Below are 62,320 nucleotides of genomic sequence, written 5' to 3'. Positions count from 1 at the left end.
GACCCCACAACCCAAAAGATGTGCAAGGTTAGGTGGACTGGCCATGCTAAATTGCCCCTTAATTAGAAAAAAATATAATATTTTTAATTACTTTATCTGAGTTCCAAAGCCAGGGCTTAGAGTGGGACAGAGGCAAACCCCTAATCCAGCTCCTTGCCTGCTCCAGAAACCAATTCAAATTGAATCAATTCATGGCCCCCATAAAGAAGACATACCAGATCTGAGCCAAAAGGCTCAATCTACGCTAGATCTTTGCCAAAAGGCGAGAAGCGATAGAAAAAAATATATAATTGGATACTCTAAATTTATTCCAAAAAAAAACTGGAGGTGACCTGCTCTGTGACATAACTCTGCTACCATGCTATAGGCTAAGGTTTTGAGTGTGTCGGTTTGTATCCAAGGAAAGACAGGCTGTGTTTCAATTAAATCTCTACTTTTAAAGATTGGATCACAACCACTGGGAAAAAAATGAACATAGTTACACCATGAAGCAAAATCTCAGATCTCAGTCTGACAGGATTCACAGCAAGGAATGCTGGATCTACACCCCTGGCTCCGTAAACCAGGAAGCTCAATCGCGAAACATGGAAACAAACCACAGGATCAATGAACTACAAGAAGGGTTTGATCTGGCCTATCCCCGTCACAAAGGCAAAGCCTTCTCACCAATTAAAGAAAACCAGTTCAAATAAAGGGCACCACTTTTTTTGGGAGGGAGTTGCAATTTCCTTTGGATGGAGGGGTGGTGTGGTAGAGAGGAGAAGGGGGGGGGGGGGGGGGGGGAAGAAGAGAAATTGCACATTGTTGGCAGGTCAATGGAATTCAAACTGGTCCAGGCTCCTGATACTGAATACAGACCCATTTGGGAAGCGTGCTCGTGACCAATTAAACTAGGCACGAGGCACCACATGGTCGAACAGCCCATCGGCATCACTGTGCAGCGAAGGAACCAGACCTCTCTCCGCCTCCTCCCCCCCCCAACCCCCCCACAGAATGAGGCAGCGCCTAATAAATAAATCTAAGAGCTCGGGTGTAAGGCTATTGGGCAATTGCAGTTAAAAATAACAAATCTGTTACTCAGCTGAACTTTGGCACTAATTTTCTAATCAATTAAAGTGGCCCACTCGATTCAGATGGTAACACATTAGCGAGAGAGCTATCATGCGAGTGTTTATTTAGAAATTAGCAACAACGATTGACTTATTAAACTGCAGTGTGCAGGGCAGTCAGTGAAACTGGGACAAGGCCCTTGCTGTTGTTGATTCATTTGACCATGGAAGGCATCGTGGAGGAGGCGCAAATTTGTCCTCACTTCCCACTGGGGGGAGGGGTAACCAGCTCATGCTCGAAAGCAGGGGTCAATGACTCCTCGTTTCTGCGGCCCGAGATTGAATCGGATTTTGTAACGAGTTGAACCATCAGGCAGGGAGTGGAGACCACAAGACAGGAATCCTCGCAAATTGTGCTGTGTTCTCACCAGTTCTGTGTTAATTCAATCCAAATGGACATATGGCCTTAAGCAGGAGAGTCAAGACCAGCTACCTGGCCATCTAACTACAGAATAACACAAGGAGGCCATTCGCTCCAATCCCATCAGTTCTCTGAAACAATGCGCCTAATCTCAGCCACCCCCCCCCCCCCCCCCCTGCTCTTCTCCCCATTTTCCTCCTGAAAGTTACAATCGGATCAGATATCCACGGTCCCTTCCGAGCAGCACATTGCACATCACAACAACTGGTGTATTCACACCCGTGTAATCTCGAACTCTGGTTCCTGTATGGATCACAAAAGGTCCTTGCCAACTGGTTCCCAACCGCTAGTCATTTAGTCGTCTATAACTGGGTAGGGAAAACACTCCAAAATGGTCACAATCCACGAGCAGGACAGAATGTCAGTTGCAACGCTCAATGCTCAAATGGCCTGTGCCACCTCAGTCAGGCATCCTTCACCCCGTCCCAGGTTAGAGAGGAGAAGGAAACAGAAGCAGGAGTCGGCAACCTGGCCCCTCGAGCCCGTTCCGACATCCAATTAAATCATGGCCGATTCGAGTATTGATTTATTCACCGTTTTGGGTGCCAATGAATGCAATTAGCTGAGGGGTAAATTATTCGAGTGTAGTTACTGTAGGAACCCATGGTTTCAGTCGATGTTTCCAGGTAATGAATCAGCCAGTGTATTCAGCATTAAAAAGGTATCAATAATCAGCTGCAGCAAGGTTTCTAGGCCGAGCTGTGGCGTGAGAAACCTACCCTGTAATTTGCCCGAGACTGCGCATGCAGACACTGAGCTAGTTTTGATAGGCACCAGTCAACCTTAAAGTAATGTCCTATGTGTGATTGATAAATCATCATCTAAGTAACAGACATCCATTCGAATAAACCGGGATGTCTCAGCTGAGCATTAGAAACCAATGAGAGTAAATGAGGGTTAATCATAGGATTTACAGTGCAGAAGGAAGCCATTCGGCCCATCGAGTCTGCACCAGCTCCTAGCAAGAGCAACCTACCCAAGGTCAACACCCTCCACCCTATCCCCATAACCCAGTAACTCCACCCAACACGAAGGGCAATTTTGGACACTAAGGGCAATTTATCATGGCCAATCCACCTAACCTGCACATCTTTGGACTGAGAGAGGAAACCGGAGCACCCGGAGGAAACCCACGCGCACACGGGGAGGATGTGCAGACTCCGCACAGACAGTGACCCAAGCCGGAATCGAACCTGGGACCCTGGAGCTGTGAAGCAATTGTACTTTCCACAATGCTACTGTGCTGCCCTCACCAGGAGATAAGAATTCCCTCGTGTTCGAGGTCCTGTTCCTGAATTATCCACTTTTTGTGCTAAGCGATTTATTTATGCTTTTATATTTTATGCTTTTTGCCATGAGTTTGACTCTTTTATGCATGGTTTGATGTTTCATTTCTAACGTTTTGGCTTAGTTCTTAACCAAGTCTATTCAAGGGCAGCACGGTAGCACAGTGGGTAGCACTGTTGCTTCACAGCGCCAGGGTCCCATGTTCGAATCTGCGCATTCTCCCAGTGTCTGCGTGGGTTTCCTCCGGGTGCTCCGGTTTCCTCCCACAAGTCCCGAAAGACGTGCTTGTTCAGTGAATTGGACATTCTGAATTCTCCCTCGGTGTACCCGAACTAGGGGCTTTTCACGGTAACTGCATTGCAGTGTTAATGTCAGCCCACTTGTGACAATAAAGACCATTATTAAGAAGTGAATAATTAATCAACCACACTAGCGACTCTGATTGCAAGGTAAAATAAGAGCCCCATCACCATCCTATCGACATACACCTCAATTCCCAAAGTGTCCAGCAATCTCAGGCTTGAACCTACTCCGGAGCTTCCACATTTACACACTGCAAAGAATACAGATCCATTCAACCCTCAAAGCACAACCCTCATAGTAGCAACCAATCTAGTGAACCCTCATTGTACCCCCTCTGATGGCACGTACATCCGAACTATAGCTCTAAACTGCAAACAATACAAAAAATGCAAAACAGCAAGCTTTTCTCTTCCCCCCCCCCCCCCCCCGCCGTAGAGGTAATCATTCCATAGAGGGTAGAGGGGGGGGGGGGGGCACAGCCCATCTGGTGATGTACCCTGTCCCACAAGGTCCAGGGTTCAGGAAACCTCTTCCCCGAACAGCAGCATAATTATTTGTTTAAAACGTCAATCATCACAGATTGTCCGAAGCACAGCATTAGTTGGTCTTGCGATGACGAGACAACAAAAGTGCCTCACGCATTACATGGACCACCTCATTCGGCTTACAACTGATTTAAAATGGAGAATTGTAATTCTAGACACATGGGCTTTATATTTTTGTGTTGTATTTGCCCAATTCTTACCTCACTACCCTCCACAATCTACAAGGTCAGCCACATAGGACTGAGATGAGAAATTCTTCACTCAAAAGGGCTAGGAATCTCTGGAATTCTCTATATCAGGGGAACGGTGGAGACAGTCAGTCAGAGGAATGACCCAAGTTATGGGTCAATAGATTTTTGGGCATTAAAGGGAATTATACAATGTGCGACAGGGGAGGGGGAGGGGGAGGGGGGGGGGGGGGGGGGGGCAGAATTTGAGGTAGATCTGCCATGACCTTGATGACTAGTGGAATGACTTGATGAGAAGGCCATTGGGCCCATCCAGCTCCTATTTCTTATGTTCTTCTGTGACAAAGAGCCATCCAGACTTGAAACGTCAATTCCCTTCACTCTCCAGATGCTGTCGAACCTGCTGATCTCGCGCAGTACTTCGTTTTTGTTGGGGGAAAGCAGGACGAGGCTATGAGTTGGATGTTCAGCCATGATCAGAACAAATGGCAGAGCAGGACCGAAGGGCCAAATGGCCTCCTCCTGCTCCTATTTTCGATGCTTCAGATTGCATCATCCACAGTAGGTTGCTTCCAGCTTATGTGCTGGGGGAGGCTCGGTAGCACAGAGGATAGCACTGCTGCTTCACAGCGCCAGGGTCCCGGGTTCGATTCCCATCTTGGATTTCCTCCCACAAGTCCCGAAAGACATGTTTGTTAGGTGAATTGGACATTCTGAATTCTCCCTCCGTGTACCCGAGCAGGCGCTGGAATGTGGCGACGAGGGGATTTTCACAGTAACTTCAATGCAGTGTTAATGTGAGCCTACTTGTGACACTAATAAAGATTACTATTATTCGATTTGATTTGCAGAATGCAGTTGCCCTAGTTAGAGGGGTACAGGGTGTGTGTGTGGTGGGGGAAGAGGGGACCAACTTATGGCAGCAGAGAGAAAAAGATTGTTGTTGTACGATCAAAATAATTCCAGCTGAAAACAGCGTGAAAAAAAAAAACTACCTCAAATAAATTACCAAAAAAAGTGCGAGATCGAATCTTTCATTGCAAAGTGAGGAGTCTGTCTATCAACGAGCTTCCCCAGCATCAGTGCTTTAATCTACTGCTCCTGGTGGTAATGTGCCAATTAGGCCCAAGAACTGTGTTCAGGCCTGGAACTGTGCTTTCCACACACATTGCTGCTTTTGCTCATTATCCAACACTAAATTACCAGCATCTGCGTTCACTTGGCCCGAGCAGCTCTCAGCCTCTTGACCTCTTTTACCATCCCCTCTCTAACTATTCCATTTCGGAGAGAAAGTGCGGCAAAGTCTTCTTAAAACGCAACAGGTGGTTGCCTGTCAGACGGGAAATCCCAAGTTACTGACAGCAGCAGAGTTATTAATGGCCTACGTGAGGAGAGCAAACTAGTTACAGACACATCGAGCTCGACAATTTAAGCTGAGATCTGATCAGAGTCAGGGGGGTGGGGGGGGGGGCAATCTAGCCGAATTGTTCTGAGACACAAACCATTAAAAGCTGCTGTCAGCAACCCTTGAGAAAAAAAACTCTGACTTCATTGAAGCCTACTTGTGACAATAAGCAATTATTATTATAATAAAAGGATGTATTTTATATATATAAATAAATAAATAAAACAAAACCGCTTTTGATTGATGGTCACGAGACAGGAACCAAATTGAAATGATAAGAAAAAAAAAATTCAACATGGCGGACGCCATGGGAAGGATATGATGGGGAGGGGGAGGGGGTGCAGGGGAGATTCATCAGGATGTTGCCTGGGATGTAAAGCTTTATCTAGGAAGAGAGACTGGGTTGGTACTTGATGGACAGCATTGATACAACGGGCCGAAGGGCCTGTTTCTGGGCTGTACGACTCTATGACTAAGGCATGTTTTCCGTCTCCAGGAGATGGGTTGCCCTTTTGAAAAGCAATGGGGTGGGGAAATCTTCATTTTGGGAATTACTTTTTAAAATTTGGTTCAACATTTCCGCAATCTCTAAAGTCAGTCTGGTGAAACTCTTCTTTGCTGGGTCCCTCACTAAACAGGTAGCACAGGTGCATCAAGAGTTAAGGAACCAAGGTGGATGGGAGTTACGACACAGAGCAGCCGCGATCAAATAGAAAGGCAGAACACATTAGACGGGCCAAAGGGCCCACGCCAACGTTCCTACAATAATACAGGAGTGAGGATTTGGAAACAAGTGGAGGCTGCCCCTCAAGGCTGGAGACAGAACAGAACAAAGAAGAGGAGATTTATTCAAAACGGAGCCAATCCCCAATAGGAACAGCAACAAGGGAGAGAGGGAATAAATAAACCCACAGCCGTAAGGCAACAATGGAATTTGGCCAGGATATAGGTTAGGTCAAGATGCATCAGTGAACCTTAGAAATGTGAAGTGACCCATGACGAAACAGTGAAAATTCACACCCATTTACTCGGCTGGATAACTATCTAGAGAATTTCGCTGGTTGAAGATTAAATTTGAGGGAGAGAGAGAGAGACAAAAAAAAAAGACATTAGAGGAAAACGTGTCTGTACGGTTTATGTCTGTACCTGCTGTTATTTATCGTCTACAAGCTTTTTTTTTTATAAAGCTCTTTCACAATTTCTTTCCCCAGTGGCAACATCACAAGACACGAGGTACTGTCTGCCCTTGCATAACAGAAAGACAAAGTTACTGACCTGACCCAGAGATGCAAACAGGTCAGAGCTCCCAAAACAAAAAGGCAAAAAAACCCAAGTCAAAATATCACTACATTTTCCGAAACCACGGCCAAGGACAGTTTACATTTCAGCCTGCTGATCACAACTGATAACTCGGGGGCTACAAGCACATCATTCCGAAGGCCAAACGGTTTGTATATTTCATGAGAAAAATGATCAGGGAGGAGGAGATTCCCGCAAAGTAAGTGATTAAAGATGGACAGGGAAAGAAAGGGGGATTTTAAAAAGGCCCCGCACAACAGGTTAACATTCACAAGTGGCATCTGTAATTCAATAATTAAATCCTCGCTCCTCTTTCTATTTTCTAAATGGGGTTGACAGCCGACACTGCTAGAGTTCTCTTTACTACAGGTTGCGGGAAGGGACAAGACCACACAAAAAAAAACAACGCAACCAGAAGCAAGGAACATAAACCAACTTAATCCCCAAAAGGCTGTTAAAACCAAGCCCCCTCTAATCAATCGCCACAATGGAGAAAACGTACGGAGATCACCATCGGCCCGACTTCCAATCATTAGCATCCGTGACGGGACAAAACAGACCCTCCAGGGTGGAACAACTGGACTGGCTTGTGATTAATACTGTGGTTTTAAAGAGAGACCACGAGAGGCCTTTTCTTGGGTGGTGGGGCCGTTAGCCTCCCCTCCCCAGCCCCAGCACACATGAAGTCTCAATTCTCTTTGAGACACATAAAGAGCCCATGCCTGAAGCGTTCTGCTTTGCAAATGCATTGCCGGCAAGTTCGCAACAACAGCAGAGGTGCTCCTTGATTGCCCATAATTCCAACCCTAGCAATGGTTCATCAAACAAGCTGATTGAATAGCTGCCTGCTTAATGACAGCCCAACAGTTGTATTCAGCCAGATTCAAGGGAGCAATTACCTTGAAAATGGGGGTCGCAGGCCTAACTCATTTGCCTTAATTGAATTCCAATATCTCCCTCCAGCTGCCATGGTCTGCCTCTTGGCCTCTCAACTCCCACGTAAAAGGAAAGCTAATCAAACTATGACTTCTTTATTCTCAAGCCCCCTATACATCTTGCATCACCTGGAGGAAAAGATAAAACCTTTAAGAAAAAAAAACATCAAGAGCACTTCAGGAAGACCGGAAGGTATCGATTCCATTATCCTCAGGCATCAGACTAAGCATCTTAAGGCAGTCGATCAATTTATGCATCTGGGAAGAAAGGCCAAACAAAATGATGTGCCCACGGCCTTCGACGGGGCCTAAATGGATTTGATGCACGATAGTTTCCGTCTCAATTATTTCCAGGCTCCTATCTCCTTGAAACGGTGGCGTTTTAAAAACCCGACCCACCCCCCGATGCCACACTCACTGACTGACACACAAGTCTTTTCATGTCAAATATCTCCAATCGCAGCAATGTCACATCGCATCCAAAGCAGTAATTAGACGTGCTAAACACTAATTTAACCCAATTAATTTCTATAGCGGCTCACATCAAAAATACAACATTGTCAGAGCCAATTGTGCAGTCGCAGCTTGAAAGGAGGGTGAACGGCAACTCTTTAATGAAGGCACCAGACAAGCGATCAGGTTTTTTTTTTAAAAAGTGGTAATTTGAGGCGCAGCCGAAGCTGCCAAGCGACCTTTTTAGTACCCCGTCCGCTCCCCGACACTATAATTTCCAACTTGTCACAAATTGCAAGGCCTCAGAGGTCAGATGACCTTTAATGACCCAAGTCAAAGGAGTTATGAACCTGCTCCCTCGCTGAGCTTAGTCGTGCTTGCATTGGGTGACTAACTGCTGAGGGAACAACTGGAACCATGTTTCCAATCTCATTCATCTACTCCAAATCACTGCCAGCACCATGACTCGCTCTCGCTTCCCCCCACACACCCCCGAAGGTGGCCAACGATCCGGGTTAAAATGTCATTCACCTTTACTGAGCAACACTAAAATGTCTTGGGCGCTTCCCCGCTATGGGGGGGGGGGCTGGACTTTCAAGAGGGGGTAACTCTCGAGCCTATTTGCCTCTTGAAATTGGAGTCACTCCTAGACGATGCGTCGATGAATGTTTCAAACAACGTTCTTAAGCATGAATCATTATAAATGGGTTTCAAAGAGAGATGGGGGGGGGGGGGGGGGGGAGAAGAGAGAGAGAGAGAGAGAGAGGAGAGAGAGAGAGAGGAGAGAGAGAGAGAGAGAGAGAGAGAGAGAGAGAAAGAGAGAGAAAGAGAGAGAAAGAGAGAGAAAGAGAACATGCTCGTATATCCATGTTCAGCTGAAACATGTAGTGGGGATGTCACTGGACTAAGATATCCAGAGGCTCTGGGAAAATGGTTTTGAATCCCATCGCGGCAGCTGGTGGCATTTTAAATTCTTCCTTTGTGGAGACACGGAAAACTCTCCCTAAATTGTGGTTAAAAACCCATCAGGTTCTCTAATACCGTCTAGGGAAGGAAATCTATCGTCTTTGCTTTCTGAAATGGCCGAGCAAGCCACTCAGTTCAAGGACAATTAGGGATGGGCAACAAATGCTGAGCGTGTCAGCGATGCCCAGATCCCACAACACAGTAAAGAAAAATAAAGTTAAGACCCTTCGGGGAGAAGGGGCAAAATACAAGCCCAGCTTTCCCAACCTCCACACAGATCGCAATAAAGTCACTATTTTGAGCAACATTAGAAAAAAAAATGACGCACTCTTATACAGCCAGCATCAGGCCATGGTTTGTACCAAACATCTCAAAAGCAGCTTGTGCAAATTAACTAGGTTTTGAGAGTGGAGTGGGCCAAACCACTTTCACCACATTCAACTTTTACTCTGCGCTTGGCTGGTTAAGAGGCGGCGGGGGCAAGGAGGCTGTATTCCGCTCGAGAGATCGAGTCCTGCCCAGAGGCACTGAGGATTAAAGCAAGTGAGAGAAACAGGAAGGGAGAGAGTTTTTATAACAATGGCACGGTCCGAACCCACATAACCAGGAAGCTCTTGTTGGGACACTCACATGATTACATTCATATGGCCTTAACACCGTGAACGATTTTATTTCTGCAGATAAGCCGCACATGGTTATTGCTGGCAGGAGGGGATTATGTGGTTCAGATTATTTGTTCATTAAAGGCCGCCTTCGATAAAGATCATTAAGGCACCACCGTCCTTTCAACAAGTGGACTGTAAACTTCACTCTTGAATCGTGTTAAGTAATAAGAAGAGGGTGTACACACTGTGAGGGGCAGATTGGGAACTCCACGTACCCCGATGATCGAATTCAGCTCCGTCATAGTCACCTGCTTGGCACGTTCGACAGCTTGTGCCACTTGCTGTTGATGCTGTGGGGCGGGGGGGGGGGGGGTGAGGAGGGAAGAAATACATTTTTTTAAAAGCCGTCCCGTGCAGCTTAAACTTACAAAAGAATTGCAAAGCCACCATTTTCCAAAAAGGTTTGACACTCGGGTAGTTGAATACAACATGATGTGCGCTAGATTTAATCTGCCACTGAAAACCAAGATTAAGTCGCTCCAGAATGTGCAAAGTCAAAACCATACGCAATGTCCCTCTGCATGTCGTGGCCAAATGGAGTCGAGGTTGGGGCGAGAATCACCGCCCCCCCCCCCCCCGGTCAATCATGCCAATAACCAGTTATGTGTGGGATTGATTTCATCCACCACTATTAAGTATCCTCCACTGATTGCGTTTTGCCAAGAAATAATCCTGCTTTAATCGAAAGACTTTGCTGTCGTTAAGTGATAAATTTGGAGATTTTGTTGTACAATCACCAAGTCCCACCTCGTGACCAACTCATTGGATTTACCAATCTGTCCCTTTTACATCTGGGGATATCAGGGAAGCTGAATTGGGAGTCCCTTCATCACCCACAAGACCAACCCCGCACAAAAACAACACGTTGAAGGGTTTCACAGCAGCTTTTTAACATTGTTGCCACGAGTGAACACCCACCATTCGCCCAATCCCACATTGATCCCACAGAATCTGGCAATGCTGCCTCCTGCGCAGCAGTAGGAATAGCAAGGGACGCTGGGAAGACTTTCAGCCTCCTCTTCCCCTTGCTTCCCCCATGGGAGAGGTAACCACCAAGATTGGAGCTGGGATGTGACAAGAGTCACATCGAGGAACCACCACCACTCTATCAATAGCAACATCGCCAATCAGCAGTGGTCGACCCTGGGTCAGGATGGGGCAATAGGTCATGAGACTCCAGTCGTTGGAAGTCAGTTGAAGCCTGTTTCACACCCAGGAAAAACATTAGAGTTGCAGTCTTTAGGGGTGAAATGTCACTCCTCAAAAAGACTTGCAGGCAGTCAATTGAAATTTAAGACTGAAGTGAATGGATATTTGTTGGGCAAGGGGTATCAAAGAACATGGATAAAAGGTGGGTAAATAGAGTCAAGGTGCAGATCAGCCACGGCGGAAGGAAGAGAAGATCAAAACAGGTTGGAGGGGCTGACTGTTCAGCTCTGGTTCCTGCATTCTCGAGTAGGCCTTGTAACAGACAATGGCCTAGTGGTAATATCGCTGGACTGGCGACCCAGAGTAATGCTCTGGGAACCCGGGTTCGAATCCCTCCACAGGTGGTGGTCTGGAATGAAAAAGGTCCAAAAGTTGGCCAACGAAAGCATTGTTGATTGATTGCCGTTAAAAACCCATCACTAGTGCGCTCTAGGGAATGGAATTCGCAGCCCGTACTCAGCACTGCCCTCTGGAATGGCCGCAGAAAACCACTCCGTTCAAGGGCATAGAATTTACGGTGCAGAAGGAGGCCATTTGGCCCATCGAGTCTGCACCTGAAATACCAACCCACTTAAGCCCACACTATCCCCGTAACCCAGTAACCCCACCTAACCTTTTTGGACACTAAGGGCAATTTATCCTGGCCAATCCACCTAACCTGCACACCTTTGGACTTGTGGGAGGAAACCGGAGCACCCGGAGGAAACCCACGCAGACACGGGGGAGAAAGTGCAGACTCCACACAGACAGTGGCCCGAGGCGGGAATCGAACATGGGACGCTGGCGCTGTGAAGCAACAGTGCTACTCATTGTGCTACCGTGCTGGGGGGGGGGCAATTAGGGAAGGGCAATAAATGCAGGCCCAGCCAGAGATGCCCATATCCCATCAATGAATAAACACGCCGTTTTTGCATCAACCATCGAGCGGAAAGTTCCCACAGATTTCTTCCTAAGTCGGGCAACATCACATAAGTGGGTTAAAGAAGAGGTTAATCATAGTTCCCACTGCTACTTGAATCTGGATAACTACAGCTCCCAGTCCTCTTCAAATAGCGGGTACATTAACAGAGAGGACAAGGCCAATGTTGGAGGGGGGGGGGGGGGGTTCCCAGTGGGATTGTGCATACATTTCATATTTCTGGAGGGGGGAAAGGAGGCAGAAAGGATATTTCTTGGTGCCCAGGTACGTTTAGACGACAAAATGGACACACAAGAATCTTTTAAGCTTGTACACTCACACAGCATTAAATAGCAAAATAACTACAGGATTGAGCAGGATCACTTACCTCTTGTGAAAGAAAAGGCATGATTTGTGCCAAGATAGTGTTTAGCCTTTTCGCAATCTCAGTCTGAAAAGGAGGCAAAAGAAACAAGAAAACAAACTTTAAATTAGTATTAGAGGAAAAATCTCGTCACACAAAACTGGGAGAATGCGAAACACACGGGGCTGTACCTTCGTCAAGAGAGTCAGCACTAGACTGACACTCCGAGAACATCACTCGCACTCCGTGGCCATCTCCCCCGACCTTCCGACCCAGGCGGGGCGAGATACAGGCAGTGCATCAAGAGGCCCAGTGTCAAAATCCAAAGCAGAGGGGGACTGAAGGAGGAAGTGCTTCCATTATAACAGCAGGTGGGTTTAAAGGTCTTAATGAAGCTGACCGGCCAGGGAGAACGCAAGTGTCTACGGGGAGTGGATTTGAGCTGGTGGGGGGGGGGGGGGGGGGGGGGGGGGGGGGGCGCACACTCTCTCGTAGAAGGCTGCAAATGCAAAGTAAATGGAGGTGACTGGTAACACCATTATATCCCAAGTACCTATGGTTCAGGTATTGTGAAAATGTTGACAATGTTTGAAGCTACCAATAGAATTGATCTCACTGAATGGTGCAAACTCGATGGGCTGAATGGCCTACTTCTGCTCCTCCGCCTTAGGGTCTAAGCAGGAGAGAGAGAGAGAGATACTGAATTACCTACTCTTGTTCCAACATTCAAGCGTCTCATATCCATGAACAAAGATCTGAATACGCAGGTTGTTACATACACCCTCCCACCCTCTCAATTTAGAATGGAACCCAACCCTGGATTCAACTCACCCCCTCTCCATTCTATACTAGGATGCCCAATCTCAATAACAGTGTTACAATTGGTTCCACACCAAGGTGCAACTCCTCATACGCAAGCAGCAGCATTTTACAACACTAAAGCTTCGGCCATTTCACTCCTCCAATCTGCTCCACCATTCAACAAGATCAGATGTGCAGAGTCTAACCCTCGGCAAAAACCCATTTCTTCTATAGCCATCAGGTTTCAGCCTTTAGGCTCCAGCAGAACCACCTAAAAACGGCAGTGCCCTGGATGGTAGGCCAGTGGCCATGGAGACAGACCTGCTTAATCACTCGCTGGCATTGGAGTTCTTCTCCGCCTCATTCTCTCATGGCAACGACAACAGGAGGGATTCAAGATTGCTTTATTCAATTAAGAAACCTGGAAATGGGATTAGATTTTACATAACGCCTCAACAAAGCACTGATGGGCACCCAGAGTACAGCTCAAGTCCCCTAAAAATCAACAGTTTCTCTTCTTTTTCCGTTAGATTAAACATGCAATTCTCCAATGTGAATTACGCACACATCGTTATAAGAACATATGAACTAGGAGCAGGAGTCGGCCATCTGGCCCCTCGAGCCTGCTCCGCCATTCAAAGAAATCATGGCTGATCTTTTGTGGACTCAGCTCCACTTTCCGGCCCGAACACCATAACCCTTAATCCCTTTATTCTTCAAAAAACTATCTTTATCATAAAAAAATTTAATGAAGGAGCCTCAACTGCTTCACTGGGCAAGCAATTCCATAGATTCACAACCCTTTGGGTGAAGAAGTTCCTCCTAAACTCAGTCCTAAATCTACTTCCCCTTATTTTGAGGCTATGCCCCCTAGTTCTGCTTTCACCCACCAGTGGAAACAACCTGCCCGCCTCTATCCTATCTATTCCCTTCATAATTTAATACGTTTAAATCATGGAATTTGGTTGCATGACAACACTTTACGTTAACAATATCCCTTACTGGTGGTCCTAATAGACAGCATGAGCTTATAAAACATTAACCTGGATGATGCGAAACTATATCACTGCTGAACACGTTCCTCATACAACATCATGAATTTCACAAGTACTTGTACACAGGGTAGTCGCCAACTGCCCTCGCAGTTCAAAAGGATTATTCCTCTCCATTCCAGTACACAGACATCTATTAACGTTTCATTGAAAGACAGAAACGGCAAGGCATTTGTTCCTTTCTCCTCCTTCACTAAACCTCTGTGTAATCTTTGATGTTAAACAGCTGTCAAAATGGCTTCTGGTCCAACTACAACACTCTCTGCACCCACCACTGCCAAAGCCTTTGGGGGGGGGGGGGGGGGGGGGGGGGGGGCAGCCACATCTGTAATTGCACACCGACATCAAAATATCCAAACATGGCCGTTGACAGACGGCTAGTGCTCTACATAATTTTGAGACCCCGAAAAAGAAAAGAGCGTGAGTGAGATGACAAAATACAGGGAACTGAGGGGGAAAAAAAAGTGTCCACTCGAGTTAGCACTGCTGCTTTAGGTTGCAGATATATTTAACAAGTTTCCACACGCCACCGTTGCTGAATGGTAGAAGGCGTCCACCAGGATGTGATGTCACGCCTCCACCAGGATGTGATGTCACCCCTCCACCCGGATGTGATGTCACCCCTCCACCCGGATGTGATGTCACCCCTCCACCCGGATGTGATGTCACCCCTCCACCCGGATGTGATGTCACCCAAAGTAAATTGGCCTAACTTGGGTGACGGGCAATTCTCAAACAACAGCTGACGCAAGCTTAGCCCTGCCATGTACCGACACACCAACACCTGGCCAACGGTATTCACCACATAAAAAGGGCGCAGGTGGCCAGGGCCACTCAATCAGCTGTTAAACTTTGACAAGGAGGTGGGCGGGTGAAGATGAGAGAGTTCAGAAACGCTAAAATTAAACTCGTTAGCGAGGCTGTGCACAAATGCGATTCGGTCAGAGCGTCAATGCCAGGAAATTCCCACCCTCCACGTTTGCCTTTGGCCGTTTCTTTCTGTTCAGGGGAATTAAACTAGAATCCACGGTCTGCATGGAATTCAACCTCAAGCCACAAAGCTGATGGTTTAAATCCCACTCCAGAGGAGAGTGGAGTATATAATCCAGGCTGACCCTCCCAGTGCCAGTACCAAGGGAGTGCTACACGATCAGAGGTAAAATGCTAATCTGAGGTCCAATCTGCCCTCATAAAAGGTGGACACACAAGATTCCAAGTCTGAGTGAAAGACCAGTGGGGCCTCTACCCAAGTCCCCAACTGCAGGTTGACTGGTCAGTTATTTCATTGCTGTTAAGTTTTATAAATCACAAGAAGACTTGCGTTAACACTGCAATGAAGTTACTGTGAAAATCCCCGAGTCGCCACATTCCGGTGCCTGTTCGGGTACACGGAGGGAGAATTCAGAATGTCCAATTCACCTAACAGAACATCTTTCGGGACTGTGGGAAGAAACTGGAGGAAACCCACGCAGACACGGGGAGAGCATGCAGACTCCGCACAGAGTGACCCAAGCCGGGAATCGAACCTGGGACCCTGGAGTTGAGGCAGCAGTGCTAACCACTGTGCTACCGTGCCGCCCACACATTTAAGGGGGAACCCATATATCGAGCACCCAATCATACAATTTCACAAGATCCCAAAAGGAAGCAAAAATAGAATTCAAATTCTCTTCTCGTGCCTGGTGATGCACTCTGGCAGACTTTTGTGTGACAGGCCGCTCGTCTGTCGCCAGGGGCTTACAGCTTGAGGGGCGCCACTCCACATCAAGCGTGTCTGACCTGACGTCTCTCCCACTCTTACCGTCAGACATCGACACGTTTGAAAGGATTTGCAGGTTGTTACTCAACCGGTTTGGCCGCGTTACGCAGGAACTTTCCTTGGCCAGAACTTGGCTCAGAGGCAGGGACCCTACCCACTGCACAAGACCTTCTTAAAAATAGAATAAAAGAGTATAGAGCAATGCATTGTTCAAGAAACTATGCCATTGATACACAAAGTGTAACACTTTAACCCCAAAGCAACTCTGATATTTTATTTTGAGATTATTCACGTATTCCACATTGTCCTTGTCCTCACTCCATCATTAGCATCACATCTTGGGTTAGCAAGTCCCCATAATTATTAATATGCTCACCAAATTCTTCAACCTTTCAACACTCGCTCCTCCTTTAGACCACCTGCAACACCCAGCAGTTTGAAGCTCTTGGCCATTTCTCCCAGCATTCCTGGGTGCCCATCATGTTCTTAGGATAGGCGTAACTGGACAAGAAACGAGAGGGGGCCACATAGCCCCTTGATCCTTCTCCGCCATTCACTCGAAGGTCACGGTTGATCTTCTGCTTCAATTCCAGTTTGCTACCCTTCCCCACATCCCTGGGCTCCCGTCGTATCCTAAAATCTATCCAGCACAGCCTTGAATATACTCAGCGGCCAAGCGCCCACGCCACTGGATAGAGAATTCCAAAGGCACACAAACCCAGAATGAAAGAATTTATCCTCATCTCAGCCCTAACCACGACCTTTTCCCGACAGCGTGACCATAGTTCTCGACTCGGCCTCTCATGTCTACCCTGTCACGTTTTCATGGATAAAGTGCTGCTTTTGTTTTCAAAAAAAACTTTAGGATCTGCATCAATGCAATTTATTATCATTGTTTGGTACTCCCACAGCCAACAACAGTTCAATAAAAGAAATCAACAGAGTCAGTCTGGTTATAATCCGGAATGCACGGATCAGAAAGGACGACGGGAGATTCGATGGTAACTTGCAAAAGGGACGCGCAAGGCATACAGCGCGGAGTCAATAAGACTGGCTCCCCAATGATATTTGACCTCAAAAGGTTAACTTGCCTCTTCTTTCCACAGCTGCCAACCCAACTTGTTCAAGCATGTCCGACATTCCTCTTTGCTTTTTTTTTTAATTTAGATGCAGTTAATAAAGAAACTTCAGATCTTAAGCTAAAGTCTGCCGTTTGAAGTCCCTTACCACACAATGGAACGGCCAGAAATAGAATGTGTTTAGCAATGAGATTCGACTGAATGAAGACAGGAGAGTGTGTAAATTAACTCTTCATTTCTTCTGTACTCTAGCCCGGTCACTACACCGTGGGGTTAGGGTCCCGGTTCAATTCTGGCCTCAGGGGACTGAGTGTGGGCGAGTGGGAGTGGGCGAGAGAGAGTGAGCAAGTGTGAGAGAGTGTGCGGAGTCTGTACGTTCTCCCCATATCTGCGTGGGTTTCCTCTGGATGCTCCGGTTTCCTCCCACAGTTCAAAGATGTGTAGGTTAGGTGGATTGGCCATGATAAATTGCCCCCTAGTGTCCAAAAGGTTAGGTGGGGTTATTGGGATGGGGTGGAGGCATGGGCTTAAGTAGAGCATTCTTTCCAAGTGAGGGTGCATACTTAATGGGCCGAATGGCCTGTTTCTGCACTGTAAATGCTATGATTCTACACCACAGAGAGGCACCGGGAACAGGCCGGAGAGCCTCGTGTCATCGGATTAGGTCATGCCCGGACTACCCACCACAATGAACAAACACCCCCCCCCCTCGCCTCAAGGAAATAGTTTCCATTTATCATCTTAAACTTTCTCAGTCTTCTATATGCAATGCAGCAGTAGCAATATCTGCTTTCGTTTTTCTATAAATTTAGAGTACCCAATTATTTTATTTTCCTCATTTAAGGTGCAATTTAGCATGGCCAATCCACCTCCGCTGCACATCTTTGGGTTGTGGGGGTGAAACCCACGCAGACACGGGGAGAATGTGCGAACTCCACACGGACAGTGACCCAGGGCCAGGATCGAACCCGGGTCCCTCAGCTCAGTGAGGCAGCAGTGCTAACCACTGCACCACCCCTGGATATTTGTTAATTCACGGTTGAGGCTATGTCAATTTTCAGATTCTACAGACTCAAACAAGAGGGAGCTATTTATGTTAATCAATCTGAAAATTAAGGGCCCTAGAGTTTCTTTTGAAGCTGTCAATTAAAAATTACATGGCCGTGGGTTAGCACTGCTGCCTCACGGCGCTGAGGTCCCAGGTTCGATCCCGGCCCTGGGTCACTGTCCGTGTGGAGTTTGCACATTCTCCCCGTGCTTGCGTGGGTTTCGCCCCCACAACCCAAAAGATGTGCAGAGTAGGTGGATTGGCTACGCTAAATTGCCCCTTAATTGGAAAAAATGAATTGGGCACTCTAAATTTAAAAAAAAATTACATGGCCACTTGACTCTTTTCTTGGATGTATCTCAGTTGCGATTCACCAAGTCACCAGGCCCTTTCACACAGAGGGACAATTGACAATTTAAATGGAGCCTCACCTCTCCATTGTCCCGAATGGTTTTGTCATTAGTTTAAAATTCCATCCTCCAGGTACAAACCTGCCTTCCCTGTAAAGGGAGAGAATGCCAGGCCAGAGAGAATGTAACCAGCAAGCATCCTCAATCAGCCAATGACATTGCCCCATTGGGTGGAACAGAGCAGCAAGGGAAATCCACAGCACTGCCCCAGATAGGTCACCCCACGTTCAGACCCTCAAAAGGATGAAGCTGCATTAATGTAGCGTCTTTCATGAGCTCAGGACAATCCAAAATGCTTTACAGCCACTGAAACTCTTGCTCAAATTGTCACTGTTGCAATGTGGGAAACATGACTGCCAATTTGTGCACAGCAAGCTCCCACAAACAAAGGTATTGCCACTTGCACACGAGGCGACATCTGGAGACCACCATTACAAACAGCTACTAATAAATCCAATAGGGAATTCAAGATAAGCTTTTTCACCCAGAGAGGGCGGCGGGGAAGAGAAAGAGAGGATACAGAGAGAGAGAGGGGATACAGAGAGAGAGAGAGAGGATACAGAGAGAGAGAGAGAGAGAGAGAGAGAGAGAGAGAGAGAGAGGAGAGGAGGGGAGAGAGAGCTCGAGACGAGAGAGAGAGAGAGAGAGGATGACAGAGAGAGAGAGAGAGAGAGGATACAGAGAGGAGAGAGAGAGAGAGGATACAGAGATTGAGGAGGGATGAGAGAGAGAGGATGAGAGAGAGAGAGAGAGAGAGAGAGAGAAGAGGAGAGGGGTGAGAGAGAAGAGAGAGGAGAGAGAGAGAGAAGTGAAAACAGCGAGAGGAGAGAGAGAGAGAGAGAGAGAGAGAGAGAGAGGAGAGCGAGAGCGCTTGGATAGAGAGAGCGCAAGGATAGAGAGAGAGAGAGAGCGATGGTAGAAAGAGAGGGGATAGAGAGAGAGAGAGAGCGAGGATAGAGAGAGAGAGCGCGAGGATAGAGAGAGCGTGCGAGGATAGAGAGAGAGCGTGAGGATAGAGAGAGAGCATAGAGAGAGAGAGCGCACGAGGATAGAGAGAGAGAGAGAGAGGATAGAGAGAGAGCGAGCGCGAGGATAGAGAGAGAGCGAGGATAGAGAGAGAGCGAGGATAGAGAGAGAGCGAGGATAGAGAGAGAGAGCGAGGATAGAGAGAGAGAGAGCGCGCGAGGATAGAGAGAGCGCGAGGATAGAGAGAGAGAGCGAGGATAGAGAGAGAGCGAGGATAGAGAGAGAGCGAGGATAGAGAGAGAGCGAGGATAGAGAGAGAGCGAGGATAGAGAGAGAGCGAGGATAGAGAGAGAGCGAGGATAGAGAGAGAGCGAGGATAGAGAGAGAGAGGATAGAGAGAGAGAGGATAGAGAGACAGAGAGGATAGAGAGAGAGAGGATAGAGAGAGAGAGAGAGCGCGAGGATAGAGAGAGAGAGCGCGAGGATAGAGAGAGAGAGCGAGGATAGATAGATAGAGAGAGAGAGAGAGCGCGAGGATAGAGAAAGAGAGAGAGAGAGAGGATGGAGAGAGAGAGAGAGAGAGAGAGAGAGAAAAAGAGAGAGCGCGAGGATAGAGAGAGAGAGGATAGAGCGAGGGAGAGAGAGAGAGAGAGAGAGAGAGAGAGGGGAGCGAGAATGGAACTCACTAGCGCAGGGAGTAGTGGAGGCAAATTGCACAGTAAACAAAGTGCCAACGATGGTGTCATCACTGGCCCAACGAAACAACCAACCACCTCAGGCCCCCACAGATTGCGGCATCAATAATCTCCATTATGGGATTGCAAAACCCAGACGGATGCCAACAGCAGTGCCGGGGGTGGAGAATCACAGGTGGCGATCCTCCCTCATTTCTTTTTCCATGAGTGGTCAGAAGGAGCAAAATGAACAATTACTGGCCAAACACTTGCTTGTTTTCATTAGTGAATTGCTGAAGGTCTTCCGTCGACGCCCCATTCAGAGGTGTTGCAATCCCTTTCAATTGGCCCAAGATGCATCCGGAACAACAAAAATCACCGAAACCTCACCTAACACGTCAAACCTCTCGAGATCACATTCCTTTTTGACTGGGAACGAGGGGGCTGTGGTTTATCCTCCCCGCCCTACCCCCACCCCACATTTTCAATTCCCTAATGTTCTGAGCACAGGTGTAACTGCAGTTTCAGAGTCATCACATGCTGCAACAACTCCTGCTCATCACGCTCAAGTAACCCTGCTGAACTTGCACTTCCATTTCTAAAGATTGACGGGATTTCTGGCAGGCACGAGGTATCACAAGACGAAGGTGGGCAAACAAAGTTTAAGATTCCGATTCAACCCAGTGCTTGGAGGGGCTAGGTGGCAGGCGCCCACATTCCCCCCTCCAACAGTCCCAATCTGCCAGGTGTAAATCAAAGCAAAACACTGCAAGACGCTTGAAATCGAACACAAGAACAGACAATCCTGGATAAACTCAGCAAGTCTGGCAGCATCTACGGAGAAAGAGTTGCAAGTCCGCATGATTCTTCTTCACTTAGAATCTATGCTGGATTATCGCTGCACCAGTTAAACCACCACAGCGGGGCAGCAATGAACCACGGTGATTTTCTTCGCTGTCACCTCATACCCCAACTTGCAAGATAAAGATGGTTCTAAAAACACTGAGCGGTTTGACGCCAAGTCAATTAATCTGACAGAACAAGACCAAAACAGCCAAGTGTAGACTTTGTGAAGCATTACAGCTCCCAGTAACATGATCCATTTGTCAAGGCCTCAGGTGGGGAAAACACTTCTCCGATCACCCAATGAGTAATTTCCAGCCAACAAAAATTTGCAATCCATCTTCCCAGTTACCATGGTTACGCGAGGACCAGTCCCGGAGATGATTATGTAAATTGAACCTTCCTTGACCACAGGTTTTTTTTTTTTAATTAATTTTACGTGATGTGGATGTTGTTGGTTAGGCCAGCGTTTATTGCTCACCATTCGGTCCCCTTCAGAAGGTGATGGTTTGCTGCCTTTCTTAAACTGCTGCCGTCCCAGGGGTGCAGGGTACACCCACTGCGCTGTTAGACACAAGCACTCCAGGATTTTGGCCCAGCGACAGTGAAGGAACAGCCAATATATTTCCAAATCAGAATGGTCTTCAGGTGGTGGTGTCCCCAGGTATCTGCTGCTCTGGTGGTGGTCGTGGGTTTGGAAGCTGCGGCCCAAGAAACCCTGGTGAGCTTGTGCAGTCCATCTTGGCTGCTAGGTCAGCGATAGACGGATTGAATGTTTGTGGATGGGATGTCAATCAAGCTGGATGTCCCGGATGGTGTTGAGCTTCTCGAGTGTTGTTGGAGCTGCACTCGTCCAGGCAAGTGGTGAGTTTTCCATCACACTCCTGCCTTGTAGATGATGGACAAGTTTTGGGGAGTCCAGAGAGTTACTCACCGCAGGATTCCTAGCCTTTGTCTAACTGTCTGTGAAATTATATGACATGCACCACAGCAGGTTATTAAATTGAATTTCAAGCTGCCAATCAGAGATGCTCCACAAATTAAGGGCAGATATAGCAACATACAAGCCAGCCAGGTTCCAATCCCATGATGTCTGACCCCAGTCCATCACCATCTCCTCAAATCTTAAGATGCCTCAATTTTTTGGCTAATGCCCTTCAACAACTTGGATTTCTACAGCATCTTAAAACCAGACTAAAATATCGCACATTGCTTCCCGTGACAGTTTATCCAGTGCGGAGCTCAGTTTGTCAAGTCAGGTGACATCGGGTTCAATTGAAGACATCAGTGATCTCAGCTGGTTGGAGGAGTCGTGCAGTTGGATTTAGACAAGAACAAACTTAACTAGTCATCGTGGCTATCTGTACCATCAAAAACAGACAGATGAAGGATTTCCCCCATCATACCCAGGGCAAGGTTGCCCGGGCAGAGGTGGCCCTGTAACCCCAGCAAGGAGAGATGTAAGCTGTTCCAAGCGAGTGACATGTTCTGGGTGACCCATCATAGGACGCCATTCAGCCCATCGTGTCACTGCCAGCGCAGTTATCCAATTGGTTGGAGCCTCTTTCCCCCAGCTGTACTGCAAACATTTCCCCTTCAAATAGTCGTCCAATTTTCCTTCAGAGATCTTCCACTGAATCTGCTTCCACCACCCTGTGAGCAGGAAAAAGGTCTATCCTCAAGTCACCTCCAACTCTCTTGCCAATTAACCAGAGGTAACCGATTTCACGTTTCATGCTCTTCACTGGAAACGGGTTCTCCTTATTCACCCCATCAAAACCTGTCAAGATTTTGAACACCTCGATTAAATTACCCCTTAACCTTCTTCACTGTGTTCCAAGGAGAATAATAATCATCTTTATTAGTGTCACAAGTAGACTTACATTAACACTGCTATGAAGTTACTGTGAAAGCCCCTAGTCGCCACATTCCGGCGCCCGTTCGGGTACACACAGGGAGGATTCAGGATGTCCAATTCATCTAACCAGCACGTCTTTCGGGACTTGCGGGAGGAAACCCACGCAGACACGGGGAGAAGGTACAGACTCCGCACAGACAGTGACCCAAGCCGGTAATGAGCTTCATCAGCCTCTGCATGCAAGAAGTCATCCTCAAGATAATTCTACCCCGCCACAAACTAGACATCCTGTAGTACCAAAAGTAATATATTCGAGAACCAAGCTATGTTCAGGCATTCTACACAGAAATTCCACAGACCCCTCTCCCCACACAAATTCTATTTCAACAGTTCAAAAAGAAGGAAATACGCAAAATACAATACCAGGTCCAAACTTCGTCACTTGTTGAGTTGTGAATGATTTGGGATTCTTTCTTCAATGGTTTTAATGGACAGCAAGGGAATTCCCCACCCAACATGTCCCAAGGAGGATAACGTAACAGAAATTGCTGGAAATACTCAGCAACTCCTGCAGCATCCGTGGAGAGAGAGAGAAAGACTTTTATTTTAGCGTCCATGGTTTGGGGGGCTCCACCATCACCAAACCCCTTCCTGGTCTTGTTGACCTGCAGCCTGTTATGGGCCAGGGTTTAGAGAACCCCAAAATGTATCATGGAGTTCACCTGACCCACAAACTTTAATAGATTGTGGTATGGGGAGCACACGGCCCACTCTACAGGTGTGGTACAGCAGAAATGGAAAAGTACTTTTTTAAAAGTAAACAATGTTTATTCCATGAACTCAAGTTAACCTTTTTAAAACATATAGTGAACACCTTAGCAACTATCAATTCAGATACAACCCCCAAAGAATGCAACACTGAGTAATCCTTAGTAACTTCCCAAACAACATCCAGAAGACAAAAAAGACCTTTTAACCGAAGCACATCAGGGTTACATTCTCTAGCGAGACCATTGATAATTCTGAATTCACCAAATGATCAAGAGATGGTCTTTTCATGGCAGAGAGAACAGCAGTACACCTGCTTTGTCTGGCTTCAGCTCCAACACTGAAAACAAAACCAAAAAGACACAGACACACCCAAGCTTTTCACGAAATGAGAAACTAAAACGCCGAGCCAGAGCTCAGCTCCACCCACATCTGACATCACTGCAGTAACCTGAGCAGCCAAACATTTCTTAAAGTGACATTCCCATGACAAGCCCCTCAAGTTGCTTTCCTGACTACGAGTAAACGGGGAAAAGGGCAGAGTTTGTAGAAGATAAGCCATCAGATTGGTGCTTAAAAGCATTCGCAGATACAGCGCAAAAAAATAGCTTTCCCCCTCCCCCCCAAAAAAAAGAAATGCTGCCAATTTGACCATAAAAAAAGGTTAGCCTCCTGAGCATCCCGTGCTCAAAGCTCTTGGCTTCACTGCATTACCCACAATGTGTTGCTGCACCAATTTTAGCCTCAGGATATATACATACATCAGATGCCTGATCCCATGACATTTTGAACTACTAAAACATTCGTTTTTGTAGGAGGAAAACAACGGGAGCTACAAACACATTTGCAAAACGGCATTCGGAGACAGTTGCAGGCGAGGAGAATCTGCCCATCAGGGTTCCATTAGGCCATGTTAGGAACCGACCACAGGGTTTTATGCGTTACACATCAACTGGCCTTTCTTGCGATAGTCTTAATCAGGACCTTTGATTAAAGTCAAATCGAAAAAAGGAGCAGTGGCAGTAGATATGCTCACAAGCTAATGGCGCTGGGGAACCGGTTCAAATCCCACCTGGGAAGCTCTGAGGATTTAAGTTTTGTTTCTAAAATCGCTCCCCCACCCCCCAAACCAATGAAACTGTCAGATTGTCATAAACCCCCCCCCCCCCGGTGGTTAACAAAAGGAACATAGGGAAGGAACCCTGTCCTTCTGGTGGAGGAGAATTCCAGTCCCACACCAATGTGTTTTTGTAGAATTTTTGTCACACGTAGGCTTACATTAGGGGCTGGTTTAGCACACTGGGCTAAATCGCTGGCTTTGAAAGCAGACCAAGGCAGGCCAGCAGCACAGTTCAATTCCCGTACCAGCCTCCCCGAACAGGCGCCGGAATGTGGCGACTAGGGGCTTTTCACAGTAACTTCATTTGAAGCCTACTCGTGACAATAAACGATATTAATTTCATTAATTAACGCTGCAATGAAGTTACTGTGAAAACCCCCTAGTCGCCACATTCCGGCGCCTGTTCGGGCTGAGAGGGAGAATTCAGAATGTCCAATTCACCTGACAGCACGTCATTTGGGAGTTGGAGCACCCGAAGGAAACCCATGCGGACACGGGGAGAACGTGCAGACTCCACACAGACAGTGACCCACGCCGGGAATCGAACCCGGGACCCTGGCGCTGTGAAGTAGCAGTGCTAACCACTGTGCTACCACGCACTAAACTGCATCAGCCCTAAAATGCAGGCCCAGCAGCTCAGATCAGCTGAGGAACTGGCAATAAATAATCGGCCTCGCCAGCCACGTCCGCAGCCAGAAGTGGAGTTCAGACCATTCAGGAACATGCTGTCTTGAATCATCCAAGCAAGTGAAATAATTCCTTCCCTAATTCAGCTTTTTCCACAGAGAGCGAACGCGTTGGGATGAGTAAATTCTCCTTACTGCAAATGCCATTATTCAAAAATGCAAATGAGCCTCACCCCTCTCTGTCGGAAAGCACCAGCTCCCAGGCCAATACAGACCCACTGACACCCTCCGGTAGCCCAAGCTGCTTTATAAAAAAAATGAAGTCAAGCTCGTAGTACAGGCAAAACGTTGGTACTCAAGACAGACTAATCTGGTCCTTGCCCACTTTCTGGGAGTGTTGTTGGACAGCAATCAGGAACAGGAATCCTAGAGGGCACGCCTCTCGGTAATCTGCTTCTCGATAACCTAAAGAAGATGAAGGCAATTATCCCCCCTGCATGTTTAAGGCGGTTCCCCTTTCAGGGATTGTCCCTCAGTTCACTGGAGTTAGTTTACTTGGGTTGATCTTGATCGAAATTGTTGAAAGCGTCCAGCCTGGGCAGGCAGAGCGCAGAATCTGGAGCCCTTCAGTGCCCAAAAACTCTTACACAGAATCTGTGGTCCCACCATCCAAGCCCCTTGGCTGTGAAGAGCCAACACTAAAGTTCAGAACATCAGCCCAAGTGCAACTTGGACCTAATAAACTCTCTCTCTCTGCACAAGGCCAGCACCTTTTGAGGGTAGGAGGCAGGGAGCGAGTTTCCTCACTCTTTTGACAGCCGATCCAGCACTTCAACCAAAGTCTGTAAATGTTTAATTTTTTAAAAAGCCCTTTCCACTGTTCAAAGTGTCAAGCTGCCCCTGGGCCGTGTACCAACTGCTGGCTACCAAAACTTTGGGCCAGATATAGAAAATGTGGGGGGTGGGGGAAAAAAAAAACGAGGGGAAAAAAAAAGTGGTCGGAGTGTAAAAATCATGGAACAATAATCAAGCAAGGTCCCATTCAGATTGGTAGACCAATCAGACTGGTTAAAATGAGCTACTTTAATTTAAGGGGGGAGGGGCGGCGGAAATATTCCCACCAGCTGGTTGGAGGGAAGAGTGAAAAACAATTCCTGAGTACATGCCGGCAACAGGTGGGAGATAAGGATGGAGATTAAAACAGCAAACAACCTCAAGGTTACATTTTTCTTTAAAATGTTGTGGTGACATTGTTGTCAAAATACAGAGGGGAGAAAAACACTGGGAATTATTTGGTGCCAGAAATTCTTCACAAGTAACAAAGAGCTTCGCAAGAGAAAAAGGGGTGGGGGTGGGGAGAGAGAACTGCTGCCATAAATGCTTAACCCTTTTGGAACGTCGGCTAGGTGCAGTCCACCCCCCCACCCCCCCTCAAACCGCCTCCTATTTGGTAACGGCAGGGAGGGAGGCACTGACCAGGGAGACCTTCTCACGCTGCGAATATAGGGAACGCCTCGAGATGCTCTCCTGTCTCACCATCCAAACCCCACTCCCAAACTAAAAATCGGCAAAGCCTTTCAACAAATGAAATGAAAATCGCTTATTGTCGCGAGTAGGCTTCAATGAAGTTACTGTGAAAAGCCCCTAGTCGCCACATTCCGGCGCCTGTTCGGGGAGGCCTGTACAGGAATCGAACCGTGCTGCTGGCCTGCTTTCAAAGCTAGCGATTTAGCCCAGTATGCTAACCCAGCCCCTGGTAGGGAGATAAATCGGGCGGGTCAACCCTGCAGGGCTGACCTGGAATCTCCAGTAATCAAAGACCAATTTCCAGGCCAAACGGAAGAAGAAAAAAAAAATCACAGGGGGAAAGGAAAAAAAATAAAGCCGCTCTTGAATTGTTTATCCGTTGAAGGGAATGAGAATGGGGAGAAAGAGGCTGTTTGATGGGGTGCTCGCAGGTATTAGATGACATCTCTGGTGTTGGCAACACTAAATACAGACCAGTTAAAGTGGGTTTGGGGTTGTAAAATCCAGGCAGTATCTATCGGCCACACCCCAACTGTGTCACATTTAACTGAGGGCACAGGCTGGGAGATAGAGAGTGGCATCGAACTAAAAAAACAGGAACAGACTTAAAAGATGCGTCAAGAGTTCGGGAGAAGAATAAAGCAAGAGATTTTTTTTAAAAATATATATATATAGAAAAGAAAGCATAAACTGGTAAGGCCCATTACACTGCACCATCCATTAAGTGAATAAAATCAAGCTCCAGAGCACTGGTGGTCACACTCCTGCTCCACAATTATCAGCACTCTCAGCTGTCTAGCACCATTTCAAGTGTTCACTTCAGTACTCCTGTCAAAGGCATGTTGAAAGCTATTTGCCCTTACACTATCATTAGGAGCCAAGGAGTGAGCTATAGAGAGTGTATGTGTGTGTGTGTGGGAGGGAGAAGGAAAAAGAGAAACGAGCTGATCCCAGCCTCCCCCAGTGTACATGTACACTTGAATAATTCTTGCAAACATGTCGTTTAAGTGGTTGGCGTTTATGACGCCACTGGGGGAAACAGTCAAAGCTGTGAGCTGTGTGTTTGTGAAGCTAAGAGACTCCAACCACTGTTTCAATTAATAGCCATAAATCGTGCCTATAAAAGATATCCTTTCATGTTGAAAAAAAAAATCTCGAAGCACTTTACGCAAATGAATTATTTTGTGTACACAAGTCTTCACAGCGTAATTTTCCTTCAGAAGCCAGCAAACCCCAGTCCGGCTCTCCCCCCCCCCCCATGCCCCGTGTGCTCCCACCTCATCCGCATGGAAGATTCCCATTCCTCCAAAACCATCATCGTTAAAACGGATTGCCTGGTTAGCTGGTTGTAGGAGCTTGCTGAATGCAAACTAGTTGCAGGTTTCTAACCTCTCAAAGTAACTGCAATTAGTTCAAAAGTAACCAACTCACAAAACAAAGTCTTTGCAACATTGCTCTCTCAGCCCAAGATCAACACATTTCCCCCCCCCCTCCAAAAAAAACACACTTGGAAATTAAGATCACTTTGTGTCTAATCAGTGAAACCCCAAAATCTTCAACCGTACATGAGGAGCTGTGGCCTCTTCCCTGCTCAGCAATGATCAAGGCCTCAGACGAGAGAGAATCTAAAGCATAAAGACGCACTAATTGTCACTGACTTTTACAAGGAGGCCGTTTGCCCATCACGCTGACTCTCGGAAAGAGCTATCCAATTAGTTTGTTCCACTCCCCTGCTCTCTTCCCCACAGCAAATCGAGTATCGGCAGCACGTTGGCGCAGTGGGTAGCATTGCAGCTTCACGGCACTGAGGTCCCAGGTTCAATCCCGGCTCTGGGTCACTGTCCGTGTGGAGTTTGCACATTCTCCCCGGGTTTGCGTGGGTCTTGCCCCCACAACCCAACGATGTGAAGGGTAGGTGGATTGGCCACGCTAAATTGGCCCTTAATTGGAAAAATGAATTGGGTACTCTAAATTAAAAAACAATATTGAGTATTGAATTGGATCCCTTTCAAGGGATGCATGAATTCTCAGATTGACGACCTGATTTGTGCAAGTCCGAGGAACGGGATCCAAGGCCCCACCTCCAAAAACGGATTGGACAAAAGAGCGTTCTCCGGGAGCAGAGGGAGGAATAGCCAGATGATCACCAAACATCTCTGTCATTTCTGATAGATTGCACTGCTGAAAGGCTGTCGGTGCAACCAGTTAGTAATTTCCTGGGAGTCAGGCCAGGAGATGGATCAGAGGCCCACCCTATCGTGGTAACTACCTCCGGCCCTTCACCGCTGCTTTCCTCCAATTCCGGCCTCCTGCCTGGCTCTTCTCCCCCCCTACACCTTTCTCCTTCTTTGAGCCATTCTTGCAGACCCACCTGCTTGTCGAAGCTTTTGGCCATCTGCCCCAATGCCACATGTGCCTCAGTGTCATATTTTGTTTGGTCAGGCAGCACGGTGACGCAGTGGATTAACCCTGCTGCCTCATGGCACCGAGGTCCCAGGTTCAGTCCCGGCTCTGGGTCACTGTCCGTGTGGAGTTTGCACATTCTCCCCGTGTTTGTGTGGGTCTCGCCCCCACAACCCAAAGGTGTGCAGGAAAAGCAGATTGGCCATGCTAAATTGCCCCTTAATTGGAAAAAATGAATTGTGTACTCCAAAACACTCCTGTCAAGTATCGCAGTATCCTAAAGGTACTGTGTACAAAATGCAAAGCGTTGTTATGAGAAGGACAGTAATACAAATGGATAAAAGAGGTTACTTATTCAAATCATTACAGGATACCTTCCTATTCAGTGGTTAGCACTGTTGCTTCACAGCGCCAGGGTCCCGGGTTCGATTCCCGGCTTGGGTCACTGTCTGTGCGGAGTCTGCACGTTCTCCCCGTGTCTGCCTGGTTTCCTCCGGGGGCTCCGGTTTCCTCCCACAAGTCCCGGAAGACGTGCTTGTTAGGTGAATTGGACATTCTGAATTCTCCCTCTGTGTACCCGAACAGGCGCTGGAATGTGGCGACGAGGGGCTTGGCACAGTAACTTCATTGCAATGTTAATGTAAGCCTACTTGTAGCACTAATAAAGATTATTATGGCACAGTAGAATGTCAGGAAATTTAATAATCTTTATTGTTGTCACAAGTAGGCTTACATTAACACTGCAATGAAGTTGCTGTGAAAATCCCCTAGTCACCACACTCCGGCGCCTGTTCGGGTACACGAGGGAGAATTCAGAATGTCCAATTCACCCAACAAGCACATCTTCCAGGACTTGTGGGAGGAAACCGGAGCCCCCGGAGGAAACCGACGCAGACACGGGAAGAAAGTGCAGACTCCGCACAGAGTGACCCAAGTCGGGAATCGAACTGGGACCCTAACGTTGTGAAGCAACAGTGCTAACCATTGTGCTACCATGCCCCCCCGTGCACATTGCGCACAATGTAAGAGACAAAGAATCTCAATTGCTCGGATGATAATTAATGGTTTTAAAGGGAAAATAAACAGACAAATTGGAAGGTTCTATCCAATCTCCATTTTACATATCTCCTGCCCCACCAGAGGTGCAAACACCCTGGACCACTGCTACACAAGCATCAAAGGAGCCGACCGCTCCATTCCCCGACCACGAGCAAATCCGACCACAAGTCGGTATTCCTACTTCCGGCTTAAAAACAACAACTCATGCTGAGCCAGTTAAGAAAACCGTGCAGTGCTGGTCAGAGGAATGAGAGGACACTCTCTGCGACTGCTTGGGGACTGTGGATTGGTCCATATTCAAGGCCGCGGCAGCTAACCTGGATGAGTACGCAGCCACCGTCACAGACTTCATCAGTAAGTGTGTCGAGGACTGTGTACTAAAGAAGACAATACGGGTATTCCGCAATCAGAAACCCTGGCTCAACCAAAGGGGTCACTCCCTGCTGATGTTCCGGACGGAGGCGTTCAAGTCTGACGACCCTGACCCATATAAAAAATCCAGCTATCAGAGATGCCAAAAAACAATACTGCATCAAACTAGAGTCCCAGGCCAACGACACAAACCCATGACGACTATGGCTTACACGAGATCACAGGCTATAAAGCAAGGCCAGGGGGAATATCTGGGGGCTGGAGCATGTTCTATGCCCGCTTTGAGCAGACAGCCAATGTATCAGTGCCACCCACCCCAACAGCCCTGGACACACCCATACCCACTTACAGCCTTAGCGGTAAGAGCTGCCTTCTTGAAAGTGAAACTGCGGAAAGCTACGGGCCCAGATGGAGTCCCTGGGCGAGCACTCAGACCCTGTGCAGACCAGCTAACAAGTGTATTCGCAGATATCTTCACCACCTCACTCCTCTGCTCTGAGGTCCCCACTTCCTTCAAGAAGACCACCATAATCCCAGTACCAAAGAAGAACAAGGTAGCCTGCCTCAACAACGATCGACCGGTGGCCCTGACGTCTGTTATCATGAAATGCTTGGAGCAGCTATGATTTGCTCTCCACAGCCTTCTGCGGTAAAGAGTTCCACAGATTCACCACCTTCTGGCTGAATAAATTCCTCCTCATCTCTGTTTTAAAGGATCGTCCCTTTAGTCTGAGGCTGTGTCCTCTGCTTCTAGTCTCTCCTACCAGTGGAAACATCCTCTCCACGTCCACTCTATCCAGGCCTCGCAGTATCCTGCAAGTTTCAATAAGATTCCCCCTCATCCTTCTAAACTCCCGAGTACAGACCCAGAGTCCTGTATTGTCCCAGAGTGACAATAAATATTATTATTATTATTAAATCAGCAATTCAGCCCTCCGAGTCTGCTCCGCCATTTAATTAGATCGCGGGTGATCTCTTCCTGGACTCAAATCCATCAAATCTAAGCCAACACTCTGGTACGGTACTGAGGCAGAGAGATCGACCAATATTCCTCCCTCAAGAACAATTACCAAGAAGGCCATGATTCAATTGAATGGCCCAAATGACTCTGCTTATGTTCCCAGATTGCAGTGTTGGGTTGGAGGGGGCAAAAATAAACACAAACTGCAATTTTCCACCCCAGCCAATTCCAGTCATCAATCATAGAACCTCTACAATGCAGGAGGCAATTCGACCCATTGAGTCTGTACCAACCCTCTAAAAGAGCTTCCCATGTAGGCCCACACCCCTGCCCTAACCTTAATTTATCATGGTCAATCCACCTACCCTGCACATCTTTGGACTGTGGGAGGAAACCGGAGCACCCGGAGGAAACCCACGCAGACGTGGGGAGAACGTGCAGACTCCTCACAGACAGTCACCCGAGGGTCGCAATTGAACCCGGGGTCCTGGTGCTTTGATGCAGCAGTGCTAACCACTGTGCCGCCATGCCAACCAATGCCTGGCAAGTTCAGATGAAATTATTCTCCCTGCCCCTGAAAACCAGATCACACCAGTGTGCAAAATCTTGCAGGGTATAAAATGACTGCTGCTCCATTTGCTTAACAAGGTATAAAGAATGTCAGAGCTGCTCGAGAGAGACGAGAGAAATGTAAATCTGCCTTTCTCTCACACCACTAGTTATGAAGAGATGGAAGTCAAAAGGGGGTCATCTTTGCCACTGGATACTAATAGGGGCTGGTTTAGCACACTGGGCTAAATCGTTGGTTTTGAAAGCAGGCCAGCAGCACGGTTCAATTCCCGTACCAGCCTACCCGAACAGGCACCGGAATGTGGCGACTAGGGGCTTTTCACAGTACCTTCATTTGAAGCCTACTTGTGACAATAAGCGATTTTCATTTTCAGATAAAGGCCAAGTGACCATATTGGCATTGCGGTCTGTTTTCCCCCAATTAAGGGGCAATTTAGCTTGGCCAATCCACCTACCCTGCACATCTTTGGATTGTGGGGGCGAGACCCAAGCAGACACTGGGAGATGGGAGAATGTGCCAACTTCACACGGACAGAGACCCAGGCGCCGTGAAGAAGCAGTGCTAACCACTGTGTTGCCGTGCCACACCACCCCCCCCCCCCCCCGTCTGTGGGATCTTGCTGTGTGCGAGTGACGACACGTTGTATAAAATGCAAGCTCTGTCCTCAAGCACAAAAGGAAGCTGATCCCTGTTGAGGAATCTTACATGCACTGACTGGGCTGCACCTCCCATTGCATCAAAGTATTTAAGGCAACGTCCCAGGGGAGAGATTCTGTAGTTTCAGACTGAGCTCAGAGGTTTGTGAAAGTTTGGAATTTTCAAGCCAGTGGGTGGTGGAAGCTCAGTCACAGAGTATATTTCAAATCGTATATTAATTGAACCTAGGACACTAAGGAAACCAGACGAGAAAGTAGAGTTTGAGCTGGACCATCAACCAGAATTTTACTGAATGGTGGAGATCTCTCAACAAAAGTCAACTCCAACTCCTTACACTCTTACCTCAATGGGTAGAAGGCTTGTTTGGGATGTCTTAAACATACAGCACCTTTCACAACCTACAAAGTATTTTGTTTTTGTGGAAAGAACAGAAGATAATCAGAGTGCCAACCCACTCTTTCCCAACACCCAAATAAACACAGGATTTACCAGGCACAAATCTGAAAGGAGGAATTTGATCATTGGGCACTTTTTATCTTTCCCTTGCCCAGATGGCTGATCTTGAACTGCTGCCCAGCAGACAGACCTTCGGCATTAAGCTTAAAAGAATCCTTCACAGATGTAGAGTCAAGGACAGGACTTCACATTTGTCTAGGCATTCTCAAATGAATGACTGCTTCTGCTGCACAGCACCTATCGCAGACACTCCTCCAGTAACCATGGTGACGTGTTGGGGGAAAACAACATGCTACGCGGCCAATCGCAGGCCGGGGAGATTCCAGGCATACAAAAGCTCATTTTGTTAATCTGCACTCCTACAGTAGACAGGGAGCCAGGGAAGGCCACTTGCAAAAGTCAAAATACTGTACGACCATTATTGATGTTCAGGGCTTAGCAAAACCCCTTTCAGCTCTCGAAAAGGAGGACAGAGGAATGACAAAGATTTATTAAAGCCGGTTTATTGCCCTCCCCACGCTGAGGAAGAAAGCTCCCATTGTAATGTTTAGATAAGGCAAGTGCACATATACCCAGAGGGCCATAGGGCTGGAGGTGGTTACAAGGATAGGAAGGGGCAAGGCTCTCAGGAGGGATTTAGAAATAAGGGAAATGAAAAATTCCACTACTAGTTGGAAATTTTACATTAATAAGTCACAGACCGAGGTAGCCTTCCATTAGTAAAAAGCATATTAGAGGCAAAGCAGGGAGCTCCGAGACTACAGAGGCATCTAGGGCCCGAATTATCACAAATACACACAGCTGCTGCGTTAAACAGAACAATGCAGCAACTCTGATCTTCTGGTTAACCCCCCCCCCAACCATGCACGCCAACCAACATCAAACAAACCCAAACAAAAAAAAAGTGAAACCAGGAACAGGGTCTTTCTGGGCTTCGTCAAAAAGGGAAACATTAGGGCACATATCATGGAGCTGGGCAAAGCTCAATAACAGAGGCACTATTCTGCGAGACACTGCCCGTGAGGGGGAGTCATCCATCAAGGATTCCAGCAGAAACCTTAATCTCAGAACTACAAGTTTCATTGTTTCCATTTCATTTTTGAATAAATAAATCCCGACCTTGGTTTGGAGTCAAGGTCTCTCTCCCCTCCCCCCACCCCGGATGTGCATCCATGGCAAGGTCAGCGCTTCCTGCCCATCGCTATTCACCCTGGAGCAGGTGGTGACAGAGTAGCTTGCTCGACCATTTTTCAGAGAGCAATTTAAGAGGCAACCACATTGCCAGACCACACAAGGGCGACAAATTTCCTTCCCTAAAATGTGTTGGCGAGTCATGGGTTTTTGAGTTTTGCGATCATTATTAATAGAGACCAGCATTTTCATCCAGATCTTTTAAAAATTAGTCGAAGCATTCCCAGTTGCCAGGATGAGGTTTGAACACTCACCTCAACCCGGGGCATTTAGACCAGGCCTCTGGATTACTAATCCAGAAATATTACCATGACATCAATCGCGGGATCAAAACCCACTCCAACGAATTTAGCACATAATTCAGGCCGACACTTCTAATGTCGTACCGAAAGAGTGCCACAAAAAACAAAGAAAAGTACAGCACAGGAACGGGCCCTTCGGCCCTCCAAGCCCGTGACGACCATGCTGCCCGACTAAACTAAAATCTTCTACACTTCCTGGGTCCGTATCCCTCTATTCCCATCCTATTCATGTATTTGTCAAGATGCCCCTTAAACGTCACTATCGTCCCTGCTTCCACCACCTCCTCCGGCAGCGAGTTCCAGCCACCCACTACCCTCTGTATAAAAAAAAAACTTGCCTCGTACGTCTACTCTAAACCTTGCCCCTTGCACCTTAAACCTATGCCCCCCAGTAATTGACCCCTCTACCCTGGGGAAAAGCCTCTGACTATCCACTCTGTCTTTGCCCCTCATAATTTTGTAGACCTCTATCAGGTCGCCCCTCAACCTCCGTCATTCCAGTGAGAACAAACCGAGTTTATTCAACCTCTCCTCATAGCTAATGCCCTCCATACCAGGCAACATCCTGGTAAATCTCTTCTGCACCCTCTCTAAAGCCTCCACATTCTTCTGGTAGCGTGGTGACCAGAATTGAACACTACACTCCAAGTGTGGCCTAACTAGAGGTTCTGTACAGCTGCAACATGACTTGCCAATTCTTATACTCAATGCCCTGGCCAATGAAGGCAAGCATGCCGTACGCCTTCTCGACTGCCTTCTCCACCTGTGTTGCCCCTTTCAGTGACCTGTGGACCTGTACACCTAGATCTCTCGGACTGTCAATACTCTTGAGGATTCTACCATTTCACTGTACATTCCCTACCTGCATTAGACCTTCCAAAATGCATTACCTCACATTTGTGCAGATTAAACTCCATCTGCCATCTCTCCGCCCATGTCTCCAAACGATCTAAATCCTGCTGTATCCTCTGACAGTCCTCATCTCTATCGGCAATTCCACCAACCTTTGTGTCGTCTGCAAACTTACTAATCAGACCAGTTACATTTTCCTCCAAATCATTTATATATACTACGAACAGCAAAGGTCCCAGCACTGATCCCTGCGGAACACCACTAGTCACAGCCCTCCAATCAGAAAAATCACACTGCCGGATATGCAAGACCGTTAGATGAGAAGTGAAACAGAAAGTTTAAACTTTTATTCAAGCAGGCACTCTATCCTTCCAGAAAGATTCCATGATACTATTTCGAAGAGGAAAATTCTCCCTGGTGCCCAGGGCAATAATTCTCCTTCAACTCTCAATCTCAAAACAGATTAATTAGTCATTAATTTTGCATAAAATTGGATGCTTCCATAAGTAATTCATTGCTGTCCAAAGGTGACAAACTCCGTACAAAACACAAATCTTTTCTTTGCTATTCAGTTGGCACCTGTGGCAAAGGGTCAGCAAATTGAGACACACGCGCACACTCAAAAAGGTCTCTCTCTCTCTCTGCTCAACAAATAGGACCTCACTTAAAGTATCCTACAATCAGCCTCACATCCTCGGAAAATGGCAGTGTTCCACCTCCCACTATCTAGTCATTCCCGTTTTGGGAAGTGCACACGGGTCAGTAAACCAGAGCAGGAACCACTGCACACTGGAAACTTTGACAAACCACAGCTACGCAACAAGAATGGTCACGTCTTTCACAATGCCTGGACCGCACATTGCAACAGCGACTACACTGCGCAATGCAGGAAACACAGCAGCCAATTTACACACAGCAAACAGATAATCGGCTTCTCTAACCTCCCCCCCCCCCCCCCCCCCCCCCCCCCAACCAACAAAATGACAGTGCAGATGGGGAAAACGTTCTGGCCAGGGAGAAATCCCCTCTTCTTCAAAACACGCTTTTTCCGTGAGCCTTTTATATCCACCTCATGGGGCATTGGGTTAAACATTGGACAGATCCACACATCCAACCGTCTCACACATGGTCTAAATTCCAGCCGTGAGGTTGCCCGATCAAAGAGTCAGCGTCATCTACATGTCCCTAGTTTGCTTGTAGCTCGCCTGCAACTCGTCACTGCTCTGAAAGGCCACATTCTGGAGTGATTCAAGTATCTTCACTCCAACAGGCATCGGGCCCCTCCCCATCTAGATATGATCTGCTCGGCACATTCCAACACCTCGCCCTCATATTTCTCTTTTCCGTCATTGGAGATCAGTGCCAGAGATAGAAACATTACAAAAAGCTAAAAGGGAAAACAACAAGAAAACTTCAGACAAACATGAAATGAAAAATATGCTACACGGGAGAGGAGGAAGCGATACTGGCAAGATTTCGGATTGATACATTTCTGAAATCCACCCTGCCATTCAGCTTTTGGGTACACTGCTGCGTCAGTTAACAAGGAGCTGAAGGGGTCACTGAACTTGCTGGGTCGACGACATTGCAATTACTATTTTATAAATGATCACAGGCAGACAAATAAAATCTGCTACCATTTATTAAACAAACCCCCTAGTGGGGTATTCAGAAATACAAACAGATTTTAGCCCCTACCTTCCCCCCCCCCCCCCCCCCCCCCGCCCCCCCCAGACAACACCCATGCAATAGCCAATTCCAGCTTTGCATCATCAGACCCCAAACATGTTCTGAATGTACACCATGCGCAAATTACTCAGAGCAAATAGGACCTGACAAATATAGTGAGTTGCTTTTAAGCGTTGGGTGTGTTGTTGTGGGGGGGGGGGGGCACCGAGGTCCCAGGTTCAATCCCGGCCCTGGGAGTGCGGAGTTTGCACATTCTCCCCGTGTCTGCGCGGGTTTTGCACCACGCCCCCCGCCCCCACCCACCCCCAAAGATGTGCAGGGTAGGTAGATTGGCCACGCTAAATTGCCCCATAATTGGCAAAACGAATTGGATGCTCTCAAACAACTAAGAAAATGTAACCGGGTTTGCCAAGAGTTAACCCAAATGTCCGCAGCCTTTTCTCTCTTTCTCTTCTCACAGCCTCAAGGTGTAGCGACTCGACACGAGTGTGATTCCGCAAGTACCACCCAAAAATTGCTTCATCCGTACGCAACACATTTCCTTTACGAAGAGGAGAGACGAAAGGCCAATTGCAATTGTGTTAAGGGTGGGGGGGGGGGGGAATCTGGTTTACCCTTTTATTCATGGAATATCTTCTCATTAATTTTAAATGGCTTTGACATTGAAAAGAGGGGCTGAGGCCTCAGTTAAGAAGAATATACAGCGGCGGAGGGGGTGGAGGAGACTGATCTCTTCAAAAAGCCTTGTGTGAGAGGCAACAAAAGGAGCCCAGTCCCTTTAAGTTCCTGACAGATTATCCAAGTTTCACATTACCTCTAATTAGTAACACATAATGCTGCGGAGATATATTTGGGAACCAGATCCTGACAGATGTTTGAGAAGCACCATTTCAGAATGCGCCCTCTTTAAAAGTAGCCCTCTGTGCCAGTCAGAAGTAGCAGCTTGTAGCACCAACTCGTGGCAGAATGTGGAAATGCCACCCACAACTCCAACAACAAAAAAAAACACGTTTCAAATCCACAACTATTCAAAACAAACCCAAAACCTCTCTCCTCCCCCTGAAAAAAACAGGATCTGGAGCCAAAGAGCAATCTGGGGAAACAAGCAAATTTGTTTCCTGTATTTTAACAGCCAAAACATGACTTACAGCAAATCCTCGCCATACTCCACTACCACAACCCCCATATTTCCCAACTGCACACTTACCTGCTTATGCATTTCAATATTCAGTCCATAAGACATCTCGTAATACTGAAACAAAGAATAATAAATGCATTAATCTACATCCTGGGATATTTAAAGATCTCCCTGCCAATGAATCTCATCCCTTATTTTCCGCTTGATAATTCCCCCCCACCCTTCCTTCATGTGCCATTAATTTATTTGCACCCAATTTGTTTGTATGACTCTGGTTTTAATCTCTCCCACCCTGCACTTTTATCTTAAATTCTTAATAAACAGCTGTAGTCACAAAAGTGATAACCTGCTGTGGCTCACAGACCACAAGTGTGCACCCTGTTTACTTATTTTAAAATATAAATTTTAATCCAAATACTCACAGGGAAAAGAAAGTGCTGAACTTTTAGCAACCATCACACACAATCAACAAGAGTGCAACTCGATGCATCAACTTTTTAAGATTCCCCCAGCGATGCTGGGGAGTTGGTGTTTCAGTGGCTGCTCCACCAGTGACCCAGGTCTTAATGACAGCCCACAAATTAAGTGGGAAGCGCTAAAGTGGATTAATATAAAAACGTGCCAGAGAGGGACACACACACACACTCACCATAACATAATGACGCTGCATCTCCGTCTTCTCGTTTGCCAGTTTATCACATTCCATTTTTAAGCTGAATGGAAGAAGCCAATGGAGGAAAAAAGTATCAGTTTCAAGGGGTTCAGGGAAGCGAGACAATGTCAACACATTAACTAAACAATGAACTTGCATCACACGCTCTGAATAATTTAAAGCCTTGTTTACATGGACTATACTAACCTACACGCGGCAAATAAATAGCTGATTGCCTTGATTGCTCAATATTATCACTTTAAAATACAGTCGCCCCTATTATCTAATAGATACAAGGAGAGGGGGAAACTGGAATAAGAAAGAGAGAAATCTGGGGGTGGGAGAGGATTGTTCAGATTCGGATCTCAGTGCTCAGCCTCAAGAGAAAACACTTTGCCCACCTGTGATACTGCGCTTGTAAGAACTGAAATTCCTCCTTGATCCGGTCACACGATTCCGCCACGGTGAATTTGAACGGTTGACCAGGTTGATGAGGAGCCTGCGAGTGCAGCATAATGTTTAAACCGGGGGATATAAAACAGGCACCAACACCAAATCCCACTGATCTGACACTCGCAAACAAAAAGATAATAAACCAACACAATGTGCTGCTGGATACAGTTACTGTGTTAGCAAAGAATCCGGTCAAAACTCGAGCTCTGCAAGTTAAAAAGGCCGATTTGTAGCGAGAAGAGAGTGAAACATACTAACCGGGTGCCTGCCTTGAGGATACATCGCTCCCAGTCTGAATCCCGGTGCTGGGGGGGTGGGGGTTCACACTGGGCAGGGAGGGGGGGGGGGATACAGGGGGGTACACTGGGCAGGGGGAGGGGGGGTACACTGGGCAGGGGGGAGGGGGGGTACACTGGGCAGGGGGAGGGGGGGGTACACTGGGCAGGGGGAGGGGGGGGTACACTGGGCAGGGGGAGGGGGGGTACACTGGGCAGGGGGAGGGGGGGGGTACACTGGGCAGGGGGAGGGGGGGGTACACTGGGCAGGGGGAGGGGGGGTACACTGGGGGGGGGGGTGTACACCGGGGAGGGGATACAGGGCAGGAAGGGGGGTACACTGGGCGGGGGAGGATGGTACACTGGGCAAGGGGAAAGGGGGTACACTGGGCAGAGGGTACACTGGGCAGGGGAGGGGGATACAGGGCAGGAAGGGGGTACACTGGGCAGGGGAGGGGGATACAGGGCAGGAAGGGGGGTACACTGGGCAGGGGAGGGGGATACAGGGCAGGAAGGGGGGTACACTGGGCAGGGAGAGGGGGCTACAGCAAAATGCAACAACAAAAATCCTCCAGCTGTAAAAGCGAGTCCACCGCCGCTCGGGATCAAAACCACTCCCAATGCTACAGAACAAAGCAGCAGAGTCCTCTCCGGCTTTGGGGGGGGGGGGGGGGGGGTAACAGAGACAGACACAGACAGACACACACACAGACACGGTCCTTCTTTTGTGTTCTAAAACCAGGGAGGCTCCAACAGGCGGGAACACGCGGCGATCCTGGCGGTGCGGGCAGGCTCCGATCAGCTTCTCTTCCCAGGCGGAGAGGATGGGAAACAATCTGTTTGCAAAGAGGCGGCGGCCGGCTGCGGGCTCTGGATCCTGTCCCGGGGGGAGGGAGGCAGCACCGGCTTCAGCAGCAACAACAACAGCGGCGGAGGAGGAGGAGACGCGAGTCCCGGGAAGGTGCAGCGCAGCCGGCGGGGGCAGGCAGCGCCGGGCAGAGCATGGCGAGGCGGGCAGCTCCCGGTCCGGCGGGGCTCTCTGGCGGTGATCCTCAGCGGCGGCTCCGGCGGCCGGGCGGCTCCGGGTTTTGTTACAAACTCCGGAATTGTTACAATTGTGTTTCCGGGGGGGGGGGGGGTCCCTGCGGATTGCAACTCGATCACAGAGACACAGAGCACCCCCACCCACGCAGACAGACCCACAAGCACGCTCTGTCCCTCTCTCTGTCTCTGTGTCTCCCTCTCTCTGCCCGGTCCCCGCCCCCGCACTGCCGCCAGAGCCTTGACCATATTTGGGTGGAAAGTCACCCGCGTTGGGCGAGGGCGGCCCGGCCAATGGGCGAGCTCCCGGCCCCACGTGGGGACCCCGGCGCCCGGCGCCCCGGCCAATCGGCAGCCGCCCGCCCGGTCTCCCGCGCCCCCATTGGCCGCCGCTCCCCCTGCCTGTCAATCACAGCCTCTCCCAGGCCCCGCCCCCCCGCTCCCCGGGCCGGCTGTCAATCAAACCCCACGTGGGGGCGGCCGCTGACAAATGCCTTTGATTCCGCCTGGTGCTTTGCAAATAGCGGCTGGAATGCCGCCGCTTAATTAGTTTCCAATGTCTCCCCCCCCTCCCCTTTACAGTTCAAACAATCTGTCAGTGCCATGTGGTGAAAGGATACCCCCCCCACCCCCCGGGGGACTGCACAGATTTCCCCCTCCCCTCGTTTGTTTTTTTATTTTTGCAAAAAAAAACATTAATAAAAACTGATGATCACATCATTGCAAATCCCATCAACTCTGGTGACAGTCCATACTTAGCAAATGTTAACCAGAAGATGTCTTGTGAAAGAAAGGGAGAGCAGCCAATTCCAACATGCAGATGTCTAAAAAAGTTCAGACTGCACCCCCAACACACACAAAGTTATTGAATCATAGAATTTTACAGTGCAGAAGGCCATTCAGCCCATCGAGTCTGCACCGGTCCTTGGAAGGAGCACCCCACTTTTATCCCCAATTTAGAAGCTCTTATCTCAACATCTAGGAACTTTTCACAGTAACTTCATTGAAGCCTACTTGTGACAATAAGCGATTATTGTTTTTTTACAAACTCTTACTTTCCAAAGCCAGATATTGCCCCCCCCCCCCCCCCCCCCCCAAAGTTTTGCTTAAAAATACATCTTTCCACGTCAACAGACGCTGGTGTGCAAACGGAGGAAGGATTTTTATGTCAAATTAAAAGGCACATTTCGCACCCTCTTCACCTCCAGGGGCTTAACGACGATATTTCGAAGCACTCGAGAAAAATATCCTATCCTTTTGAAGTTTTTAACCGGCTGAAATAGGTTGTCGCAACTTGTGTCGTTGCTTCATTTCCCACCCAGCCTCTTCTCGCACCACAAGGACTGAAACAGAGAGAGAGAAAAATATCTTATTTTGTTTGCATCTTGTCGTGATCTGTTCCATTGCAATAAATTATGACCTTAGTGGATAAATCTCAAGCGCTTGACAATTATTTTTAAAGTGTTCAATGTCTGTTCGAGTCCTAATTGGAATCGTTTCAACTGTTTATATTACATGAAGTGTCAGGGTCATTTGCTACTGAAAAGATTAGTTTTCATTGGCCGGTTAATTGAGAACGCTGCAAACATCCCCACGTGGGATTGAAACTGACTGGCAAAGGCTTGGCTGAAATATGATGATAGTGGGTCGGAAATCCAGGACTGGAGCTGCTCGCTCTGGAGTCTGCATTGTTAGAAGAGCAGAACATGGGAGCACCTCACAGCAAGAGGGTCTGAGTAGGGAGGCCTTGCTTCGGTTGTAGAAGAGCTTGGTTAGACCGCACCTGGAGGACTGTGTGCAGTTTTCTGGTTCCCCCTTGCTCCAGTGGGCGTGCCCGCCAAGCTTCGGCGGACGAAGTTCTACGAAGAGGGTCTGGGCAAACTGGACCTGTGTTGTCTAGATTTTCGAAGAACGAGAGGCGATCTCATTGAAACCTACCAAATACTGAAAGGAATAAATGCAGGTCAGATGTTTCCCTTGGTTGGGGAGTCTAGAACCAGGGGGCACAATTTCAAAATAAGAGGGAGGGCACATAGGTCCGAGGTGAGGAGAAATTCTGTTAATGTAAAGGGTTTTCGGGATAACATACAATCCCTACAGTGCCCATCCTCTCTGCACCGACCCTTCGAAAGAGCACACCACCTCTAGGCCCACTCTATCCCCATAGCCTGCACATCTTTGCTAAGGCCGTTGGAATTTAGCACAGCCAATCCCACCTAACCTGCGCATCTTTGGACCGTGGAAGGAAACAGGAAGCACCCGGAGGAAACCCATGCAGACATGGGAAGAACGTGCAGACTCCACACAGGCAGCCAAGGTCGGAATTGAACTCGGGGCCCCTGGCGCTGTGGGCAGCAGCGCTAACCACTGTGCCACCATGCCGTCCCTACCTCGGTAACATCGTCCAGCCCTACAACCCTCCGAATTTTATCGCTCAGCCATTGGCTGTCTGGGGCCCCGAACTCTGAGATTTCCTCCGTAAACCTCTCCACCTCGCTGTCCTTCAAAATGATCCGAATAACGCTTTGATCAAACGTCTGGTGACCTGCTGGCTCAACGTCACATTTTGTTTGATAATATATTTTTAAATAAATTTAGAGTATTCAATTCATTTTTTCCAATTAAGGGGCAATTTAGCATGGCCAATCCACCTATCCTGCACATCTTTTGGGTTCTGGGGGCGAAACCCACGCAAACATGGGGAGAATGTGCAAACTCCACACGGACAGTGACCCAGAGCCGTGATCGAACCTGGGACCTCAGCGCGTGAGGCAACAGTGCTAACCACTGCGCCGCCATGCTGTTTGGTAATAATGTTGGAAAGCACCATGTGATATTTCACTATGTTAATGACACTGTATAAATGCAAGTTGTTGTTTACACCTTGGGTTTTGACCCTTCTTAGTCCTAAGGCAAATCCCATGAAATGATTTTTTAAAATTTTTATAAATTTAAAGTACCCAATTCATTTCTTTCCAATTAAGGGTCAATTTAGCGTGGCCAATCCACCTAACCTGCACGTCTTTGGGTTGTGGGGGTGAGACCCACGTAGACACGGGAAGACTGTGTAAACTCCACATGGATAATGACCGAACCCGGGCCCTCGGCGCCGTGAGGCAGCAGTGCTAACTACATGAAATCCTAATGAATCATTCCCCGGGCCTAGACCACTCGATGTGCATTTCCACCATTTTCTTATTTGATAAAAATCTTTTCACATCCATCATATTTGAAACATCTTTATGTTTTCTTGCATGACATTCTGTCTTAAATGTAATATTTTCTCTTTTCCTGTCTGGAAGAGACCCCAGTGTCCTCACTATCGTGAAACCATCAGGAAGATTATACACATCAATGTTACAAAATGGCAACATGCCGTTCAGGAGAGCCAGTGCATGCCAGCAGCTGAGAAAGTTGTTCAAATCTGATTTAACCACCCTAACCCACACCCCGACAAACTTATTTTCTTTATCCACTTCTTCCATTCAGCCTTGAGTCTCAACACAGTTTCTTTTTTAACCTTGGAAGTGAATTCCACAGCCTTGCAACTCCACAGAGCATCAGTTCTGCTGCCTGTCCATCTCACAGCCCTTATCAGTGACTAGTACTGGCCTTAATCTCTGCAGTAACAGTGGGGCAAACCTGTGTTTATATTTTTAAACAGATTTTTGTTACTTATTCCTGAGACATGGGTGACAGAGAGGAGGTAACATTTAATTGCTCTGAAAGATTGGCTTTTGTTTCTATGTCCCAGTTTAGTGTAGGAGACACAGCAACCAGTTTGAACACAGTAAGGTCCCAGAAACAGCACTGTGACCAGGTATGATAATCTGTTATTTCAGCATAGTGGTTAGCACTGTTGCTTTACTAGCCAGGGTCCCAGGTTCGATTCCCGGCTTGGGTCACTGTCTGTGCGGAGTCTGTACGTTCTCCCCGTGTCTGCGTGGGTTTCCTCCGGGTGCTCCGGTTTCTGCCCACAGTCCCAAAAGATGTGCTTGTTGGGTGAATTGGGCATTCTGAATTCTCCCTCAGTGTACCCAAACAGGCGCCGGAGTGTTGCGGCTTGGGGCTTTTCACAGTAACCTCATCGCAGTGTTAATGTAAGCCTACTTGTGACACTAATAAAGATTATTATTGTTGTTTGATGGATAAATATTGGCCAGGACACAGAGGAGAACTCCCCTTCTTTTCAAAATATTGCAGTGGGAAACTTTGCATCCGAACGGGAGATGGCAGTCAAGGTCCCCACCTCAGCGTCTTGCCCTAAAGACTGCACCTCTGACAGTGCAGCACCCTGCCAGTACTGGCAGCGGGAATCTGGACTATGGAGCTCATGTTCCAGGAGCGGGTACTCGTGCCAGCGACCTTTCAACTCCGCTGGCATGAAGTGTTATCCACCCTGAATCAGCAAAAATTCCCCCGCAGTTTTTGTAGGTGTGGAATGTGTAAGGACGCAATGCCAGGACACATTCCTCTTTTGCTATAGGGGCTCAGAGCTCTAACCTTCGTAACGATCGAGGTTGATGGGCGCCAGACGTCTGTCTCCAAGACTCTCAGATTCCAATGTCCACGGATCCAAAACAATTTGGACAATGACCCGCAAATTGACCGATGCAGTAATTGAGAAATACCTTGTTTAAAAGGCTATAAGGACAATATAGGCATCCATCAATCGAGCTGGCATGATAGCTGAGTGAATCAAATGCATATACTTCATCATTTATTTATCAACTGCTTTCTCAATAATAATCTCACTGGAGCATGGGCGTGCAATGTGTTCAGGTATGAAACCTTGGCATTTAGCATTGACCAGATAGTCAACTAATGAGTGGCTTGCAGCATTTGTACTTCCTGAGTGTTTCCAGCGTTTTGTGGGTGCCTGCCATGTCTCGGTGCCTGCCATGTCTCGGGGGGGGTGGGTGGGGTGGGGGTGGGGTGGGGGGTGGGGGCGGGGTGGGGGGGCGGGCGCGGCGGGGCGGCGGGGCGGGGGGGGGCGGGGGGCGGGCGGCGGGGTGGGAGGCGGGGGGGGCGGCGGGGGGGGGGGGGGGGGCGGGGGCGGGGGGGGGGGGCGGGGGGGGGGGGGGGGGGGGGGGGGGGGGGGGGGGGGGGGTGGGGGGTGGGCGGGGGGGGTGGGGGGGGGGGCGGGGGGGGGGGGTGCGGGGGGGGGTTGGGTGGGGGGCGGGGGGGGGGGGGGGGCGGGGGGGGGGGGGGGGGTGGGGGGGGGGGGGGGGGGCGGGGGGGGGGGGGGTGGGGGTGGGGGGGGGGGGGGGGGGGGGGGGGGTGGGGGGGGGGGGGTGGGGGGGGGGGGGGGGGGGGGGGTGGGGTGGGGGGGGGGGGGGGGGGGGGGTGGGGGGGGGGGGGGGGGGGGGGGGGGGGGGTGGGGTGGGGGGGGGGGGGGGGGGGGGGGGGGGGGGGGGGGGGGGGGGGGGGGGGTGGGGGGGGGGGCGGGGGGGGGGGGGGGGGGGCGGGGGGGGGGGGGGGGGGGGCGGGGGGGGGGGGGGGGGGGGTGGGGGGGGGGGGGGGGGCGGGGGGGGGGGGGGCGGGGGGGGGGGGGGGGGGGGGGGGGGGGGGGGGGGGGGGGGGGGGGCGGGGGGGGGGGGGGGGGGCGGGGGGGGGGGGGGGGGGGGGGGGGGGGGGGGGGGGGGGGGGGGGGGGGGTGGGGGGGGGGGGGGGGGGGCGGGGGGGGGGGGCGGCGGGGGGGGGGGGGGGGGGGGGGGCGGCGGGTGGGGGGGGGGGGCGGGGGGTGGGCGGTGGGGGGGGGGCGGGGGGCGGGGGGGGGGGGGGGGGGGGGGGGGCGGTGGGGGGGGGGCGGGGTGGGTGCGGGGCGCGGGGGGGGGGGGGGGGGGGGGGGGGGGGGGGGGGTGCGGGGGGCGGCGCGGGGCGGGGGGCGGGGTGGGTGGGGGGGGGGGTTGGGGGGGGGTGGGGGGGGGGGGGGGGGGGGGGGAGGGCGGTTGGGGGGGGGGGGCGGGCCGGGGGGGGGGCTGGGCGGGGGGGGGGGGGGGTGGGGGGGGGGGGGGGTGGGGGCGGGCGGCGGGCGCGGGGGGGGGCGGGCGCGGGGGGGGGCGGGGGCGGGGGCGGGGGGGGGTGGCGGGGCGGCGGGGGGGGCGGGGGGGGGGGGGGGGGGGGGGGGGGGCGGGGGGGGGGGGGGGGGGCGGGGGCGGGGGGGCGGCGGGGGGGGGGGCGGGGGGTGCGGGGGGGGGTGGGGGCGGGGGCGGGGGGGGGGTGGGTGGGGGGTGGGTGGGGGGTGGGTGGCGGGGGGGGGCACACGTTCTCCCCGTGTCTGCGTGGCTTTCCTCCGGGCGCTCCGGTTTCCTCCCACAAGTCCCGAACAGGGTTGGGTGAATTGGACATTCTGAATTCTCCCTCTGTGTACCCGAACAGGCGTCGGAATGTGGTGACTAGGGGCTTTCCACAGTAACTTCATTGCAGTGTTAATATAAGCTGACTTGTGACAATAAAGATTACTATTATGTCACAACTGAGATGTCAAACTCTCTCTCCTCTCAGAAGGATGTCAAAGACCCAATGATAATTTAGAAAAAGTACAAAGTTGTCACTGGTTTTCTGGCCAATATTGATCCCTCAAGCAACATCACCAAAGCAGATTACCTTGTTATTATCACGCTGTTCGTGGGATCTTACTGTGTATACATTGACTGCCACGTTTGCTACATTACAATAGTGACCGCTCTTCCAAAGTACTTCATTGGCTGCAAAGCACTTTTGGGTGTCGTCTGATGTTTGGCTGGTGTAGACCGCTGAAGTGTGGTCTATATGGTTTTGGAGTGGAAGGTTCCAGAATGCATGTGGCCACTTATTATATTTTGCACAGTTAATTACAAAATAAGAGTAGATAGAGTCAGTAAAATATTGGAAATGCCCAGCCGGATGGGCAGCACTGTCGGAGAGAGAATGGGCCCAATCTATCCGAATGGGGAACACAGTCCCATAGTGCGCGAGATTAGTCGGGTTTTCCCGGCGCTCGGAGCTCGTTATCCACCGGGGTGAGTGGGGCCACATTGGGGAACTCTCCGACGAGGCCGCACTTAGTCCCGTTTTCTGTCCTGAGGGGCTCCGCTCGTCGGAATTCCTCAGTGCAGCAAGAGATCGGGACACCATTTTAAAATGGCGTCCTGATCACTTGAGCCCCCAACCCGCCCAACCGAACCTCCCCCCCCCCCCCCCAAACTCACAGTAAAGGGGTCCCCTGACTCGCCACCGTCGGCCCAATCACCACCACGCAAAAAATGTGAGCTTGGCAGAGAGCATCCACCTGGAGGCCTCCAATTCTCTCCGACATCCCCACAATGCCATTCCGTTTTGTCCCTGTTTGGAATGGCGCCAGCCCAAGGTCACCAAGATGAGGGAGTTAGATTCTACACCTTGAGTAGATCTCAGGAACGCATATTCGAGTGAGACTAGCTGCCTCACTCTAATATACAGATTTGCCACAAAGTGGGCGGGGTCCACATCGCGACATCTCGTGAGATTGCATTAGATCTCGCAAGGCCTGGCGAGCTGGGATGGATCCGATGCCTGCGTCTATGTATTTACATACTGTATTTTATGTATGTTTTTTCTCATGTTTGGAACGATCTGCCTGGATTCATAGAATTTACAGTGCAGAAGGAGGCCATTCGGCCCATCAAGTCTGCACCGGCTCTTGAAAAGAGCACCCTACCCACGGTCAACACCTCCACACTATCCCCATAACCCAGTAACCCCACCCTGGACTGTAAGCAGAACAATACTTTTCACTGTACCTTGGTACGCGTGACAATAAATGAAATGAAAATCGCTTATTGTCACAAGTAGGCTTCAAATGAAGTTACTGTGAAAATCCCCTAGTCACCGCATTCCGGTGCCTGTTCGGGGAGGCTGGTACACAAACCCTAATCCAAAGTGGGATCTCCCGGCATCTATCAGTCGTGCTGCGGCACGCTGCTTTTGGGGCGCCAACCGGTCGGTCGGTTCCGCCATTAGTTTCGAGACCGTGACATCTCATCAGAACCGGTTAGAGATGTAAACAAATGCAGAGGGAGCAAAAGAAATTGGGGGGGGGGGGGGAGATCAAAAGTGATAGGGTGGAAGGCCGGAGAGATTAAATGACAAAAGATAATGATGCTGCGGAGAGAAAGGGGTGGCCATAGGTGGAGACAGAGAAACTGCAAATGGAAATGGCAGGGACATTACCAGCACAGGCGAGCGGGCTGTAAAAATGGGAGCAGTAATTATCATGAGAAATTGATGAACTCTGAGTCCGGGAGGCTGTAAATGGCCGAATTGAAAGCTGAGGCGTTGTTCCTTGAGTTTTGCTGCAACCTGTGTTCGGATCAGAATGGTAGCGAGATGTGAATGGGGAAGTGACCAGAATCTCAGGGTCACTCTGATCTAACAGACTGTTGAGCAAAGCAACTAGCCAAATTGTGTTTGGTTTCCCCTGCCTGGAGGAGTACACTAATACAGTACACTAAACTGAAAGAGGAACACGTTTTAATGAACAGGCTGCTGCGGATGAAAGGAGATTGAGGATAACAGTCACTGTGGGTTATAGTGCTGGCCTAATTTACAATGATAGTCTTATCACTGTGAAGCAAACTGACTGACTGCAAAGCCCCTCCTTAACAGTGCAGAAGTGAATTGTCACAAGATCCTATATTTAAACAAGGCCACACAGCCCTGCCAGGTTGTCACACATCCACCCCTGGTGAAGAATTAGTGTCTGTCTTAACTGGTGTTTGACAGGCTCGGTGGGACTAAGATAAATTATTTGACAACAGGAAAGAATTTCAGCCCAAGCTACAACATAAGCAGTCTTGTGAGACGTGAAAACAGCATTTGGGGGCTACTGTTAGCATCTGTTACTGTTAAGAACTGTGAAAACTGCAAACTCTATTAGAATCTTCCGGGAAGCGTACATTAGGGCCACAGTTATTCCAGTCATGGAAAACATTAAGCGCCGATTCTACTCGTTGACTTGGCCACTTGGTCGCTCCCTCGCCTTCGGGTCAGCAGGTTGCCGGTTCAAGTCCCACTCCCGTGGCGGCAGCCCACTCTTTTGAGGCCAGCCCTCGCGATGTTGGGGAGTCTGACTTGTTAAAAGTGCAATGCTCTTTGGCCTCAGATCGATACCGGGTGCTGTGTGTCAGCCACGAGGCAGCAAGACGCTGGAAGACAGCATGTTGGAAATAAACGTTTGTTTCGTACCTAACTGGTGAGCCAAAGTTATGGCCGAGGCGTTTGGTTTGAATGCGGAACTCTTTCTCCCTGAATATCATGCAACCTGTTTCATGGTGGGAGAAGTGGGAATGAAAGATTCCCCAAAGGTGATATCAGAGAAACAGGAAGTTATCCTGCTGTTTTGGCTAATATCCAACCAACTAGTTGATCGGTTTAGCTGTGTGTGCCTGCAGAATGTTACTGCTGTGTTTGCCTCCAGAGCAGCACTCAGTGCATTTCTGCTACAATTCACCGTGTGGGGAGCCGTTGCAACAATATGCCAGGATGTTATAAATGTGCAAAATTTACTTGTTGGCAAATAATATTCAAATGGGAATTGAAAAGAGTCCATGAACATCAGGCAGATGTAAATAATCCCAAAGCACTATTCGCAATAGACGTGGACAGATCCCCCCCCCCCCCCCCCGCCCCATATCCTGGGCCAATATTTACCCTTCAACCAATAACATAGATCTCTAGAATCATAGAATGATGCAGCACAGAAGGAGGCCATTCAGCCCACCGGGCCTGTGCTGGCTCTTTGACACAGTTTTTCAATTACACCCACTCCCTCCACTTTATCCCTGCTGCCATGCAATTTTGTTTCTTTTTTTTATAAGTTTAGAGTGCCCAATTTATTTTTTTCCAATTAAGGGACACTTTAGCATAGCCAATCCACCTAGCCTGCACATCTTTGGGTTGTGGGGGGGGCGAAACCCAACACAAACACGGGGAAAATGTGCAAACTCCACACGGACAGTGACCCAGAGCTGGGATTGAACCAGGGACCTTGGTGCCATGCGGCAGCAATGCTAACCCACTGCGCCACCGTGCTGCCCCGGCAACTTTTTTTTTCGATCAAATATTTATCCAAATCTTCTTGGAAAGTTTTGTTCAAGCTCCTCCCACCACCTTTTCAGTCGATCCATCCTGGGTCTCAACAACTCACTGTGTAAAAAAAGAAAACACTTACGCTGCCTCTGGTTCCTTTGGCAATCTGTGTCCTCCAGTTACTATTGGAAGCAATTTTTCCTTCATTGACTCCATCGAAACTGTAGAGTCCGGGTGTTCGGGACTGAGAGGCAGCGCCGGCCCTAAGGTGGCTGGCGCCCCGGGCAAGCTGAACTTCGGCGCCCTTCGGGGGGGGGGGGGGCTCCGTTCACCGGGGGGGGGGGGGGCGCCGGAGTGACCTGGTACATGAACGGGACCCACCGATCAGCGGGCCGGTCTCTCTGTCGGCAGGCCTCCTTTCTTCCACCGGTGAGCATGCGCTAGTTGGCACCGACCCAACTGCGCATGCGCGGGACCGAGTCTTTTACGCCGGGTCTCTGACGCCGGTCACGCACTCCTTGATGGCGCCCCCTAGCACATGGCGCCCCGGGCGACTGCCCGAGTTGCCGGTACCTTGAGCCGGCCCTGGCTGAGAGGTCCACCACTCGATGATCTCGACTGGGATTTCAGTTCAGAATTGTCGCCACTCTTTGCCAAGGCAGGTATTCCAGTTCCTGATTGGGCCAGCCAAGTCTCGAGCACCAATATACTGAAAACAGAAGGTGGAAGAGGCGAAGGAGCAGCAGCCGCAGCAGAAGGTTGAGCCCAAACTTCAGAATCAAACGGTTGGTGCCACAGAACCAGGAAAAACTACTGGAGCATCGGTGGGGGTGGGGGGTGGGGTGAGGCAGGGGGAGCCGCGGGGGTGGGAGGTGGGCAGGGGGAGGCAGGGGGAGCCGCGGGGGTGGGGGGGGGGGGGGGGCAGGGGGAGCCGTGGGGGGGGGGGGGGGCGATATTATTGCAAATACACTTTGGTTAAAAACTTGGGGGGGAGATGTAGTTTTAAGGTGTTCAGGGCTGTAAGGACTATGGGACTGGGGATACAGTACTGCCCACATTATGGTGGGGAGAATCACATGGGGGTAATAGGGTATAGCAGTGGCTCTGGTCGAATTCAGCACGAAGATAGCACCAAGTCAAGACTTTATCCCGTAGATATGTATATATTAATGTACTATTAATAAATGGTTACAGAAACATAGAATGTACAGTGCAGAAGGAGCCATTCAGCCCATCGAGTCCACACCGGCCCTTGGAAAGGGCACCCTATCTAACCTCCACCCTATCCCAGTAACCCCACATAACCTTTTTTTTGGGACACTAAGGGCAATTTATCATGGTCAATCCACCCAACTTTGCACATCTTTGGACTGTGGGAGGAAACCGGAGCACCCGGAGGAAACCCACGCGGACACGGGGAGAGAGAACGTGCAGACTCCGCACAGGCAGTGACCCAAGCTGGGAATTGAACCTGGAACCCTGACGCTGTGAGGCAACAGTGCTAACCACTGTGCTACCGTGCCACCCTATTATTATTGTTCAACCATACAAACTTCTGCTCCTTTTCATGAGGCTGCCTTACAATAAAAACCCTTCAGGATTTATTATCACACTGCTGTGTGGGGGAGCTTTCTGTGTACAAATTGGCCGCTGTGCTTCCGACATTACAAAATACCTCATTGGCAGCAAAGCTCTTTAGGTTGTGCTGCTGTCATGAAAGGTGCTATAAAAATGAAACTTCTACCTTCTCTTCTGGCTGCAATGAATCTGATTAGTCTAACCCCGGTGAAAGAGGAAGACTGTGAGGTTTCATTACATTTTCATGACTTCTGGGTTATTGATTTTCTTCATCTTTATTGTTTGATCGTTGCAATTAAATCGCTTCAGTGACAAATAAATATTGTTCTAACCCTAGTCAGGCTGACTCCTGATCCTAAATAAGACAGTGAAAGATACCCAAGTAATGAGTTCTGAAACAGAACAACAACAACTTGCATTTACAAGGAAAGCGAACATTTATATCGCGCACTTAAAGTCGTAAAACATGCCAAGGCAGTTCACTGGGGCATTAACAATCAAAATGACCCAAGCCACAGATGGAGATACTTAGATAGGTGTTCAAATGCCTGGTGAAAGAGATAGGTTTGAGGCAGTATCTTAAAGGAGGACAGAGGTGCAAATTAACAGAGAATTGCAGATCTAGAGGCATGGGCAATTGAAGGCATATCTGCCCATGATAAAGCGATTAAAATTGGGAATGGTCAAGAGGTTATAATTAGATGAATCCAGATATCTCGGAGGGCTGTAGGGTTGGAGGAGGTTACAGAAATAGAGATGGGTGAGGCTACAGAGGGATTTGTACATGAATCACTGAATCTTTCCACTGCAGAAGGAGACCATTCGGCCCATCTTGACTTGCTGGCTGAAAGAGCCTCCTAGCCAGTCCCACTCCCCTGCCTTTCTCCTGTAGCCTTGCACATTCCTTCCTTTCAGATAACAGTCCAACCCCCTTTTGAGTAACTCGATCGAACCTGCCTCCACCACCCTCTCAGGAAGTTCGATCCAGACTCCAGCCACCCCTCTGGGTGAACGTTTTCAAATTGAGATTGTTCCTGGCTCGTGTGGGCCGTGAACACCAATATGGGTTGACTGGCCTACTTCTGTGCTGCAGACAGCAAGTAATTTGATGCGCCCTCATTCTGAGTCCTTTTTAGCGATGATGTAGATTGATTTCTGTGCCGCATGTAAATCACAAATTCTAATACCTGCCTTGGGATCGCTCCCCAGGCCGCAGTGTTTGATCGCTGCAGGATCCCGCTGGATGGCTCCATGATTCAGCATTATTTTGGATCAGTTCTCCACTGTCTCAATTTACATGCAAATCTTCGATTACAGCCATCTCTATCCACCCAAATATGGAGCTACGGAGGTTCTCTTTAGTCCCCTAACAATACTTAAATTCAAATCTCCAAACAGACTGATCGTGCCATAATCCTGGCTGATGATAAGCATTGATTATGGTGAATTCGCCAACCAATTGGGTGCTATTATGGGAAGGTGTGCAGAGTCAAGCTTGCATTATCAATTCTATTAAAAAATAGTTGCAAAAAAATCTGATGGATTTCTTGTTTAGATTCGACATATTTTTGACGTTTTTAATGTCCTGATTGTGTCTCTTAACTCCCACCAAATCTCTTTCATCCATCACACCTTTGCTCGCTGAGCTCTCCCGGTCAATAAAATGGAATATGTTGACATATTCCTCCTTGGCTTCCTTTCCATTTCTCTGTAATCTCCTCCAGCCTGACAGCCCTCTGAGATCTCCACGCTCCTCCAATTCTGGCCTCTTGTACATCACCAGAGACCCAGCTTCGAATCCCACCGTGGCAGAAGGTGACATTTCAATTCCATAAAAACATCCGATGAGTTTAAACGAAGGATGGAATTTGCCTAATTTGAAAAATAATAATCAAACTTCAGCTTGATTTGATCGGTGACCCTTCCAGGGAAGGTGCAGAGTAGATTTGGGGGGGGGGGGGGTTAAAACCCCAAGTCTCTGTTCTGATATATGTGAAACCCCTGTGAATCCTCACAGCAAAGTTACTCCACAGTCTCCCTAAGAGCGTGTCCAGCACGCTTTTTACAAAGTGTAGGTGCTGAAAATCCAAAACGAAACCAGAGGAAATGTTGCAGAACGCGGCAGATCAGGCAGCAACTGAGGAGGGAGGAATATTAAGTTAACGTTTCAGATTGATACACACATAGATACATAGAAGATAGGAGCAGGAGGAGGCCTTTTGGCCCTTCGAGCCTGCTCCGCCATTCATCACGATCATGGCTGATCATCCAACTCAATAGCCTAATCCTTCTTTCCCCCCATAGCCTTTGATCCCATTCTCCCCAAGTGCTATATCCAGCCGCCTCTTGAATATATTCAAAGTTTTAGCATCAACTACTTCCTGTGGTAATGAATTCCACAGGCTCACCACTCTTTGGGTGAAGAAATGTCTCCTTATCTCTGTCCAAAATGGTTTACCCTGAATCCTCAGACTGTGACCCCTGGTTCTGGACACACCCATCACTGGTAACATCTTCCCTGCATATACCCTGTCTAGTCCTGTTAGAATTTTATAAGTCTCCATGAGATATCCCCTCATTCTTCTGAACTCCAGCGAGAACAATCCCAACCTAGTCAATCTCTCCTCGTATGACAATCCCGCCATCCCTGGAATCAGTCGGGTAAACCTTCGATGCACTCCCTCGAGAGCAAGAACATCCTTCCTCAGAGAAGGAGACGAAAACTGCACACAATACTCCAGGTGTGGCCTCACCAAGGCCCTGTATAATTGCAGCAACACATCCCTGCTTCTATACTCAACCTCTCGCAATGAAGGCCAACATACCATTGGCCTGCTTTACCGCCTGCAGCACCTGCATGCTTACCTTCAGCGAACGGTGCACAAGGACTTTTCATCGAAGCCCTATTCCACTTGTTTGAAGACGCATAACACCACAATGTAAAAATCTCACAGCGGTGTCTCATTGCAGCTGAGATCCATGTACTGAAAGAGGGGCAAGTGAACCCAGCTTTCTTTCTGACTACTAATTTAATTTGACCAAAAACAGGTTACCCTGACAACAAATTCAATTTTAACTTTACTGGGCTATTTTAAACGTCTTTCCTCCGTAGGAAATGCAGAAAAGGTTCAAAGTGCCACTTGGCGGTTTGATTGGAAATGGAACCAAGTTGTTTGAGCAGCTCCAACCTGTTCCACTGTCTGTGGCCGTTCAACTGCCTGATGGCCCCAAAGTGGAACGTACAGTGCAAGAGGAACCCACTGCCATCTTTAATTGTGGGTTTGTAATCTCTACTGAGGTGCAGAAACCCAGGGCATGAAGAGAGCTCTCAAAGATTTGCTACACAGAGACCGGAGTATTGACAAAGATCTGCAGATAAGCAGATGCTTTCTGACAGCCAGCAGGCAGATAATATCTCTATGATTCTATGATTAATGCTTGATCTGGATTGTCACGAGTGGATTGTGGTCACCCTCACGCACTCTGCTCACATGCCCTCATGTTCAGCACTCTCATTATTGGCAACAACTGCGCAGAAAAATACCGCGGCCGGGATTCTCTCAGCCGTGGGCTGGGCTGGCGAATCCCCACAACCGGCGTGAATCACGCCACGCCGCCCCGATGCTGGGACACGATTCTCCGCAGAGCGGAGACTCGCCACCATTGGTGCCAGCGTGGTTGGCGCGGCGCCAGTCGGGGGACACTCTACGGGGGCCCCCCCACCGATTCTCCGGGCCGAGCGGCCGTCGTAAAAAAACCCGAGTCCCGCCGGCGCAGGGAGGGGCCACCGATGCGGCCTGGCCAAGCGAATGGGGCTCACCGATTGGCGGGCCGGCCTCTCTGGCTGGGGGCCTCCTTTCCTTCCATGCCGGCTCCTGTAGACCTGCGCCATGATGCGTCGGGGCTGGCGCGTTGAAGGGAGCCACTGGGCATGCGCGCGTTGGCGCTGGTGCCACTACGCATGCGCGGATCCCGCGTTGCTCAGCTCATGACAGGATCAGCAGCTGGAGTGGCATGAACCGCTCCAGTGCCGTTCTGGCCCCCAGAATTGCTGATCCTGAGGCCGTATTGACGCAGTCGAGAAACACAACGGCGTCAACACTTAGCCTCAGGATCACAGAACCCCGCCCCTTGTTCGCGTAGCATGTATCAATTTTGTGATACCACGTTAGGCTAAACATCTATAAGTCAACCCGCCAGAGATTTGAGTACGCGGGCGGCAGGGTAGAGCTGTGGTTAGCACTGCTGCCTCTTGGCGCCAAGGGTCCGGGTTCGATCCCGGCCCCGGGTCGCTGTTCGTGTGGAGTTTGCACATTCTCCCCATGCCTGCGTGTGTCTCACCCCCACAACCCAAGGATGTGCAGGTTTGGTGGATTGGCCAAGCTAAATTGCCCCTCAATTGGAAAAAAAGAATTTTTAAAATATATATTTGAGCACACAATTGTGGGAGCCGCTCCAGTGCAGTACTGAGGGAGTGCTGCACTGTCAGAGGTACTGTCTTTCGGAGGAGCTGTTAAACTGAGGCCCTGTGTATCTTCTCAGGTGGATATAAAATATGCCACCAGCTATTCAAGGAAGGGAAGGTGAGTTCTCCTGCGTGTCCTTTCCCCTCAACCAATAACACAAAAATAGCAGATTATGTGGTTATTATCACGTTGCTGGTTTTGGGGGGTGCGGTTTAACTGTTGCGATTCCTACATCACAGCAGTGACTACACTTGGAACAGAGTATTCATTGTCTGTGGAGCACTTTTGGGATATCCTGAGATCCTAAAAGGCGCTATATTAATGCAATTACTTTTTTCTTTGTATTTACCAAATAGACTATCGCAGGGTGCCTGAGAGGTGACCTTAAAGGAGCTTTGTTACAATCGAAGCTTTGACCAGAGAGAATCAACTGTCCCAAGGAGAAAAAAAAACAAAAAATAAAACAGAACAAAAAGAAGTCTTTGAAGGCAGCAGCACTAAGGGAACAAAGGCTTTGTCCCAGGCCTAATTTTTTATGCCTGGACTAAATGGCTTGTATAAATCAGAGTCATTTTGCTCCTGTCTACTTTAAACATTCACTTTCTCTCGCTATAGTGAGATCAAATGGTGGATGAAAAGAATCCCTTTCCAGAATGAATGTAATTAAGAAACAAAGGGCGCATAATTTGAAACTTATAAGACTGCTTTCATGTTTCTGGGTTAGCAGTTCAAAAGGAAGGCATTCCAACAAACAATGAAGTCTAGTGTTTGACAGAAGGGGTTGGATGGATTCCAAAGACCTTGGAACAGTCGTTCCTTGGCTGTAATCAAAGCGGACAGAATGACAGGGTGTAGCTACGGAGAGACCGTGACTATCTCTCCCCCCCACTCCGCCTGCCCCCCGCCCCCGTCAGCCCATCTCCTTCCACCTCCCCATCTCAGTGTCACTGACAACCATTGGGCCCTGACACCAAACTGCTCAGTCACGCAATTTCTTTTGTGTGTGTGTGTGTGTGAGCAACAAAGCTAATTAGCACTGTAACAATCTGTTTCAGCGGCGTCAATGGTTAACCCTCACCCCCGCCACCCTGTCACTGCCCCATTGTGACCTTCGAACTGCTGGCTGCTAAAGCTGAGCAGTTTGACCGCACTCGAGGGACGTAGGCCTCGGTCACCCTGCCCGATTGTTTCTGGGTGTTGGGGGATTTATCACCCTGGGCATTGCTGTGGGCAGCACAGGAGGAAAACCATTGAGGGCGTTAGAAAAACTTGCAGGTTTTCTATTTCATTCCCCTTGCACCGTTTTGTTAGAAATATCGGAAGTGGCGAAAACAAACGGGCTGGTTAAACTGGGCAGGGCGGCTGGAGGGGTGGCAGGTGACCTCGGAGTATGTCCGAGCGGGGTTGACAAATCCGAGGGACGGGCAGGCATTGAACTGAGCCATTCAGGACCTGAAGGTTTAAATTGTGAGGACAGGTTGCGTAAACCTGGCTGGTATTCTCTGCAGTGTAGTGGTGACAGGGCCTTGAGTGGCCTAGCCCCCAGTCTCTGAAATCTCCTCCATAAATCTCTCTTCACCTTCTGGCCCTCTTCTCCTTTGAGAACGCTTCTTAAAGCCCTTTTGGGTCACCCGTCTCGATATCTCCTCATGGGTTTCAGTGTCAGTGTCCGATAAGGCTACGGCGGAGCCGTATGGTTTGCTATGTCCAAAGAGGCTATATAAATTCATATCATTGTTGTTATAAAGGTCACTGGGGATGGATGAGCTCAGCTTGCACGGTGTGACTGGCACTACCTAAATGCAGTGATGAGATTTTACAATCTAGATTGCAAACAGGCAGGATAGAAATTGAAATCTGTCACAGATGTAATCCAGACAGAATCCACATTTCCCACTTTGGTGGTTAATTAGTGGTGAACGGCTCATGTTGCGTTTGGATTCAGTACTTCTCTGATATCCATTCAACGTGTTTTTTTTCCCCGTGGGAGTTTTGCACAGCCCACTGTCCCCTGCGGTTGAATCATGCTGTGATCACAAAACCGAGGCGTTGGGACTTCTAAAATCAGCCCTAACCCTTTGTCTACTGGAGCTGACTCATTTAGGGCAAGGTAGCACAGATGGTCAGGCGGCTGGAAGCATGGTGGAGCGGTGAAAATCAGACTAGCTGCAATGCTCCTGTAGGGGAACTGGGAGTTGACGAAGAATCAACTCTCTGGTGGCACAGTGGTTATCACTGCTGCCAGGAACCCGGGTTGAATTCCTGTCTGTGCAGTGAGTCTGCACGTCCTCCCCGTGCCTGCGTGGCTTTCCTCCGGGCGCTCCAGTTTCCTCCCGCAGTCCAAAGATGTGCAAGTTGTGTGGATTGGCCGTGCTAAATTGCCCCTCGGTGTCCAAAGGTTGGGTGGGGTTACAGGGATAGGGCGGGAGATTAGACCTAGGTAGGGTGCGCCTTCGAAGGGTCAGTGCCTAGTCGATGGGCTGAATGGCCTCCTTCTGCACTGTAGGGATTCTATGATTCTAAAAACATCAATTATTGCAGAGCATCAACCCACAGGATGTTGAACTAGTTGGAATCCAAACTGACGGAAGAGCTGAGCCTGTGATAAGGTGCTCCAGATTAAAAAAATTTTTTTTTTTTAAGAGTACCCAATTATTTTTTTCCAATTAAGGGCCAATTTAGTTCGGCCAATCCACCTAAGCTGCACATCTTTGGGTTGTGAGGGTGAGACGCAGGTAGACACGGGGAGACTGTGCAAACTGCACTTGGGCAGTGACCCGGGGCCGGGATTGAACCCAGGTCCTCAGTGCTGTAGGCAGCAGTGCTAACCACTGCGCCGCAGTGCCACCCGTAGGGTGCTCTAGAGAAGCTGCACTTTGAATAACACTTAAACCAGAGAACGTCAAGCACTGGAGCCATTGCAGAAAGGAGCCATGAGGTTTATCAGCAGAGTTGGGCGGGGGAGGTATCAGAAATGTTTCAAGAATCAGAAACGTTTCCTTCCACAGAGTCGCCAACATGTGAATAAAATTCAGAGAAAGAGACAGAGCTGTGGAAGTAGCAACCCTGATAGAACATAGAACAGTACAGCACAGAACAGGCCCTTCGGCCCTCGATGTTGTGCCGAGCAATGATCACCCTACTTAAACCCACGTAACCCGCATACCCGTAACCCAACAATCCCCCCATTAACCTTACACTACGGGCAATTTAGCCTGGCCAATCCACCTAACCCGCACATCTTTGGACTGTGGGAGGAAACCGGAGTACCCGGAGAAAACCCACGCACACACAGGGAGGACGTGCAGACTCCACACAGACAGTGACCCAGCCGGGAATCGAACCTGGGACCCTGGAGCTGTGAAGCATTGATGCTAACCACCATGCTACCGTGTACCGTATACCATGCATACCGATGTTATGCAAGGAACAATTAAATGTTACAATAGGGGGAATCAATAGGGGTAATGTTAGAAGGTATCTGGGTGGATGAGTTAAGATGGGATGAATGATCTTCCATCTCCCATTATCTTGTAATCCTGTGTGTAGAGGTATCGGGATGGGGTTGACTTGCGCTGCACGCCATGGTTGAATAGCTTGCTGCATGTAAAGAAAGACTGGTGCTTTTCATAACCACCAAAGATGAACCAAAGGACGTTACAGTGCTCACTGTTGTAATGTAGGAAATGCAGCAACCAATTTACAGACAGGAACCTCACACACCACAGCAATGTGATCATCTGTTCCTTTGTGATAATAATAATAATCGCTTATTGTCACATGTCGGCTTCAATGAAGTTACTGCCAAAAGCCCCTAGTCTCCACATTCCGGCGCCTGTTCGGGGAGGCAGGTACGGGAATTGAAGCTGCTGGCATTGTTCTGCATTACAAGCCAGCTATTTAGCCCACTGTGCTAAACCAGCCCCTGGTGACAGCTGGATCACCTCCTCCCCTGCTTTCTTCAAAATAACGCTACGGATCCTTTGCTTCCACCCAAGCCTCAGCAGCTGGAGACTTGTTTTCACTTCTCATCTGAAAACACTTCCTGAGCACCGCACTGCTGTGCCAACCTTGATTTTTGTGTTCGAGCTCCTGGAGTGGGACTTGAACCTGGAACCTCGTGACTCACCCCACTGAGACCCAACGGCTGCCACTCTTGCACTCAGACATAAACAGCAGGCGTTTTGGCAGAGCGACAGAGTGTGTCGGGGTGTTTGGAATTGTACAGCAGCAAGACACACTGAGTGCCTGCGAGGGAAAATTATCTAATTGAGGTTTTTAAGATGATTAGAAGATTTGATTGGGAGAGAAACAATTCCCTCTGGTGAGGGCAAGTCCACAACAAGTGGGCAAAACCTTAAAGTTGTAGCGAGGCCGTTCGGGGACGATGTGAGGAAGCGCTTCCTGATACAAAGGATAGTGGGATTCTGGAACTCTTCCTCTCCCCACACCAAAAAAAAAGCTGGAGGCTGAGCAGCAAACAAAAATTTTAACACAGATTGATGGAATTTTGTCAGGTAAGGGAATTGACAATCATTGGACCAAAGACAGACAACAGAATTAAGATAGAGATCAATTGTAACTAATTGAATGGTGGAACAGACTTCGAGCCATAGGAGAGATTTACAACATGAAAACAGGCTGTTCAGCCCAACTTGTCCATGCCGCCCACTAAGCTAGTCCCATTTGCCCGCATTTGGCCCATAGCCCTCCATACCCATCTTACTCATATAACTGTCCAATAATTTAATTAATAATCTTTATTATTGTCAGAAGTAGGCCTACATTAACACTGCAATGAAGTTACTGTGCCACATTCCGGTGTCTGCTCGGGTATGATGTGTTATGTACTCTGGGATAACACAGGCTGCAACTCGATGCAGCTTTGACCAAAAGATACACCAGATGGTGAAGTAAGTTCAATGTGATTTATTGAACCATTAGCACAGTTCTCTATGAGTTCGACTCTCCTGCTAATCTTGCTATAGTAACTTAGTCTAACTAACCAGTCTGCTCTAAGCCACGTGGTGGGTGTGATGCTTCTGATCTGCCCCTGTCCTACTCTCTAAGTGTCGCCTGTGGAAAGGGACAGAGCATGTGTGCCCTGTCCTTATATATGGGTTGTGTAATGCCCCCTTGTGGTCGTGTCACCTCTGGGTGTCTTGACTGCCCATTGGTCGTGTCCTATTCTATGTGTTCATTAGCTGTATGTCTGCATGTCATCTCCGGAGCTCCCTCTAGTGTTTACTTAGTTGTAGTGTATTTGCATTAACCCCTTGTGTATTTACAGTGATGTATATCACCACAGGGTACACTGAGAGATAATTCAGAATGTCTAATTCACCTAACCTGCACATCTTTCGGGACTTGTGGGAGGAAACCGGAGCGCCCGGAGGAAATCCACGCAGACACGGGGAGAACGTGCAAACTCTGCACAGACAGTGACCCAAGCTGGGAATCGAACCTGGGACTCTGGTACTGTGAAGCAACAGTGCTAACCACTGTGCAACCGTGCCGCTCTTGTCTAAATGCTTTTTTAAAAGACAGAATTGTACCCGCCTCTACTATCGCGTCTG

General features: G+C 49.1%; 1 protein-coding gene and 1 pseudogene across 1 annotated transcript; both read right to left on the bottom strand.

Annotated features, from left to right (window-relative positions):
• Nucleotides 1-5,631: 5,631 nt before the first annotated feature.
• Nucleotides 5,632-39,725, bottom strand: LOC119974708 (transducin-like enhancer protein 3-B). Its single transcript, XM_038813850.1, has 7 exons — nt 39,593-39,725; nt 39,283-39,380; nt 38,879-38,942; nt 38,299-38,343; nt 12,072-12,134; nt 9,762-9,866; nt 5,632-6,503 (listed from the first exon to the last, which is right to left on the bottom strand). Exons 1-7 carry the CDS (start codon nt 39,614-39,616, stop codon nt 6,438-6,440), a joined length of 465 nt encoding a protein of 154 aa, XP_038669778.1. The 5' UTR covers nt 39,617-39,725; the 3' UTR covers nt 5,632-6,437.
• A 5,742-nt stretch (nt 39,726-45,467) lies between these two features.
• On the bottom strand, nt 45,468-46,888 carry LOC119974823 (annotated as a pseudogene).
• Between the last annotated feature and the right edge of the window lie 15,432 nt (nt 46,889-62,320).

The sequence above is a fragment of the Scyliorhinus canicula genome, chromosome 12 (genome assembly GCF_902713615.1).
Source record: "Scyliorhinus canicula chromosome 12, sScyCan1.1, whole genome shotgun sequence".
Taxonomy (NCBI): domain Eukaryota; kingdom Metazoa; phylum Chordata; class Chondrichthyes; order Carcharhiniformes; family Scyliorhinidae; genus Scyliorhinus; species Scyliorhinus canicula.
The sequence above is the reverse complement of the archived record's forward strand: the minus strand, read 5'-3'. Positions and strand labels throughout refer to the sequence as shown.

What these genes read in the sequence shown, in the direction of transcription:
- LOC119974708 (XM_038813850.1), bottom strand. Translation starts at nt 39,616, where the DNA reads ATGTATCCTCAAGGCAGGCACCCG. An exon ending in TGCCTTTTCTTTCACAAGAG is followed by an intron (nt 9,867 to 12,071) that starts GTAAGTGATCCT and finishes CCCGCCCCACAG; the next exon opens with CATCAACAGCAAGTGGCACA. An exon ending in TTCCCAATCTGCCCCTCACA is followed by an intron (nt 6,504 to 9,761) that starts GTGTGTACACCC and finishes CTGTTATGCAAG; the next exon opens with GGCAGACAGTACCTCGTGTC.